General features: G+C 43.6%; 2 protein-coding genes across 4 annotated transcripts in view; both read right to left on the reverse strand.

Moving 5' to 3' along the window:
- Positions 1-4,941: 4,941 nt before the first annotated feature.
- Positions 4,942-31,466, reverse strand: LOC121845634 (zinc finger protein 431-like; the record flags this gene model as incomplete). The annotated part of the gene is given in 5 exon segments (XM_042317258.1): positions 4,942-5,632; positions 5,837-6,116; positions 12,094-13,019; positions 15,923-16,136; positions 31,040-31,466. Coding segments are annotated over 5 exon segments (2,120 nt in total), but the record flags the coding sequence as incomplete, so codon positions are not given.
- A 10,345-nt stretch (positions 31,467-41,811) lies between these two features.
- Positions 41,812-72,089, reverse strand: part of LOC112238773 (zinc finger protein 271) — a 33,142-nt gene continuing 2,864 nt past the window's right edge. For all 3 annotated transcript variants that reach the window (XM_042317260.1, XM_042317259.1, XM_042317261.1), the window contains 4 exons: positions 51,507-52,817; positions 44,437-44,859; positions 43,152-44,282; positions 41,812-42,432 (listed from right to left, as the gene is read on the reverse strand). In XM_042317260.1, coding sequence (XP_042173194.1) covers positions 42,380-42,432; positions 43,152-44,282; positions 44,437-44,859; positions 51,507-52,817 — 2,918 coding nt within the window. In that variant the 3' untranslated portion in view covers positions 41,812-42,379. The remainder of the gene's footprint in view (positions 42,433-43,151; positions 44,283-44,436; positions 44,860-51,506; positions 52,818-72,089) is intronic.

Below are 72,089 nucleotides of genomic sequence, written 5' to 3' on the forward strand. Positions count from 1 at the left end.
CTGAGAGACCTATTTATTTTTAATTCAACTAGGCAAGTCAGTTAAGAACAAATTCTTATTTACAATGACAGCCTCTCCCCGGTCAAACCCGGACAGCATTGGGCCAATTGTGTACTACCTGACGGGACAATCACGGCCAGATGTGATGCAGTCTGGATTTGAACCGGGGACTGCAGTGACGCCTCAACTGAGATGCAGTGCCATATACCACTGCGCCACTCGGGCAATACAACGTTACACTTCACTAGCAATAGTGAAGTGGAAAGGGAGGCAGACATGCAGAGTAGAGAAATCAATGTGACTGAAAGAACCTGAATATATCAGGATGTTCTGTTGTCATCTGTGGGCTTTAGTCCTCTATGTATGTTACTCAGGTGATGATGAGAGTTATGGGCCTACTGCTGCATCGGCCTATAGAGGCCATCTAAGAGTTCCATGCGCTCATTTCTTTAGCCACCAGTTGATCACGGTGTAATCAGTGTGTCCATTTGGCAAAGGCTGGTGCTTTTGCGTTAGTTGAATTTCCAACAATCATTTTGAGAAAATGTTTTTATTGACGTGGACACAAAAAAAATGATCGTATGTGACACTGAACAAAAATATAAACGAAACGATTTCAAAGAGGATCAGAAAACCAGTATCTGGTGGGACCACCATTTACCCCAATACACTGTCAGCCTTCGCAGAGAGTTGATCACGCTGTTGATTGGTGGAATGTTGTCCCACTCCTCTTTAATGGCTGTGCGAAGTTGCTGGATATCGGCAGGATCTGGAACACTCTGTCGTATACATGTCGATCCAGAGCATTCCAAACATGCTCAATGGGTGACATGTCTGGTGAGTGTGCAGGCCATGGATGAACGGACATTTTCAGCTTCCAGGAATTGCATACAGATCCTCGCGACATGGGGCCGTGTATTATCATGCTGAAACATGAGGTGATGGCGGCGGATCCACATGACGCCATACACATTACACGCCATCTGCCCGGGACAGTTAAAACCAGGATTCATCCGTGAAGAACACACTTCTCCAGTGTGCCAGTGACCATCGAAGGCCATTTGCCCGCTGAAGTCGGTTACGACGCCAAACTGCAGTCAGGTCAAGACCCTGGTGAGGACGACGAGCACGCAGATGAGCTTTACATGAGATGGGTTCTGACAGTTTGTGCAGAAATTATTCAGTTGTGCAAACCCACAGTTTCATCAGCTGTCTGGGTGGCTGGTCTCAGACGATCCAGAAGGTGAAGAAACCGGATGTGGAGGTCCTGGGCTGCCGTGGTTACAAGTGGTCTGTGGTTCTGAATGTACTGCCAAATTCTCTAAAACAACATTATGATAGAGAAATGTTAAATTCTCTGGCGACAGCTCTGGTGGACATTCCTGCAGGCAGCATGCCAATCACACGCTGCCTCAAAACATCTGTAGGATTGTCTTGTGTGACAAAACTGCACATTTTAAAGTGGCTTTTTATTGTCCCCAGCACAAGGTGCACCTGTGTAATGATCATGCTGTTTAATCAGCTTCTTGATATGCCACACCTGTCAGGTGGATGGATTATCTTGGCAAATGAGAAATGCTCACTAACAGGGATGTAAACAGATTTGTGCAAAATAAGCACATGGAACATTTCAGATATGTTATTTCAGCTCATGAAAGATGGGACAAACATTTTATCTTTATGTTCAGTATTGATTTATTTTACCTTTATTTAACTAGGCAAGTCAGTTAAAAACAAATTCTTATTTTCAATGACGGCCTAGGAACAGTGGGTTAACTGCCTGTTCAGGGGCAGAACGATAGATTTGTACCTTGTCAGCTCGGGGGTTTGAACTTGCAACCTCCAGGTTACTAGTCCAATGCTCTAACCACTAGGCTACCCTGCCACCCCAGCATTGTGGTGCTATCCAGGGCTCATCTGGGAAAGAGACCTCGGTCTCAGCTTTGACTCCCTGTCAAAAAAAATAAACGCAGCCTATTGCCCTCTTCCCCTCTACCATAGTAGGGTGGTTCCCCTCTCGTTCTCTCTCTCCTTCTGACAGAGGAGAAACGCTTTAGCCATCGTCTCCCCTTTCTTACTGCCATATCCTCCCACTGGTCAACACGGGATCCTATCCCTTCTGAACCCCACTCATTCTCTTGATCGTCCCCCGCCCTTCCAATGCTAGCCTTGTGTATACGGTACGAAATTGATCCGTCGTTTTCCAGGAAGTAGCCTCGTAGTCTATTCCCTTTTGTAGGAGTTATGAATGGTTTTGAATGGTCTTCAATGTAAAAACATCATAAAGTGCATCTGGGAGAAGTACATTCATCCACAAACAAGAATATAATCTGAATGCTGATTGGCTGACAGCCTTGGTATAATAAAGCAATAAGGCCCGAGGGGGTGTGGTATATATGCCAATATACCAACAAGTTTATAATTTTTCACAAATTTGAGGATAGAATTGTCAAAGCCCGTTCAAAAAAAGATGGGGACAGGACCCCGGGAGCATGAAGCAGGACGACGCCACCTGCATCTGGCATTACAAACTGATTACCGCTGTAGCGAATCGGAACGCAAGCTCACGAGACCTCTGGATGGTTGTTCCAGGCTAGATCCTCTCCACTAAAACCAGAAACCACATATGTTGAAGAGGTGTCGTAATAGTGGCATGCCGTAGTGTAAATGTCATCAACAACAACATGTCCCGACTCCAGACAATGAAAGGACTAGCACATTCACCATCTATACTTTTATTTCCATTGTTCACGTAACACGATTATGACATCACGTAACATGATTATGACATCACGTAACATGATTATGACATCACATCCATATCAATATTCCACAAACACCTCATTCTGAAATGATTGTCCACACACACACACACACACACACACACACACACGCGCTTCTTTCAGCAATATCCTACTTTCTAAAACAACTAACATCGTTTGCTAAGACTATGAACATTGATATTAAAAGACAAGTTATTGTAAAGTGTTAAGAACAGGGAAGAAGATCTACTCTATGGACTACAAACCTAATATTTGGATTGTTGCATAATTAGCATATTAATCACATGAATTAAACCATAATAAAATAGAAAGAACAATGATCGCTTTATTAAAATGTTGATAGATACCACCGACTTGTTTGCCCATGTCATTTCTCACGTTGGATTGACTGATGTGTGATAGTAATGTTGTTTATCTGCTTTATACTGTTCCGTCTGCTGTCTTTATGCACCTTTTCATGCTTTCTCTTTTTTTATAGTTTAAATGTATTTGATACAAATTGGCTTAATCTTGAAACCATTAACCTTTCACAAAAACATTGCTCACTTAAAATAAAAATACAATCCTTGGAAACATGCATCAGTGTGCAGATATATATATTTTTACATTATGAGGTCATCATTGTTCATCATTCTCAGTCTAAACCGGCACCTCGTTAGGAGACCAACGGTCATCAAGTGGCACTCATTCAATCATCACGATTATCCACCCTACTAGCATCCACTAACTGTAGAGGCTCCTCCTCTTCCTCTTCACCCTACTAGCATCCACTAACTGTAGAGGCTCCTCCTCTTCCTCTTCACCCTACTAGCATCCACTGACTGTAGAGGCTCCTCCTCTTCCTCTTCACCCTACTAGCATCCACTAACTGTAGAGGCTCCTCCTCTTCCTCTTCACCCTACTAGCATCCACTAACTGTAGAGGCTCCTCCTCTTCCTCTTCACCCTACTAGCATCCACTGACTGTAGAGGCTCCTCCTCTTCACCCTACTAGCATCCACTAACTGTAGAGGCTCCTCCTCTTCACCCTACTAGCATCCACTAACTGTAGAGGCTCCTCCTCTTCACCCTACTAGCATCCACTAACTGTAGAGGCTCCTCCTCTTCTTCATCATCATCATCAATACTCATGGAATACTCTTCACATCTTTCGTCAGAACCTCTACAGTTTTTGTGTTCTGATGGATCTTCTTGTGTCGTCCCAGCTTCATAGAACTGGTGAATGTCTTACCACATTCAGCACAGCTGTACGGTCTCTCTCCTGTATGCGATCTGTTGTGTATCGTGAGTTCAGAAGCTTTTCTGAAGGTTTTCTCGCAGACAGAGCAGGAGAAAGGTCTCTCTCCCGAGTGCGTCTGTAGGTGTTCTTTCAGGCGCCCTGCTTGAGAGAAACTATTCCCACACACAAAGCAGCAGTGGGGTTTTTCTCCTGTGTGTAACTGCTGGTGTCTTTTCAAGGCGGAGGAGAAGCTGAACCGCTTGTCACAGTGGGGGCAAGGGTACGGTTTCTCTCCAGTGTGTACTTTCTGGTGGTCTTGCAGATGTCTTTTCTGAGTGAACTGCTTCTCGCACACAGAGCAACTGAAGGGCTTCTCTCCTGTGTGGATCCTCATGTGTAACTTGAATGCGGACAACTTCTGGCAATCTCTCCTACATATGTTACAGGTATAAGGACTCTCCCCAGGTGGACTTTGCTGTGCGTTTTGAGGTACGACGCAGTAGTGAAGCGCTTCCCACACACAGAGCAGCAGTGCGGTTTCTCTCCCGAGTGCGTCGGGTAGTGTTCCTTCAAACGTGACAGTTGAACAAAACCTTTCCCACACACTGTGCAAATGTGAGGTTTCTCTTCTCTGTGTAACTTCTTGTGTCTATTCAGAGCTATGGTGGAACCGAACATCTTGTCGCAGTCTGAGCAACCATAAGGTTTTTCAACTGAATGTACACTCTCGTGTCTTCGCAGATGTCCTTTGTGGTTGAACTGCTTCCCACACACAGAGCAGCTGTACCTCAGAGCTGTATTGTGGTTCACCTGGTGTTGTTCAGTTTCTCCTGATGTTGACGGACTCTCCTCTTCCTCAGAACTCAGAGGAGGATTGAGACGAGGAGGATCCATGTCCAATCCAACTTCTTCTCCATCAGAATTGATCAGAACACCAAATTCCTCCTCCTCCTCATCTTCCTCCTTCAGTCCTTCGTTTTCAGCATTCATCTCTGGTGTTTGGTTGTGGTTGTCAAACTCAACAGGTTGTGGTAGTCCAGGTGGTAGATGGCTCTTCTGATGTTTCCATAGGTTGTGGGAACTGGTAAAGCTCTGGCCACATTCAGTGCAGCTGTAAGGTTTCTCCCCTGTGTGATCTCTGTGGTGGACTTTAAGGTCTGCTGGTCTTGCAAAACTCTTCCTGCATACAGAGCAGGAGTAAGGTTTCTCTCCTGTGTGCGTCCGGAAATGTTGCTTCAAACGCGATGACTGGGTAAAACTCTTCCCACACACAGAACAGGGGTAAGGTTTCTCTCCAGTGTGTGTCAGCAGGTGTATTTTCATGGCTCCCAAATGGGCGAACTTCATCCCACAGGTGGGGCAGTGGTAAGGTTTCTCTCCAGTGTGAGTTTTCAGATGTGCTTTCAGGTGTCCCTTCTCACGGAATTGGTTTCCACACAAAGTACAGGGGTAAGGCTTCTCTCCTGTGTGAATTCTCATGTGTTTTTGTAGCGCCGATAATTTTTGGCAGTCTTTTCCACACACTGAACAGCAGTGAGAGCTCTTAGCGTTGTGATTCTCCTGGTGATGTTCAGGTTCTCCTGATGTAGAGGGACTCTCTTCAATGTCAGAACTCTGACTGGGATTATATCCTGTGTGAAAAAAAATTGGAACAGGTTAAACAAAGCAGCAGGCAAGTCAAGAGAAAATCCCCAGGTTTTACTGAAATCCTGGCAGGAATATTGCGGATTTCCTGTTTATTCCCTCCTGATTCCGGGAATCTTCCAAACAGGATTTCTGAAAAACCTGGGCATTTTGGGAAAGTTTACCTGACTCACAAACTCATCTCAACATACCAAGAAGAGAAGGATCCCAGTCCATTTCTTCTCCATCAGAATTAATCAGCCCAACAACTTCCTCCTCTTCCTCCTCCTCTTCTTCTTCTTCTTCTTCTTCTTCTTCTTCTTCTTCTTCTTCTTCCTCCTCCTCCTCCTCCTCCTCCAGTTCTTCAGTTTTAATCTTCAGTTCAAGTGTTTGCTCCTCCTCTTTCACGTCAACAGTCACCCCAGCAGTTTGAGTGGAGGCTTCACTCTGGCTCTGGTCAGAAGGCAGAGACTCTGTGGGTTTGTGCCCAGCCTGGTGAGAAAATAAACGTTTATTTAGGATGGAGAATAACAAGCAAAATGGTTCAAACGGCCGTAACATGTTATTTTTGGTCCACCAGCCACTAAAATGTCTTACCAGCTAAACTATTAATATCCTGCTTAAACCTGTTAAGCCTACCCCCTACTTTTTCAAACATTCTGTTAAAAATCGCGCAACATTTCAGCGTCCTGCTACTCATGCCAGGAATATAGTATATGCATATGATTAGTATGTGTGGATAAAACTGGTTAAATCACGGCTGTGACTATAACAGAGCGTGTGTTTCATCGAAAAGCGCAAGAAAAACTGATCACTGAAAACTGGAAAAAATATCAATGCGCCACTTGCATGTATTGTCTATGGGACAGCAAATTAAATGGGGCTGAGATTGCAAGTCCTACAGCTTCCACACGATGTCGCCAGTCTTGTCAATTGCCTGGACGTTGTTTCTTGGTCAAACGAGTAAGAGAGACCCCATTCCTTCCGGTCTCCGACAGGAAGTTTTGGAAGAGAGATTTCCGAACATGATTTGAAGACGTGGAGCTATTGAATACACATCGCCCCGTGATCAATTTGATTATTAACGTTTACTAATACCTAAAGTTGGATTACAAAAGTATTTCGAAGTGTTTTGTGAAAGTTTATCGTCGACTTTTTTAATTTAAAAAAATGACGTTGCGTTTTGAAACTGTTTTTTTCTGGATCACAGTTTCCATAGATGGATATTTTGGGTATATATGGACCGATTTAATCGAAAAAAAGACCCAATAGTGATGTTTATGGGACATATAGGAGTGCCAACAAAGAAGCTCGTCAAAGGTAATGAATGTTTTATATTTTATTTCTGCTATTTGTGTAGCGCCGGCTACGCTAATTCTTTTGTTTACGTCGCCTTCAGGTATTTCGGGGTGTTGCATGCTATCAGATAATAGCTTCTCATGCTTTCGCCGAAAAGCATTTTAATAATCTGACTTGTTGGCTAGATTCACAACGAGTGTAGCTTTAATTCAGTACCCTGCATGTGTGTTTTAATGAACGTTTGAGTTTTAACGAGTGCTATTAGCATTTGGCGTAGCGCATTTGCTGATGGCTAGATGGGACGTCTGCGTGTCGGGTGGGCTTAAGAGGTTAAATGACACCAACAAAACACAAAAACAGATGCTTTGTAATGTTTCAAAAAACACTACGTGTTACTAGTAAAAAGAAATCTCATAATTCAAATTCAGCAAACATACAAGTATCTTATACAATTTTAAAGGTAATCTTGTTGTTAATCCCACCACAGTGTCCGATTTCAAAAAGGCTTTACAGCGAAAGCACACTAAACGATTATGTTAGGTCACCGCCAAGTCACAGAAAAAAACAGCCTTAAAGCAGAGATAGAGATAAAATTAATCACTAACCTTTGATAATCTTCATCAGATGACACTCATAGGACTTCATGTTACACAATACATGTATGTTTTGTTTGATAAAGTGCATATTTATATCCAAAAATCTAATTTTACATTGGCGTGTTATGTTCTGAGTACTGAGAATCTGAGAATCTGAGTACAGCACTCAAGAGACCAAAACAGCCAAACAGATATCCGCCACGTTGTGGAGTCAACATTAGTCAGAAATAGCGTTATAAATATTAACTTACCTTTGATGATCTTCATCAGAATGCACTCCCAGGAATCCCAGTTCCACAATAAAATGTTTGATTTGTTCGATAAAGTTCATAATTTATGTCCAAATACCTCCTTGTTGTTAGCGCGTTCAGCCCTGTAGTCCATATTAATGACGCCCGAACAGACACGCATTTACTAGGAGCAGACGAAAAGTAAAACGTTCCATTACAGTCCATAGAAACATGTCAAACAAAGGATAGAATCAATCTTTAGGATGTTTTTAACATAAATCTTCAATAATGTTCCAACCAGAGAATTCCCTTGTCTGTAGAAATGCAATGGAACGCAAGCTAACTTTCACGTGACCGCGCATGGTCAGTTGCTCCTGGCAGACCTCTGACTCGTTCCCCTCTCATTTGGCCCCCCTTCACAGTAGAAGCATCAAACAAGGTTCTAAAGACTGTTGACATCGAGTGGAAGCCTTAGGAATTGCAAGATGACCAATATCCCACTGTATCTTCAATAGGGGATGAGTTGAAATGCCCAGCCATAAGAAGTTAAGGGCGGTGGGTTACCGTGGGAACGGGACTCTGGAGTCATGTTTGTGCTTGTGAGATTGAATCTGACGAGTAGAAGTGCTATGTTCTCTTCCCTAGGGTGTTGAAACGCAAACATTGAAAAACCAACCTAGCTTGTGAACAAAACCACGTAGATCGAAAAGAAACACAAAGTGACACTTCAGTCCACTTTTCTTTTCAAGTAAATTAGAGAAACTTTTATACCTGTGCCCTGCGCTTCTAAAAATGAATATTTTAACTCTTTAGCTCTTCATGTGCGCACAGCCCCCAGCCAGGCAGCGTTGCAACACGAGGTGGGATAGGCTATAGGAGTCGCAGTTCTTGGACTTTGTGCGATTCATTCTCCAGTTAAGAAACAAAACCGGCAGATGGCGGATGTTAATTTTAGGCCCTGGCCACCTGAATGAAGAGACGTTGGAGTCACTTTCCCAGGATACAGATTAAACTTCTGTGTTCTCGTGACAGCGCAGGTGGTTTCACACTGTCTAGGGGGCAGAGTCAACGAGACTCAAAGGTGACAGGAGACAGGAGACAGCGTGACAGGAGACAGGTGACAGCGTGATGCAAACAGACAGTCTTCTATTAAGATAAAAGGCTCATCTTGGATCTTCCAGAGCTCTACAGGGGTCGCTGCAGGACAGGACTAGCCAAACGGTGCAGGACAGGACTAGCCAAACAGTGTAGGACAGGACTAGCCAAACGCTGCAGGACAGGACTAGCCAAACGCTGCAGGACAGGACTAGCCAAACGCTGCAGGACAGGACTAGCCAAACGCTGCAGGACAGGACTAGCCAAACGGTGCAGGACAGGACTAGCCAAACCTCAAGTGACATGTGCTCTTCAGAACACTCTTTCCCCATAGTGAGAGCTGCAGACCTTGAAGTCTATAGGGAGTCCATTAGAGGGCTGCCTCACCCTTGTTAAGGGAACCACGCTCAGCTGGTATCAAGGCTTGGCCCTGCTGCACCACAGTCCTGACTAAAATGCATGCTCAATGGAGAGTCTCCCAATGGATAATTTTTGTACATTTTTTATTTTATCTTTATTTAACTAGGCAAGTCAGTTAAAAACCAGTTATGCATTAGGGGCGCTATTCAAAATTTTGGATGAAAAACGTTCCCGTTTTAAACAAGATATTTTGTCACGAAAAGATGCTTGACTATTCATATAATTGAAGCTTTGGAAAGAAAACACTGACGTTTCCAAAACTGCAAAGATATTGTTCTTCTTATGAGAAACCAATTGCCTTGACGGATATATTATCGAATAGATATGTTAAAAACACCTTGAGGATGGATCCTAAACAACATTTGCCGTGTATCTGTCGATATTATGGAGTTAATTTTGAAAAAGGTTTGGCATTGTAGTGGTAGCATTTTCCGGTCGATTTCTCAGCCAAGCATGATGAACAAACGGGAGCTATTTCGCCTACAAAAATAATATTTTTGGAAAAAAGGAACATTTGCTATCTAACTGGGAGTCTCCTGAGTGAAAGCATCCGAAGTTCTTCAAAGGTAAATGATTTAATTTGGTTGCTTTTCTTATTTTCGTGAAAATGTTGCCTGCTGCCAGCAGAGCTAGCATAGCATTATGCCATGATAAACTTACACAAATGCTTGTCTAGCGTTGGCTGTAACGCATATTTTGAAAATCTGAGATGACAGTGTTGTTAACAAAAGGCTAAGCTTGTGTTTGAATATATTTATTTCATTTAATTTACGATTTTCATGAATAGGAAAAGTTTCTAGGGGTATTTATGTCCGCTGCGTTATGCTAATTCGTTTGAGGCTATGATTACGATCCCGGATCCGGGATTGCTCATCGCAAGAGGTTAAGAACATATTCTTACTTAAGATGACATCCTATCGGGGAACAGTGGGTTAACTGCCTTGTTCAGGGGCAGAACAACAGATTTTTACCTTGTAAACTCTGGGATTCGATCCAGCAACCTTTGGTTACTGGCCCATTGCTCTAACGACTAGGCTAATGCTTAGTCCAGGGTTAGTCTTAATCTGTGTCTGGGATATGGGCCTTTAGAATTAAAGGTGAAAGATTGGCCCTATATGAAGGACAAAAGTTGAGCTTTATTGAGAGGACCACAGCAACTTGGACAAAAGTTGGGTTGATAGGATAATAATTTCCACCGACCTTGACCAGTATATTCGGGAAGACAGCAGCATCTTGTAGAAGTAGAATCCCACTCCCAGTAGCCTGGTTAAGGCTCACAGCACCACAGATCCCTGAAGAGTTACGCTGGTGTCTCAGTAGGTTCTCAGAGAGCGAGAACCTCATTCCACACCCAGAGCACTGGTACGGTTTCTCTCCAGTGTGAACTCTCTGGTGTTTCAGCAGTTTTGACTCGATAGTGAAACTCTTCCCACATTCGGTGCATTGGTAGAGGTTCTCCCCAGTGTGGATTCTCTGATGTTCCTTCAGCTTGGTTGAAGTGGAGAAGCTCTGGTCACAATGGAAACATTTGTAGAAGTTGACTCCAGTGTGTGATTGGGCATGTATTTTCAAGGACACCAGTTGAGCAAATCCCTTACCGCATTCTCCACATTGGTACGGCGTTTCTCCGGTGTGGAGTCGTTCATGCTTCACCAGTGTCCCAGATAGAGCAAAGCGCTTGGGGCAGTAGGAGCAGCAGTAAGGTCTCTCGCCAGTGTGCACTCTCTCGTGGTTCTTCAGCTTGGCAGCAGTGGAGAAAGTCTTTTCACAATGAGCACAGAGGAAAGGTTTCTCCCTGTGTGTGTCTGTTGGTGAGATTTCAGGTGCGCCAACTGAGAAAAACTCTTCCCGCACTCGGGGCAGCTATAAGGTTTCTCACCCGAGTGCAACAACTGGTGTCTCTTCAAGTCTCCCATGTGCGTAAACCTGCTCCCGCAGTCAGAGCAGGGGTATGGCTTCTCTCCACTGTGCACTTTCTGGTGCGTCTTGAGGTTTGCGGCTTGGGAGAAGCCCTTCCCACACACCATACACTCGTAAGGCTTCTCTCCTGTGTGTGTTCTCTGGTGTAGCATTAGTTTGTAGGAGCTGGATAGTTCTTTTCCACACGTTGAGCAGATGTGAGGGCCCAGAGCTTTGTTGTTCTCCTGGTGTTGGTCAGGTCCTCCTAATGTAGAGGGACTCTCCTCACTCTCAGAGCAATGGTCAGGTCTCTCTGCTGTGGTAAAGAGGTCGTATGGATAAGTAAGCACCTTAAATATGTTAAGATTTGAGACAGTCAATAATATAGATGTTTCTTAATTTGGGTAATTGGAAATACACAATTTATTTAAATTTCCTAAAATAAAGTAAACGTGAATGTGTAGGCTAACCCATACCTTAATAAATTAATCTTTGAACTCACCAAAAGCAGGATCTTCCTCCTCTTCTTTTACTTTGACATCTAGTACTAGAGTGAGACCAGACTCCTCTACAACTGTGGGTTCAACCTGGTTGTTTTGGTCAACATAAGCCTAGGGTTAATAATCAGACAACTCATCCAGTATATATGTCAACAGCAGCATTAATCTTAGTTATATTGTGTTAAGGGCCTTAATGACTGGTTTAAGGGTACAAAATTCCAGTAACTTTTTAAAAAAATTCCCAGGTTTTCCAGAAATACAGGTTGGAACATTCCTGGAATCAGAAAGAAATAAACAGGAAATCTGGAATCCACCAACACAGATTTAAAAAAAATTAACTTAAGAAAGAAAATAGATAAGAAAATAAATAATAAAGAAAATGAATACAAAATAAATACAAAATTGCACTGGATACACCATATAAACCTACCTTACTGGTACCATCCACAGAGGTGGCCTCCTGCCGCTGTGACCCACCCGGTATACCTTCATGGATCCGACGACGGTGACTGGTTCTATTCGCTGACGAGGAGAAACTCTTCCCGCAGTCGGAGCACTGGAATGGTTTCTCTCCGGTGTGAACCCTCTGGTGTCTTTTAAGGAGTGACGACGACGAGAACCTCTTCTCGCATTGAGAGCAGTGGTACGGTTTCTCTCCGGTGTGCTGGCGCATGTGTATCTTTAAGGTCCATGGCTGAGTGAATTCCTTCCCACATTCTGAGCAGCTGTACGGCTTGGCGGTACTATTCGCTTCGCTTATATGGGATTGTTCATGTCTTGTTAGAGAGCTTGGGAAAACAAAGGTCTTTTTGCAGGTGGAACACTGGTAAGGTCTCTCCCCAGTGTGCATCCTCTGGTGCATCTTGAGCTCTGCTGCAGAGTTGCAGCCCCTCTCACACTCAGAGCATGGGAAAGGTTTTTTCATGCTGAGTCTCTGCTTCTCTCCGGCGTGCGTCATCATGTGGACCTTCAAGTGCCACATACGTGAGAAACTCTTCCCACACACAGAGCAGTGGCAAGGTTTCTCTCCGGTGTGTGTCCGATGGTGCAGTTTTAACTCTCCTTGGCTGACAAACCTCTTCCAACAGTTCTTTTCCGGGCAGATGTACGGTTTCTCTCCTGTGTGCAACCTCTCGTGTGTTTTGAGGGTCCCTGTATCACTGAATCTCTTTCCGCACACAGAGCAAGGATATGGTTTCTCTCCTGTGTGCGTTCTAAGATGTCTCTGTAGTTTAGATGGGTGAGGAAACTCTTTCCCACACTCCGGGCAGCGGTAAAACGTCTTCTTAGCTGTGCGATTCTCCTGGCGTCGTTCTGCTGATGCCTCATCACTAGAGCTGTGGTTTGGACTCTCTCCTGTTACAACAGTAAGGATAAAACAAGTTATGGTGCGTCCCAGATGCTACCCTATTTCCTATATAGCACACTACTTTTGAACTGGCACTATACAGGAACTAGGGTATCATAATCTACTGTAGCGCTCTAGGTTCATGTATTAAACTAATAAATAAACTCCTCGAGGGGCATTAAAGTATCGTCTGTGGGATCTAAAGTATTGTCCATCTGTGGGTAGGGGACTGTGGGTAGGGGACTGTGGGTAGGGGACTGTGGGTAGGGGACTGTGGGTAGGGGACAGTGGGTAGGGGACTGTGGGTAGGGGACTGTGGGTAGGAGACTGTGGGGACTGTGGGTAGGGGACTGTGGGTAGGGGACTGTGGGTAGGGGACTGTGGGTAGGGGACTGTGGGTAGGGGACTGTGGGTAGGGGACTGTGGGTAGGGACTGTGGGTAGGGGACTGTGGGTAGGGGACTGTGGGTAGGGGACTGTGGGTAGGGGACTGTGGGTAGGGGACTGTGGGTAGGGGACAGGGTAGGGGACTGTGGGTAGGGGACAGTGGGTACTGTGGGGGACTGTGGGTAGGGGACTGTGGGTGGGTAGGAGAGGGGACTGTGGGTAGGGGACTGTGGGTAGGGGACTGTGGGTAGGGGACTGTGGGTAGGGGACTGTGGGTAGGGGACTGTGGGTAGGGACTGTGGGTAGGGGACTGTGGGTAGGGGACTGTGGGTACTGTGGGGGACTGTGGGTAGGGGACTGTGGGTAGGGGACTGTGGGTAGGGGACTGTGGGTAGGGGACTGTGGGTGGGTAGGGGACTGTGGGTAGGGGACTGTGGGTAGGGGACTGTGGGTAGGGGACTGTGGGTAGGGGACTGTGGGTTGGGGACTGTGGGTAGGGGACTGTGGGTAGGGGGGACTGTGGGTAGGGGACTGTGGGTAGGGGACTGTGGGTAGGGGACTGTGGGTAGGGGACTAGGGTGGTTGGGGACTGTGGGTTGGGGACTGTGGGCAGGACTGTGGGTAGGGGACTGTGGGTAGGGGACAGTGGGTAGGGGACTGTGGGTAGGGGACTGTGGGTAGGGGACAGTGGGTAGGGGACTGTGGGTAGGGGGACTGTGGGTAGGGGACTGTGGGTAGGGGACTGTGGGTAGGGGACTGTGGGTAGGGGACTGTGGGTAGGGGGACTGTGGGTAGGGGACTGGGTAGGGGACTGTGGGTAGGGGACTGTGGGTAGGGGACTGTGGGTAGGGGACTGTGGGTAGGGGACTGTGGTAGGGACTGTGGGTAGCTGGGGACTGTAGGGGGGTAGGGGACTGTGGAAATTGGGGACTGTGGGTCTGGGGACTGTGGGTAGGGGACTGTGGGTAGGGGACTGTGGGTAGGGGACTGTGGGGGGACTGTGGGGGGACTGTGGGTAAAGGGGACAGTCATGGGGACTGTGGGTTGGGGACAGTGTGGGTGGGGACAGTTTAGGGGACAGTGGGTAGGGGACTGTGGGTCAGGGGAAAGTGGGTAGGGGACTGTGGGTGGGGACTGTGGGGGGACTGTGGGCAGGGGACTGTGGGTAGGGAACTGTGGGTCCAGTGGGGGACTGTGGCTAATGGGTTGTAGGGGACAGTGGGTAGGGGACTGTGGGTAATGGGGACTGTGGGTAGGGGACTGTGGGTAGTGGGGGGACTGTGGGTAGGGGACAGTGGGTAGGGGACAGTGGGTAGGGGACAGTGGGTAGGGGACACTGTTCTTTCCCTGTGGGACAGAAATCATAACAATAACACTGTCTTCTGTCTCCAAGACATCATAGGGACACCAACACTGTTCTTTAAAATAGGCAGACATTTATTTTAGGGACTTAAAAAAAAGAAAGTTGGACTGACTTTTTCCCCCCCCTCAGACAGGTAGGGGGGACTGTGGCCAACACTGTTAATTTCCCCTCAGACATCATTACAGCCAATCTTTAATGGTGAAACTAAAGACGTTACTGTAAACAACCAACACTGTTCTTTCCCCCCAGACAGACATCATTACAACCAACACTGTTCTTCCCCCAGACAGACATCCCCTCAGACAGACATCATTACAGCCAACACTGTTCTTTCCCCCTCAGACAGACATCATTACAACCAACACTGTTCTTTCCCCCTCAGACAGACATCATTACAGCCAACACTGTTCTTTCCCCCCCTCAGACATCATTACAACCAACACTGTTCTTTCCCCCTCAGACAGACATCATTACAACCAACACTGTTCTTTCCTCAGACCTCAGTTCTTTCCCCAGACAGACATCATTACAACCAACACTGTTCTTTACAACCAACACTGTTCCCCTCAGACAGACATCATTACAACCAACACTGTTCTTTCCCCCCTCAACCAACAGACATCATTACAACCAACACTGTTCTTTCCCCCTCAGACATCATTACAGCCAACACTGTTCTTTCCCCCCCCATTCAACACTGTTCTTTCCCCCTCAGACATCATTACAACCAACACTGTTCTTTCCCCTCAGACATCATTACAGCCAACACTGTTCTTTCCCCCTCAGACAGACATCATTACAACCAACACTGTTCTTTCCCCCTCAGACATCATTACAACCAACACTGTTCTTCCCCCTCAGACATCATTAACCCCAACACTGTTCTTTCCCCCTCAGACAGACATCATTACAACCAACACTGTTCTTTCCCCCCTCAGACATTGCATGGGTGACAGAACAGCAGATTCTGCAACAACAAAAAATACCCCGCTGCTGACATCCGTTTCATCTACAAAACATAAAACATAACAAAGAGTCTGTCTGGGGCAAAGAGTGGCTCTGTTTCCCCTATTGAGGATTCCATCTTTAAAGACTCATCAAATTGAACTGTCCACTTGAGAGAACCATTTTATTTCTAGTTAACATTCAGTCGGCTACTTACCTGTATAATTAAAACTCCACTCCTCTAAATCTTCCTCCTCCTCTTTGACTACGATGTTAAATCTAGGTATTTCACTGAAGCTGTCAAGGCCTCCAGGGTAACCAATCTCCTGCCCCTGTGGTGTGTAGTCCCGGTCACCGTGGCTACCGTCAGGACCTAGTGACAGCGTTGGTTGGGGTTCAGTTGAGCAGGATGGTGACGGCCCACCAAAGTCCTAGAATACAGAATCAAATCCAATTGTATTTAAAGCACTTTTTTTTTTAAATGAACAAGAAGTCCATCTTTAAACCGATGTATAACACCTGTATGTTTCATGAATTTTTATAACGAGTATTTCTGTTTTTGAATTTGGCGCTCTGCAATTTCACTGGATGTTGGCCAGGTGGGATGGTTGCGTCCCACACCCCCTAGAGAGGTTTAACTGGTATACTTCATTTTCCACAATTGTCTTTAACCAATGGTTGTGTTCATTTACATCTGCAAGAGGGAAACTAACTTTTCATGGCCACATGGTGCCATCTTTAGTGTTAATGGTATTGTTTTAAATGTTTATGCACACAAATAGTGCATAGTGCTGCTAATTGTATATGTTGTTTGTTGGTTTTCAGTATAAAACTTGGTGAAATGATTTACTGACACTGACAACACTGACAATCCTGACAACACTGACAATCCTGACAACACTGACAACACTGACAACACTGACAATCCTGACAACACTGATAATCCTGACAACACTGTAAACAACACTACAGCCAACACTGTTCTTTCCCCCAGACAACACTGCCAACACTGACACAACACTGACAACACTGACACACACTGACAACACTGACAATCAGACCTGACAACACTGATAATCCTGACAACAACACTGATAATCCAGGTAATCCGACAACACTGCCAACACTGATAATCCTGACAACTTAACCAGATTCCATCTTTAAAGACTCACACTTCGATAACACATCGCCAACACTGAGAACATCTCATAACTGCACTGTGACAGACATCATTATAACACATAACTCAGCATGATAACAGTCCCCATGACATACATCATTTACAAAGATTATACCTTTTCAACAAAATATATCCCCCTCAACATATATATATTATTTAACGACAACATTAGTATATACTGACAACACTTTTGACACATTTCCAGACAATACAAATCTTAACAATAAACTGGTAACTGACTTTCCGTCCCATACATCCTGAAATAACCGTTTCATCTCTAACTGCATGTGTGACATAACTCCACCAGTCCCATGTATATCATTTACAAAGATTATACATTTTCAAAAATATATATATTTTATTTAATGAATTAGTATATTTCAGTTGAACCATATTATTTGTTGTGTTATTTCTGGTGGATTAAATTGAAATTGCTACTAACTTTCTATGGCTTGTTTAAAAAATAAAAAAAAGGGAGATATTTCGGAGAAGATTTCATTTTAATATAACCGGAAGTACACCAAACATCTTAGTTTTGCACGACTAAGATCTCAGCAAAAAACGTCAATTTATGACGTTTATTCTTGAGTCATCGCTGAAGTTGATTTGGACTATTTTGCGTCCAACTGTATATTGGCTACGGCGTCTCAAAATGGACAAACAGTACTATTGCCGCTTTTTTCTCGTTTTCCAAGGTTAGGTCTTTTAAAGGGAGTATGCGAGTTGTTTGGTTAGCCGAGCCGAGCTAGGCGCCAGCCGAATCGAAGCATCCTGGCGCATTTATAAGCCGCCTCGTTTTTTTGCAGACAAGGCCTATAGATGATCATACCTCTCTAGGAACTGATCTGTCGTCAGTATTGTGGAGTAATTCTAATTATAAATTAAGATTTTAATGTGGAAAAAGCTGATCCGAGAGCAGCGCTGCCTTTCTTTCCATCCTATCATTATCAACACACGCCTCACTTAGCGAGGATCCTCTCTGCATGGTGTTGAGGGGAAATGCATGTTCGTTCCATGCATCATTAAAAACACTCGTAAGACAGGGGTGTGGCCAAGTAGCCACGCAAAACGAAAATCGTACCGATATGGGCAATGACTTGATTCTTATTTGTTGTTGTCATTAGCTTTCATGTCAATTAGTCAGGTACGAGGTACTACGGGGTCTAAATCAGTGGTTCGAAACGGTTGATTTATTTAAGTTGAAACAGTAAAAACGCACAAGGTGAAATGTAGAATTTGGGTAGTTCATCATCAGTTTCTAGGCCGTCATTGTAAATAAGAATTTGTTCTTACAACCACAACTGACTTGCCTAGTTAAATAAAAAAAGGTTAAAGTAATTTTTAATTGATTTTTTAATTCATCGGTTCCTGTTGTCATGTTAGTCATTGCAGATCTTAGAGAGATATTTATAACTGATCTGAAATGTCCAGATCAACTAACGTTTTTTTAGCTTGTTCTTCTTTTAGCACATAGATTTTGTTTAATGTTTGAGTCACTCAGATATCACATCAATAAACATACATTGGCAAAATGTATAGAATTGCAAGAAAAGCTTCAAAAAACATGACAAAATGTGTAGAATTGCAGGGAATAAGTTTCAAACCTGCCAAAACAGTTTTGTCATGAAAAGAAATAGACCTGGGAGAACAGAAGGGTGGGCTGTTGGTTGCTGCAGACCTGGGAGAAATGAAGGGCGGGCTGTTGGTCCTGCTGCTCTGATTGGATAAAGAAATAGACCTGGGAGAAATGAAGGGCGGCTGTTGGTCCTGCTGCTCTGATTGGATAAAGAAATAGACCTGGGAGAACAGAAGGGCGGGCTGTTGGTCCTGCTGCTCTGAATAAAGAAAGACCTGGGAGAACAGAAGGGCGGCTCTGATTGGATAAAGAAATAGACCTGGGAGAACAGGGTGGGCTGTTGGTCCTGCTGCTCTGATTGGATAAAGAAATAGACCTGGGAGAACAGAAGGGGTGGGCTGTTGGTCCTGCTGCTCTGATTGATAAAGAAATGACCTGGGAGAACAGAAGGGCGGGGCTGTTGGTTCTGCTGCTCTGAATGGATAAAGAAATAGACCTGGGAGAACAGAAGGGCGGGCTGTTGGTCCTGCTGCTCTGATTGGATAAAGAAATAGACCTGGGAGAACAGAAGGGCGGCTCTGATTGGATAAAGAAATAGACCTGGAAGAACAGAAGGGTGGGCTGTTGGTCCTGCTGCTCTGATTGGATAAAGAAATAGACCTGGGAGAACAGAAGGGCGGACTGTTGGTCCTGCTGCTCTGAATGGATAAAGAAATAGACCTGGGAGAACAGAAGGGCGGGCTGTTGGTCCTGCTGCTCTGATTGGATAAAGAAATAGACCTGGGAGAACAGAAGGGCTGCTGTTGGTTGCTGCTCTGATTGGATAAAGAAATAGACCTGGGAGAACAGAAGGGCCGGGCTGTTGGTCCTGCTGCTCTGATTGGATAAAGATATAGACCTGGGAGAACAGAAGGGCGGGGCTGTTGGTCCTGCTGCTCTGATTGGATAAAGAAATAGACCTGGGAGAACAGAAGGGCGGGGCTGTTGGTCCTGCTGCTCTGATTGGATAAAGATATAGACCTGGGAGAACAGAAGGGCGGCTCTGATTGGATAAAGAAATAGACCTGGGAGAACAGAAGGGCAGGCTGTTGGTCCTGCTGCTCTGATTGGATAAAGAAATAGACCTGGGAGAACAGAAGGGCGGCTCTGATTGGATAAAGAAATAGACCTGGGAGAACAGAAGGGCGGGCTGTTGGTCCTGCTGCTCTGATTGGATAAAGAAATAGACCTGGGAGAACAGAAGGGCGGGCTGTTGGGCTGCTCTGATTGGATAAAGACCTGGGAGAACAGAAGGTCCTGCTGCTCTGAATAAAGATATAGACCTGGGAGAACAGAAGGGCGGGCTGTTGGTCCTGCTGCTCTGATTGGATAAAGAAATAGACCTGGGAGAACAGAAGGGCGGCTCTGATTGGATAAAGAAATAGACCTGGGAGAACAGAAGGGCGGGGCTGTTGGTCCTGCTGCTCTGATTGGATAAAGAAATAGACCTGGGAGAACAGAAGGGCGGGGCTGTTGGTCCTGCTGCTCTGATTGGATAAAGTGAAGCTGTATTTCTCATTCATAATTTCCCCCGGTCTTTTCCTGACATGTTTGGGTCTTGTCATTCAGATTGCTGCTGCCTCCTGTTAGTCTGCTACTATGACAAATCAATAGGTAAGAACACTTGCTATGACGCTATCAATGTGCATAATATCTAACAAGCAGAGCGAAGGTAGGGAAAATTGTTACGCTAACTTATTAAGGACACACACACAACCAGTCCACACGCTGCTCCTAATCTGCAACTTTTTTTGGTCGATAAATGTGCAGGGAGATTTTGCCAACATCTACTTAGCAATATTAAAACACTTCCGTTTCCCCCCCACCCGATCACGCCTGTCATCTGATTATCAACTGTCAATCTACGGATACGACTCCAAAGCATTGCCATGTCGGCACACTCCTCTCATAAGATGAAGTTCCCAGAGTGTTACACTACGAAGCAAAGCGAGATCTACTCAGGCTGCTACAAAGCGAGATCTACTCAGGCTGCTACAAAGAAGGGCGGTAGATCTACTCAGGCTGCTACAAAGCTAGATCTACTCAGGCTGCTACAAAAGCGAGATCTACTCAGGCTGCTACAAAGCGAGATCTACTCAGGCTGCTACAAAGCTAGATCTACTCAGGCTGCTACAAAGCGAGATCTACTCAGGCTGCTCAAAGCGAGATCTACTCAGGCTGCTACAAAGCTAGATCTACAAAAGCTAGATCAGGCTGCTACAAAAGCTAGATCTACTCAGGCTGCTACAAAAGCTAGATCTACTCAGGCTGCTACAAAAGCTAGATCTACTCAGGCTGCTACAAAGCTAGATCTACTCATACAAAAGCTAGATCTACTCAGGCTGCTACAAAGCTAGATCTACTCAGGCTGCTACAAAGCTAGATCTACTCAGGCTGCTACAAAAGCTAGATCTACTCAGGCTGCTACAAAAGCTAGATCTACTCAGGCTGCTACAAAGCTAGATCTACTCAGGCTGCTACAAAAGCTAGATCTACTCAGGCTGCTACAAAAGCTAGATTTACTCAGGCTGCTACAAAAGCTAGATCTACTCAGGCTCAAAAGCTAGATCTACTCAGGCTGCTACAAAAGCTAGATCTACTCAGGCTGCTACAAAAGCTAGATCTACTCAGGCTGCTACAAAAGCAAAGGCAAAGCAGATCTACTCAGGCTGCCAAAAGCTAGATCTACTCAGGCTGCTACAAAAGCTAGATCTACTCAGGCTGCTACAAAAGCTAGATCTACTCAGGCTGCTACAAAAGCTAGATCCGCTACAAAAGCTAGATCTACTCAGGCTGCTACAAAAGCTAGAACTCAGGCTGCTACAAAAGCTAGATCTACTCAGGCTGCTACAAAGCTAGATCTACTCAGGCTGCTACAAAGCTAGATCTACTCAGGCTGCTACAAAGCTAGATCTACTCAGGCTCTACTCAGGCTACAAAGCTAGATCTACTTAGGCTGCTACAAAGCTAGATCTACTCAGGCTGCTACACAAAAGCGAGATCTACTCAGGCTGCAACAAAAGCGAGATCTACTCAGGCTGCAAAAGCTAGATCTACTCAGGCTGCTACAAAAGCTAGAACTCAGGCTGCACAAAGCTAGATCTACTCAGGCTGCTACAAAGCGAGCCAGCTTCATCCGTATTACGACGGTGGATATTGCTCGTCCGCCTGCCGCTAACTCCAGCAGGCTTGTAACTGCGTGCATGTTGCGCGTCTTAATATAGATAAAGCTACTACGGCGAAAGTATAACTGCCAGAATAAAGGAAACACCAATATAAAGGTGTCTTAATATAGATACAGCTACTACGGCAAAAGTATAACTGCCAGAATAAAGGAAACACCAATATAAGGTCTTAATATAGATACAGCTACTATAAGGTGTCTAAGTATAGATACAGCTACTACAGAGAATGTATATATGAGAGAACACCAACATGAAGTGTTTTAATAGGGTGCTGGGCCACCATGAGCCATCAGAACAGCTTCAATGTGCTTTGACATAGATGGTACAAGTGTCTGGAACTCTATCGGAGGGATGCGACACCCTTCTTCCACATTTGTTATTTTGTTGATGGTGGTGGAAAATGCTGGCTCAGGCGCTGCTCCAGAATCTCCCATAGTTCAATTGGGTTTACATCGTGGTGACTGAGACGGCCATGTGGTTTACATCATGGTGACTGAGACGGCCATGTGGTTTACATCGTGGTGACTGAGACGGCATGTGGTTTACACCATGGTGACTGAGACGGCACGTGGTTTACATCATGGTGACTGAGACGGCACGTGGTTTACATCATGGTGACTGAGACGGCCATGTGGTTTACATCGTGGTGACTGAGACGGCATGTGGTTTACATCGTGGTGACTGAGACGGCATGTCATGTGGTTTACATCGTGTTGACAGGCGGCATGTGGTTTACATCGTGGTGACTGAGACGGCCATGTGGTTTACATCGTGGTGACTGAGACGGCCATGTGGTTTACATCGTGGTGACTGAGACGGCCATGTGGTTTACATCGTGGTGACTGAGACGGCATGTGGTTTACATTGGTGACTGAGACGGCCATGTGGTTTACATCATGGTGACTGAGACGGCCATGTGGTTTACATGTGGTGACTGAGACGGCCATGTGGTTTACATCGTGGTGACTGAGACGGCCATGTGGTTTACATCATGGTGACTGAGACGGCATGAGGTTTACATCGTGGTGACTGAGACGGCCATGTGGTTTACATCGTGGTGACTGAGACGGCCATGTGGTTTACATCGTGGTGACTGAGACGGCCATGTGGTTTACATCGTGGTGACAGACGGCATGTGGTTTACATCGTGGTGACTGAGACGGCCATGTGGTTTACATCGTGGTGACTGAGACGGCCATGTGGTTTACATTGTGGTGACTGAGACGGCCATGTGGTTTACATCGTGGTGACTGAGACGGCCATGTGGTTTACATCGTGGTGACTGAGACGGCCATGTGGTTTACATCGTGGTGACTGAGACGGCCACGGCATGTGGTTTACTTCGTTACATTTAGTCCTCATCTAATATAATGTATAAAACAATCCCATGTCCACATATAGAACAGAGTCCCAACAGCAGAAATAACACACTGTCATATTGACCAGATAAATACTCTCTGAACAGACAGGCTCCTTCATCTATAACACACTGTCATATTGACCAGATAAATACTCTCTGAACAGACAGGCTCCTTCATCTATAACACACTGTCATATTGACCAGATAAATACTCTCTGAACAGACAGGCTCCTTCATCTATAACACACTGTCATATTGACCAGATAAATACTCTCTGAACAGACAGGCTCCTTCATCTATAACACACTGTCATATTGACCAGATAAATACTCTCTGAACAGACAGGCTCCTTCATCTATAATAGTCCTGTCACAATTCACATCTTATATTTAAGTGGTTCTAAAATATTGGCTGAATGTATATATTAAAAAAGGCTTCTGGTTTGTTCAGATAAATTATTCACATTCCTGAATCTATAATGTTGTCTTTCCCCCATTTCTCCTTTCTTATAGATAAGATGGTGACAATCGATCTAAGGTATTGATTGAATGCCGGGATAAGATAAGATGGTGGACAATCGCTCCCAGGTATTGATTGAATGTCTGTTTGCGGGATAAGATAAATTATGGACAATTTCTAAAGGTATTGATTGAATGTCTGTCTGCCTAAGATAAGATGGTGGACAATCGATTCCAGGTATTGATTGAATGTCTGTCTGCCGGGATAAGATAAGATGGTGGACAATCGCTGCCAGGTATTGATTGAATGTCTGTCTCTTATCAACTCAATACTGTTGTGAATGGAGTTGGGCCATTTTAAATGGTGTAACATTGTGAAATAAAATAAGCAATGTTTTTTTCCCCCCCTCGTCTCTCAATTATCTTGTTGATTGATGACCACCCGAGAGCATTATGAATGACAACCCGAAGAATCACACCTCCGCCTTAAAAACAATCCTCTCTGCTTTGTTCTGTCCAATCTCCAGCCTCCTCGTGTCACTTAATGACACGTTTCATTCAGTAGCCACTCGCGCATCGTGGATGGGGGTGGGGGGGTGATCAGTCAGAATGGCTGTGTATTCAATTCAAAAGGCTTTATTGGCATGGGAAACATGTGTTAACATTGCCAAAGCAAGTGAGGTAGATAATATACAGTGTATTTATTGGTGTTTACCTTGTCCTCTATGGGGTTGATTGGACCTAACCCATGCCAGGACCACAACATAACAGAGGTGCCTGAACCTATTTACGAAGGTTGAGAGTCATGCGTCCTCTGATCAAAACAGAGCAGCCAGAAAATTGACCACAAGTGTTACATTTTGGCACTACCTTAACAAGTAGGTCAAACAGAGCAGCCAGAATACTAATTGACTCAAGTGTTTCCTATATTTTGGTAGTTACCTGTAGGTGAACAGAGCAGCCAGAATACTAATTGACTCAAGTGTTTCCTTTATTTTGGTAGTTACCTGTAGGTCTATGTGGGCTTATTAGTTTAGTGGTTCTTAACCTGGGGATCCCAGGGGTTGCCCGTTTTTGCCTTAGCACTACACACCTGATTTCAATCATCAAAACGTGATGAATTGATCATTTGAATGAGCTGTGTCGCAAACCAGGGTTCTCATTAATTTTAGAAAACTTTTTTTAAAAACAGACCTAAAAAATAGGCAGTGATTACTTTAACCAGGTAGTTATGCATATGACAAGTGTGTGTGTATAGAAAGTGATGAAGTCTTAAAACTGGTTAAATCAGTGATTGCAGTGATTAAAGTACAGTGATTGTGATTATAACAGAACGTGTTTAGGAGTCAAAATCCTTCAGTGAAAAACTGTGATTAAAAAAATACAAAGTACAGTGATTAAAGTACAGTGATTAAAGTACATTGATTAAGGCTGATTAAAGTACAGTGATTAAAGTGATTAAAGTACAGCTTGATTAAAGTACAGTGATTAAAGTTGATTTTACAGTGATTAAAGTACAGTGATTAAAGCACTTGATTAAAGTACAGTGATTACAGTGATTAAATACAGTGATTAAAGTGATTAGTGATTAAAGTGATTAAATTACAGTGATTAAAGTACAGATTAAAGTGATCAATTTACAGTGATTAAAGTTTATTAACAGTATTAAAGTGATTAGATAAGTAGTGATTAAAGTGATTTGTACAGTGATTAAAGTACAACTTTTGTAATTTTAAAAAGTGACGTTACAGTGATTAAAGGGCAGTGATTTCTGATCAACAGTGATTAAAGTACAGTGATTAATTTTGATTAAATGACAGTGATTAAAGTCAGTGATTAAAGTGATTAAAGTGAGTGATTAATGTGACAGTGATTAAAGTGATTAAAGAAGTGATTAAAGTACAGTGATTGTTTATACAGTATTAAAGTGATTAAAGTACAGTGATTAAAGTGATTAAAGTACTGTGATTAAAGTACAGTGATTAAAGTGTGCAGTGCTATCAGATTAAAGTGATTAAAGCTACAGTGATTAAAGTGATTACAAATCTGATTTACAGTGATTGATTAAAGTACAGTGATTAATTGAGTACCTTGTACAGTGATTAAAGTGATTAATGAACAGTGATTAAAGTACAGTGATTAAAGTACAGTGATTAAAGTGATTAAAGTGATTAAAGTACAGTGATTAAAGTCCATTAACAAGATTACAGTGATTAAAAAGTGATTAAAGTACAGTGATTAAAGTACAGTGATTAAAGTGATTAAAGTACAGTGATTAAAGTAAGTGATTAAAGTGCAGTGATTAAAGGACAGTAAAGTCGCAGTGATTAAAGTGATTACAGTGATTAAAGGCAGTGATTAAAGATTGATTAAAGTACAGTGATTAACCAGTGATTAAAGTACAGTGATTAAAGTACAGTGATTAAAGTGATTAAAGTACAGTGATTAAAGTGATTAACCTGGGGTACAGTGATTAACAGTGATTAACTACACAGTGATTAAAGTGATTAAATTAAAGTGATTAAAGTACAGTGATTAAAGTACAGTGATTAAAGTGATTAAAGTACAGTGATTAAAGTGATTAAAGTACAGTGATTAAAGTGATTAAAGTACAGTGATTAAAGTACAGTGATTAAAGTACAGTGATTAAAGTACAGTGATTAAAGTGATTAAAGTACAGTGATTAAAGTGATTAAAGTACAGTGATTAAAGTACAGTGATTAAAGTACAGTGATTAAAGTACAGTGATTAAAGTACAGTGATTAAAGTTGATTAAAGTACAGTGATTAAAGTACAGTGATTAAAGTGATTAAATTAAAGTGATTAAAGTACAGTGATTAAAGTACAGTGATTAAAGTACAGTGATTAAAGTACAGTGATTAAAGTGATTAAAGTACAGTGATTAAAGTACAGTGATTAAATTGATTAGTGATTAAAGTACAGTGATTAAAGTACAGTGATTAAAGTGATTAAAGTACAGTGATTAAAGTACAGTGATTAAAGTGATTAAAGTACAGTGATTAAAGTACAGTGATTAAAGTACAGTTATTAAAGTACAGTGATTAAGTCTAGCAGCCACATTCAGTAAAATAGCTTACAATGAAAGAGCAAGGTATTTCTTGCCAAGATGATGCATGGCTACCGGAGAGACACATGACGTCACAGGCGAGAAGTACACATTAGTCAGAGTGAAGTCAACTGATCGAATGCACAATGCCCATGTTAGCCTTGACGGCCAGCTTAATGGAGTCTGCCACTAGCACAGTCAGTGTAGTCAGATCCCCATTGAGACCGTGTCTGTGCCTCGATCTAGGTTGGGCAAAACTAAACATGGCGGTGTTCTCCTTAACAATCTCACTGGAATAAAGACCTCAATTCCTGTCATTATTGAAAGATATTCTGATATCTCACATCTCAAAATAGGGCTACTTAATGTTAGATCCCTCACTTCCAAGGCAGTTATAGTCAATTAACTAATCACTGATCATAATCTTAATGTGATTGGCCTGACTGAAACATGGCTTAAGCCTGATGAATTTACTGTGTTAAATGAGGCCTCTCCTCCTGGCTACACTAGTGACCATATCCCCCGCGCATCCTGCAAAGGCGGAGGTGTTGCTAACATTTACGATACCAAATTTCAAATTTACACAAAAAAAACCTACTGCATTTTCATCTTTTGAGCTTCTAGTCATGACATTGATGCAGCCTCCTCTCACTTTTTATAGCTATTGTTTACAGGCCTCCTGGGCCATACACAGCGTTCCTCACTGAGTTCCCTGAATTCCTATCGGACCTTGTAGTAATGGCAGATAATATTCTAATTTTTGGTGACTAACATTCACATGGAAAAGTCCACAGACCCACTCCAAACGGCTTTCGGAGCCATCATCAACTCAGTGGGTTTTGTCCAACATGTCTCCGGACCTACTCACAGCCACAGTCATACGCTGGACCTAGTTTTGTCCCGTGGAATAAATGTTGTGGATCTTAATGTTTTTCCTCACAATCCTGGACTATCAGACCACCACTTTATTACGTTTGCAATCGCAACAAATAATCTGCTCAGACCCCAACCAAGGAACATCAAAAGCTGTGCTACAAATTCTCAGACAACACAAAGACGTCAGAGTACAGAAATCAGTTAGCCAACTGAGGAACTAAATGTAACCTTGCGTAATACCCTAGATGCAGTCGTACCCCTAAAAACAAAAAAACATGTGTCATAAGAAACTAGTTGCCTAGTTTGTTTTCACTATATATTTGACCTCTTGGTGATGTCATTCGGAAACATAATATTAACTTTCACTGCTCTGCGGAAGATACACAGCTGTACATTTTGATGAAACCCCAAAATTACCCTCCCTGGAAGCCTGTGTTTCAGACATAAGTGGAAGTGGATGGCGGCAAATGGTTTACTTTTAAACTTGGACAAAACAGAGACGCTTGTTCTATATCCCAAGAAACAAAGAGATCTTCTGTTGGATCTGTCAAATAAAACTGAAGGACCTCGGTGTTCCTCTGGACCCTGATCTCTCCTTTGACGAACATATCAAGACTGTTTCAAGGAGAGCTTTTTTCCATCTACGTAACATTGAAAAAATCAAACTCTCTGTCCAAAAATGATGCAGAAAAGTAATCCATAATTTTGTTATTTCTAGGTTAGACTACTGCAATGCTCTACTTTCCGGCTACCCGGATAAAGCACGAAATGAACTTCAGTTGGTGCTAAACACGGATGCTAGAATCTTGACTAGAACCCAAAAGTTTGATCATACTACTCTAGTTCTAGCCTCTCTACACTGGCTTCCTGTCAAGGCAAGGGCTGATTTCAAGGTTTTACTGCTAACCTACAAAGCATTACATGGGCTTGCTCCTACCTATCTCTCTGATTTGGTCCTGCCGTACATATCTACGCGTACGCTATGGTCACAAGACGCAGGCCTCATTATTGTCCCTAGAATTTATATTTCTTATTGTCCCTAAAACAGCTGGAGGAAGGGTTTTCTCCAATAGAGCTCCATTTTTATGGAATGGTCTGCCTACCCATGTGAGAGACGCAGACTCAGTCTCGACCTTTAAGTCTTTACTGAAGACTCAGCTCTTCAGTGGGTCATATGATTGAGTGTAGTCTGGCCCAGGAGTGTGAAGGTGAACGGAAAGGCTCTGGAGCAACGAACCGCGGTCACTGCCTGGCCGGTTCCCCTCTCTCCTCTGGGATTGTCTGCCTCTAACCCTATTAAGGGGGCTGAGTCACTGGCGCTCTTCCATGCCATCCCTAGGGGGGGTGCGTCACTGACGTGATCTTCCTGTCCGGGTTGGCCCACCCTCGAGTTTGTTTCCCATGGGGGAGATCTTCGTGGGCTATACTCTGCCTTGTCTCAGGGTAGTAAGTTGGTGGTTTGAAGATATCCCTCTAGTGGTGTGGGGGCAAAGTGGGTGGGGTTATATCCTGCCTGGTTGGCCCTGTCCGGGGGTATCGTCGGACCACAATGTCTCCTGACCCCTCCTGTCTCAGCCTCCAGTATTTATGCTGTAATAGTCTACGTGTTGGGGGGCTAGGGTCAGTCTGGTGTATTTCTCCTGTCTTATCCGGTGTCCTGTGTGAATTTAAGCACGCTCCCTCTAATTCTCTCGAAGGACCTGAGCCCTTGGACCATGCCTCAGGACTACCTGGCCTGATGACTCCTCTCCACGCTTCTTCCGTGGTTCCTGCTGTTCTAGGGAGTTTTTTTCCTAGCCACTGTGCTTCTACATTTGCATTGCTTGCTGTTTGGGGTTTTAGGCTGGGTTTCTGTACAGCACTTTGTGACATTATCGGTTAATGTAAAAGGGACTTTATAAATACATTTGATTGATTTTACCATTTGAAAGTAGTCAACTGGGTGGGACTTCAAAGGATAACATAATTTCATCCAGGTAGGCAGGAGGGACCTGCTAATGAATTATACTCATGAGCAGAAGGATCACATAATTCCATCCTGGTAGGGAGGAGGGACCTGCCAATGAATTATACTCATGAGCAAACATACCATAACTGCAGGCCAACCTTGGCTTTATAACTGTTTAAATAACATCCTCCGGGTGGCGGTATGCACCCTTTCAGGTTGTTTACCAACTCATAGAAGTAGTAGTAAATTGACTAATTCAAAATGGAGATGGCCTCAATGGCGCTGCCCGTGCGCTCAGAGACGCCTTAATGAGAGATACAACGCTGCGATCTTAATAAGACATCTCTATTCTCCCAACCGACACAATCAGAGACCGGTTAGATCTGGTTCAGGGCTTCGGAACGGAATTCCACGACGTCCGGTCTCTGCTCTGTTCTTCAGAAACTTCCTTCACCATGGAGTTGAGTTGAGTAACCTAGCTAGGTCTGGGAGAGATCTGGAGACCCAACCAACAGAAATAACAAGGCATTCCACTAGTGCTGAGCAATTCACCAAAATATATGCTATTCTTCATTTTTTTTAAACAACTAATTGACCAACGTTTAATTTCTTTCTGTGAGCTCAATGCGCACACTGCAGTTTCTCTAGAGATACACCAGATCCAGCCTGAACTGTGAGATGTAGTAGGGAGTTGTAGTTTCCAACAAGCTAATATTCCACATAATTACCACGTTTGATGCGCTAAACTAACTACAATGACCATAATCTAATGTGCATCTATTTGTCTGGTCTGTGTTTCTTTTATGCCTGCAACAGCACGATTTGAGAGGTATCTCTACCTGAAAATACATGATCTAAGTGATTGATGGTTGCATGGAGAGGCAGGTAGCCTAGTGGTTAGAGCTTTGGGCCAGTAACCGAAAGGCTGCTGAATCGAATCCCTGAGTTGACAAGGTAAAAATCTGTCGTTCTGCCCCTGACATGGTGGATGTTGAGTAAGGCAGCCCTCCGCACCTCTCTGGTTCAGAGGGGTTGGGTTAAATGTAGAAGACACATTTCAGTTAAGGTATTCAGTTATACAACTGACGAGGTCTCCCAATTTCCCCAATCAGCAGTCATAAACATATGCCTTCTTTACTTTAAAGAACTACAAAATAGTGATTGTCAGGCAGCAGCTCTGAGATGACTTGACATGAAAGTCATAAAATAAATTAATGGTTAATATGTGAAACGCAGTAACTGTCATCACTACCATCATGGGAGTTTTATTAATAGTTGTATCCTGTGCATTCAACCCCAATAATCGAAACAGAAGAGAGTTTATTTTTATGAATCGAACCGATCTCAAAAATAACTAATCGCTCAGCGCAGCGGGGAATGGTCGTGTTCGTGTGTAAACCGAGTATATGTCGGGAGAAGAGTGGAGAATGTTAAAGGCTAGCTACTATTCTGCCGACGTGTACTTGGTTTACACAAGATCAATCCCCGCTACTGATAGCTAACGCTAGTTATCTCCATCCAGCCACTACCCATTGTGCTAACACCAATCCGATACTTGTTTTAAATCTGGGAGTGCACACTTTGGGAAAAGGGTGGAGAAACGGGTCGCAACTAGCTGGCTAGCAACCAAAGTCGTGGTTCTCACCTCCTCCATCTTGAATCCTTCAGGAATTGTTGAAGCAGCTAGCTAAATGCTGTAGCGGGAAATTAATTTCTGAAATCGTCCACGTCCTTTCTCTGAAATGAAATGTTCACCACGAGGTCACGTTAGCTAGCGAATGAAATAGCCTCGCTACTAGTAGCACTTGCCATTACAATTTGACAAAGGTTAGCGAGCTAGGCTAACGGCAGCCAGGAAGCTAGCTAACTGCTTTGCTAAACCCGATTACAAAACTATTAAAATAGTACTTGGAAATATTGCCTGCTCCGTGTTTACAGTTCAAGTTTGGCAACGTCACAGCATATTTTTCAACCGTATCATTGTGATATTTGACGAATTTCCAACAAAATTACGTGGACAGCTAATCCAGACGGCTGCCTAGCTACATCAGCGTCTTTCTGCTTCCGGTCTAACTTCCGGTCCGGATTAGCTTCCACTGTGGACTCCGCTATACCGCCACCACCAGTTCAGGAGCACATTGCAGTGGTGTTTTACAATATGTATATTTTAATTTCTTAATCCAAATAATGTTATTTTAATAATACTGAGTTGACTGTTATTGATATTTTATATGCAGAGCTCCTGAGGCATCATCTAAATGTGTAACACACACAGTGGAAGAGGAGAAGTCCAGGGGCTACATGACTCAGGCTGCTTCCCTGACTTGACCTCTACAAGATTGTCAGCAGATTCCATCACCGTCATCTACCATCCTCTGACCACTCCCTCCGCTCAAACCATGAACTGACCCGCTCCTCTTCTGAGGGTGCAGCGTTCAAAGACTCGGCCTCTATTCGTCGACCTGTCATGATATGTTGCTTGTCATTTTTGTTGTTGCAGGGTAGCCTAGTGGTTGGTTAGGGAGCGCCTAGTGGTTAGAGCGTTGGACTAGGAACTGGAAGGTTGCAAGTTCAAACCCCTGAGCTGACAAGGTACAAATCTGTTATTCTGCCCCTGAACAAGGCAGTTAACCCACTGTTCCTAGACCAGTTAACCCACTGTTCCTAGCCCAGTTAACCCACTGTTCCTAGCCCAGTTAACCCACTGTTCCTAGGCCAGTTAACCCACTGTTCCTAGACCAGTTAACCCACTGTTCCTAGGCCAGTTAACCCACTGTTCCTAGGCCAGTTAACCCACTGTTCCTAGGCCAGTTAACCCACTGTTCCTAGGCCAGTTAACCCACTGTTCATAGGCCAGTTAACCCACTGTTCCTAGGCCAGTTAACCCACTGTTCCTAGACCAGTTAACCCACTGTTCCTAGACCAGTTAACCCACTGTTCCCAGGCCAGTTAACCCACTGTTCCTAGACCAGTTAACCCACTGTTCCTAGACCAGTTAACCCACTGTTCCTAGGCCGTCATTGAAAATAAGAATTTGTTATTAACTGACTTGCCTGGTTAAATAAAGGTAAAACACATTTTAAAATGTGATGTTTTTGAAGCGTTTTGGGATTCCATGAAAAACCCTATAGAAGTGTAATAAATTATTATTAGTAGTGTATTGTAAATCCCAGTAATATACTTCTGACGAGGGGTAGCCAACCCTTCTCACGCATCGCTAGTGGACAAAAGCAACGAGTAGTAACAACTTTTACAAGTTGTAGATCACAAATTCTTACTCTTAATACAATTAATTATCAATTAATGGTCTTCATTTTTCGGTTCCGCTTCCTGAACCATGAAACACATTATTTGAAGCCTGTTTTGTTGGGTGGGCCTTAGAATTTACTTCCATGAAAATTAGACAATTGGAATTTACTTCCTGGATTGAAATAGCTGTGAAAGCGACGGCAAAGATGACGGATATACTGACCGGATACAGTATGTCTCTCCGTTGGGAGTCGTTGTCCACAAAAGCGGCACCGCGGGCTGTCAAGCTTCGGTCTATCCTTTCTTTGGATTGGTGAATACATCTCATATCATTATTGTAATCCAGTTTTGAATATTCAATGAAGGTTGTTGACGTCAACCGCCGTTATTCAATGGGGAGAGATGCTATGCCCCATTTCATGAATATGCATAACCATCTTGAGACGCCGCGGATTTAAAGTGGGTTTTTTTCTTAAACTTGCGGGGATGTCACGTGTCCTACTTATATAAGTACACTCGTTACAATTTAAGCTTTACGCCTATTAGAGCAAATAACTCAGGTAGCAAATAATTATTTGTTGTTGAACAAATCCGACTCTTTGGCCTCCATACAAAACTCCTTGCTTGGTGGGCGAAACAACGCCACCTGCTGGAGAGAGAAAGATTTCCCGCCGAGTTGGACACTGTTTCTTTCCTCTGGTGAGGGCCACTTCCACGTTAATTCTGGGTTGTGTCCCATAATCTCTTGAATGGGCTTCAAGATTACATGATCAAAGTCATGAAAACACGGACATTTATGATATATACATTTGCTCATAACCGTTGCCTTTTACCAAAATATTTGACGCTCAGAAACGAATACCCATCTCCTAAAGTTAGAAATTTGAACTACCACTCTTGCAGCCTTGTTACCATACTGGAGCGAGGTAAAAATATTATGCTGGGTTTTGTGACTGAACCTTTCCAGTCAGTCGTTTATTTGTAGACCTGCAAACCAGACTGTATAAAATAAGGACGAAGCCATCAATGGCGTCACCCCATTGTTTCCTATGTGAAGTCTCAGTGGCGCGTTTGAAGATCAGGAAGTGTCATTTCAGCATGTCGCCATCTTGCTTTATGGAGGAGTTTTTGGAAAGATCACATGCAGTTTGAGCTACTCCAGGAGTTGAAACATCTCATGCAGTTTGAGCTATTCCAGGAAGTGACGTTGAAGGCTAGCTCAGTACTGCTCCCTTTCATTGGGATGTGTGTGATTTTTAAATAATCGGTTCAAGGACATACCTTGTTTGGGGGCGGCAGGTAGCTTAGTGGTTAGAGCGTTGGACTAGCAACCAGTTACTAGATCAAATCCCCGAGCTGACAAGGTAAAAATCTATCGTTCTGCCCCTGAACAGGCAGTTAACCCACTGCTCCTAGGCTGTCATTGAAAACAAGAATTTGTTCTTAACTGACTTGGTCAAAAGTATTGGTCATATTGTATAATGATGTCAACGAATATTGACCATGATGTTTTGCCATATTCCCATTGATTATAATGGGGGCTCCAACTTCCTGAAAACACTGCCTCAGTACCCCGGTCGGCCTTGATATCCTAAATGAGAGAAGGCAGCTTGTTCTCCCCTGCTGCAAACTCTGAAAAGATAGACATATACAGCTGTCGGGAGTTGTAGTTTATGGTGAATGAAATGTAACCTTTCGGCTTCGTACTCCTTTTTGGGCATCAAATAAGTTGAAAACCGATATGGTAATTCATTCAAATGAAAACACATACATTTTACTATGCAGTTCCAGTCAAAAGTTTGGACACACCTACTCATTCAAGGGTTTTTCTACATTGTAGAATAATAGTGAAAACATCACAACTATGAAATAACGCATATGGAGTCATGTAGTAACCAAAAAAAGTGTTTAACAAATCCAAATCTATTTAAAACATTTCAAAGTAGCCCCCTTTGCCTTGATGGTAGCCCCCCCCTTTGCCTTGATGACAGCTTTGCACACTCTTGGCATTCTCTCAACCAGCTTCCTGAGGTAGTCACCTGCAGTGGTGTAAAGTACTGAAGTTAAAGTACTAGTTACATTTGGAATGCTTAGCAGGACAGGAAAATGGTCTAATTCACACACTTATCAAGAGAACATCCCTGGTCATCCCGACTGTCTCTGATCTGGCGGAATAACTAAACAGAGAACATCCCTGGTCATCCCGACTGTCTCTGATCTGGCGGAATAACTAAACACACATGCTTCGTTTGTAAATGATGTCCGAGTGTTGGAGCCCCTGGCTCTCTGTAAATAAAACCCCCCAAAAAACAAGAAAATTGTCCCATCTGGTTTTCTTAATACAAGGAAGTTGTAATTAGTAATACTTCTACTTTTGATAGTTAAGTATATTTCAAATCAAATACTTTTAGACTTTTACTCAAGTAGTATTTTACTGGGTGACTTTCACAGTTACTTAAGTAATTTTTATTAAGGTATCTATACTTTTACTCATATGACATTTTGGTACTTTTTCTACCACTGGTGACCTGGAATGCATTTCAATTAACAGGTGTGCCTTGTTCAAAGTTAATTTGTGGAGTTTCTTTCCTTCTTAATGTGTTTGAGACAATCAGTTGTGTTGTGACAAGGTAGGGTTGGTTTACAGAAGATAGTCCTATTTGGTAAAAGACCAAGTACACATTATATCAAGAACAGCTCAAAATAACAAAGAGAAACAACAGTCCATCATTACTTTAAGACACGAAGATCAGTCAACCCGTAAAATGTAAATAACTTTGAAACTTTCTTCGAATGCAGTCGCAAAAACCATCGAGCGCTATGATGAAACTGGCTCTCATTTGTTTTTCAACAGGACAATGACCCAAAACCCATCCCCAGGCTGTGTAAGGAGAGTGATAGAGGGCTGCATCAGATGACCTGGTCTCCACAATCACCCGACCTCATCCCAATTGAGATGGTTTGGGATAAGTTGGACCGCAGAGTGAAGGAAAAGCAGCCAACATGTGCACAGCATATGTGGGAACTCCTTCAAGACTGTTGGGAAAAAAAGCATTACTCACGAAGCTGGTTGAGAGAATGCCAAGAGCGTGCAAAGCTGTCATCAAGGCAAAGGGTGGCTACTTTGAAGAATCGCAAATATATATATGTTTAAATATTGATATGTTTAACACTTGGTTACTACATGATTCCATGTATTATTTCATAGTGTTGATGTCGTCACTATTGTTCTACAATGGACTGCGCAAAAATGCAAATGCTTTCCGTTTGAGTTATATTAGGTTTTAGGTAAAGTGAAAACACACATGGTAGAATACTAATAGGCTAAAATAAGGTTTTTCATTTCGATGTTCATTTGAAATTGCTATGATTGTATTGTTCTTATTTAATGTCTCATTGAGAAGATAATTATTTACATGCATGTTTGTTTCTTAAACTCCCAAATTGTCCACATCATTGTAGAACAATAGTACAAAATAATGAAAAACCCTTGAATGAGTAGGTCCAAACCTTTGCCTGGTACTATACATCTCAAATTAATTTGAAGATGCCCATTTTTAGCCTACAAAACCAGAACCCAGAAGTTAAAATGACACGTCACTTTCATAGGGTATTGAAATTCACTCCAACCCTGCAGTGCCATATCGATGATCCTCTCCTCCATACCAGGTAACTAAGGTGTATCTTCTAACACACCTGAGGTAACTGTCAATGACATTTGCTTACTGTGTATCACAAATGAAAGAACCAATCAAAGTCATTATTTACTTGGCTCTTTATTTTTCGACAACACTACAGATAACAAAGACGGCTAAATATTATGAAAATATGTTGAGTATAAACAACGAAATAAAAGAGAGCTTCTTGTAAACATACACCAGTGTTCTTCCAAGAAACATAGTGCATTCAGAAACTATTCAGACCCCTTGACTTTTTACACATTCTGTTACGTTACAGCCTTATTCTAAAATCCTCATCCATCTCCACACGACACAATACGACAATACCCCATAAAAACAATACACCGCCATGCCACAACACCCCAATGCCCCATTACCCCACAATACCCCAATGACACAACAATAACCCACAACGACACAACACCCCACAACACCACAATGCCACAATACCCCACAATGCCACAATACCCCACAACGCCACAATACCCCAATGACACAACAATAACCCACAATGCCACAATACCCCATAAAACCCAATACACCACCGTGACTCAATACCCCATAGTGCCACAATGCCCCATAAAACCCAATACCCCACAACGACTCAATACCCCATAAAAACCCAATACGACTCAATACCCCACAGCGATACTATACTATACCACAACAAACCCCACAACGACACTATACACAATACCCCACAATGCCACAGCGCCACTATACCCCACAACACACTGTACCCCACAACGCCACTGTACCCCACAACGACACTGTACCCCACAACGACACTGTACCCCACACAACGACACTGTACCCCCAACGACACTGTACCCCACGACACTGTACCCCACAACGACACTGTACCCCACAACGACACTGTACCCCACAACGACACTATACCCCACAACGACACAATACCCCACAACGACACGACACAAACGACACAATACCCCACAACGACACAATACCCCACAACGACACTGTACAACGACACCCCACTATACCCCCACAACGACACAATACCCCACAACGACACAATACCCCACAACGACACTGTACCCACAATGACACTGTACCCCACAACGACACTATACCCCACAACCGACACCACACAACGACACTGTACCCCACAACGACACACCCACAACCCCCCACAACGACACTGTACCCCAACGATACTGTACCCCACAACGACACAACACCCCTATACCAACACTATACCCACAACGACACCCACAACGACACTGTACCCCACAACGACACTGTACCCCACAACGACACTGTACCCCACAATGACACTATACCCCACTATACCCCACAACGACACTGTACCCCACTATACCCCACAACGACACTGTACCCCACAATGACACTATATACCCCACAACGACACTATACCCCACAACGACACATACCCCACAACGACACTATACCCCACAACGACACTGTACCCCCTGTACCCCACAACACTGTACCCCACGACACTGTACCCCACAACGCCACTGTACCCACAACGCCACTGTACCCCACAACGTACCCCACAACGACACAGTACCCCACAACGACACACAGTACCCCACAACGACACAGTACCCCACAACGACACAGTACCCCACAACGACACAGTACGCCACTGTACCCCACAACGACACTGTGCCCCACCCCACTATACCCCACAATACACTGTACCCCACAACGACACAGTACCCCACAACGACACTATACCCCACAACGACACTATACCCCACAACGACACTATACCCCACAACGACACTATACCCCACAACGACACTATACCCCACAACGACACTATACCCCACTATACCCCACAACGCCACTGTACCCCACAACGACACTGTACCCCACAACGACACAGTACCCCACAACGACACTGTACCCCACAACGACACTGTACCCCACAATGACACTATACCCCACAACCCCACAGTACCCCACAACGACACTGTACCCCACAACGACACTGTACCCCACAATGACACTATACCCCACTATACCCCCCCACTGTACCCCACAACGACACTATACCCCACTATACCCCCCACAACGACACTATACCCCACAACGACACTATACCCCACAACGACACAATACCCCACTGTACCCCCAACGACACTGACCCCACATACGCCACTATACCCCACAACGACACTGTACCATACCCCACTGACACCATACCCCACTATACCCCACAACGACACTGTACCCCACAACGACACAATATACCCCACAACGACACAATACCCCACCCCACAACGTACCCCACACCCCACAACCCCACAACGCCACTGTACCCCCCCCACAACGACACAACCCCACTGTACCCCACAACGCCACTGTACCCCACAACGCCACAGTACCCCACAACGCCACTGTACCCCACAACGCCACTATACCCCACAACGACACTATACCCCCATACCCCACACGACACCACACAACGCCACTGTACCCCACAACGCCACTATACCCCAACGCCACGCCACCACACCCCACAACGCCACCACACAACGCCACTGTACCCCACAACGACACTGTACCCCACAACGACACTGTACCCCACACACTGTACCCCACAACGACACTGTACCCCCACAACTGTACCCCACACGCCACTGTACCCCACAACATACCAGTACCCACAACGACACTATACCCCACAACGACACTATGTACCCCCCCACTATACCCCACAGTACCCCACAACGACACTGTACCCCACAACGACACTGTACCCCACAACGACACTATACCCCACTATACCCAACGCCACAACGCCACTGTACCCCACAACGACACTGTACCCCACAACGACACAGTACCCCACAACGACACTGTACCCCACTGTACCCCACACTATACCCCACTATACCCCACAGTACCCCACAACGACACTGTACCCCACAACGACACTGTACCCCACAACGACACAGTACCCCACAACGACACTGTACCCCACAACGACACAGTACCCCACAACGACACTATACCCCCAACGCCACTGTACCCCACAACGACACAATGACACAGTACCCCACAACGACACAGTACCCCACAACGACGCAGTACCCCACAACGACACAGTACCCCACAACGACACAAAGCTGAAACAGGTTTTTAGAAACGCTGGCAATTTTTTTGTTGGCAAAAAAAATACAAAAAATATCTTAATTAAATAAGTATTCAGACCCTTTGCTGAGACTCTAAATTGAGCTTGGGTGCATCCTGTTTCCATTGATCAACCTTGAGATGGATCTACAACTTGATAGGAGTCCACCCGGTGTAAATTCAATTGATTGAACATGATTTGTAAAGGCACACACCTGTTTTTCAGCAGAAGGGACTGAAAGTCTAGTCAGGATTGAGGGAAAGAAGAACCGAGCAAAGGACAGAGAGATCATTGATGAAAACTTGCTCCAGAGATCTCAGACCGGGGCGAAGGTTCACCTTCCAACAGGACAACGACCCTAAAGCACACAGCCAAGACAACGCAGGAGTGACTTCGGGATAAGTCTCAATGTCCTTGAGCGGCCCAGCCAGAGCCCGGAATTGAACCCTATCAATCATCTCTGGAGAGACCTGAAAATAGCTGTGCAGAAACGCTCCCCTTCCAACCTGACAGAGTTTGAGAGGATTTGCAGAGAAGAATGGGAGAAACTCCCCAAATACAGGTGTGCCTAGCTTGTTGCGTCATACCCAAGAAGACTATGCTGTAATCGCTGCCAAAGGCGCTTCAACAAAGAACTGAGTAAAGGGTCTGAATACTTACAGCTGAAGACAGAAGTTTACATACACTTAGGTTGGAGTCATTAAAACTCGTTTTTCAACCACTCCACAAATTTCTTGTGAACAAACTATAGTTTTGGCAAGTTGGTTAGGACATCTACTTTGTGCATGACAAGTAATTTTTCCAAAAATTGTTTACAGATTATTTCACTTATAATTCACTGTATCACAATTCAAGTGGGTCAGAAGTTTACATACACCAAGTTGACTGTGCCTTTAAACAGCTTGGAAAATTCCAGACAATATGTCATGGCTTTAGAAGCTTCTGATAGGCTATTTGACATTATTTTAGTCAATTGGAGGTGTATCTGTGGATGTATTTCAAGGCCTACCTTCAAACTCAGTGCCTCTTTGCTTGACATCATGGGAAAATCAAAAGAAATCAGCCAAGAATTTCCCAACGCCTGAAGGTACCACGTTCATCTGTACAAACAATAGTACGCAAGTATAAACACCATGGGACCACGCAGCCGTCATACCGCTCAGGAAGGAGACGCATTCTGTCTCCTAGAGATGAACGTACTTTGGTGCGAAAAAGAACAAATCAATCCCAGAACAACAGCAAAGGACCTTGTGAAGATGCTGGAGGAAACAGGTACAAAAGTATCTATAACCACAGTAAAACAAGTCCTATATCGACATAACCTGAAAGGCCACTCAGCAAGGAAGAAGCCACTGCTCCAAAACCGCCATAAAAAAAGACAGACTACAGTTTGCAACTGCACATGGGAACCAAGATCGTACTTTTTGGAGAAATGTCCTCTGGTCTGATGAAACAAAAATAGTACTGTTTGGTCATAATGACTATCGTTATGTTTGGAGGAAAAAGGGGGAGGCTTTCAAGCCAAAGAAAACCATCCCAACCGTGAACCACGGGGGTGGCAGCATCATGTTGTGGGGGTGCTTTGCTGCAGGAGGGACTGGGGCACTTCACAAAATAGATGGCATCATGAGGCAGGAAAATTATGTGGATATACTGAAGCAACATCTCAAGACATCAGTCAGAAAATTAAAGCTTGGTTGCAAATGGGTCTTCCAAATGGACAATGACCCCAAGCATACTTCCAAAGTTGTGGCAAAATGGCTTCAGGTCAACAAAGTCAAGGTATTGGAGTGGCCATCACAAAGCCCTGACCTCCATCCTATAGAAAATGTGTGGGCAGAACTGAAAAAGCGTGTGCGAGCAAGGAGGACAACAATCCTGACTCAGTTACATCAGCTCTGTCAGGAGGAAATGGGCCACAATTCAACCAACTTATCGTGGGAAGATTGTGGAAAGCTACCCAAAACGTTTGACCTAAGTTAAACAATTTAAAGGAAATGCTACCAAATACTAATTGAGTGTATGTACACTTCTGACCAACTAGGAATGTGATGAAGGAATAAAAGCTCAAATAAATAAATTCTCTCTACTATTACTCTAATATTTTACATTCTTAAAATAAAGTGGTGATCCTAACTGACCTAAGTCAAGGAATTCTTACTGGGATTAAATGTCAGGAATTGTGAAACTGAGTTTAAATGTATTTGGCTAAGGAGTATGTAAACTTCTGACTTCAACTGTCTGTAAATGTGAAAATTTCTGAGGACAAAATACCTTTTTGCTTTGTCATTGGTATTGTGTGAATGTTGATGAGGGCTATATAAATAAAAAAAATTTTTTAATCAATTTTAAAATAAGGATAATAATAATAATAAGTAAAGAAAATGTGTAAAAAGTCAAGGGGTCAGAATACTTTGAATGCACTGTATATATTTTACGTCAAGATGTTCAGGGCTAGTTCTTGTTTTCCCCCTTTCCACCATGCTACTGTTGACATAAGAGGTTGCTTCCTCCTCTTCATCTCTGATACTATTGGAGTGCTCTTCAGTCTTGACCCCGCCAGCCTGGTCCTCCTCAGGAAGTGAGATGTGGCGTCTCTTCTTGTGTCTCCCAAGACTCTGAGGAGTGTTGAGTCTCTGGCCACATTCGTCACAGCTGTAAGGTTTCTCTCCTGTATGAACTCTACTGTGTATGTTAAGGTCTGATGATCTTGTTAAAGCCTTCCCACAGACAGAACAAAGGTTTCTCCCCATGCGTCTCCTTTGTGTGTCCAAAAGTGATACTTCATCAAGCTTGCTCGTCTAAAACTCTTCCCACAAACAAAACATCTGTACGGTTTCACGTGTCATTTTGTCTTTTTCAGATCAAATAACCGTTGCCAGTCTGTCCCACACACAGAGCAACTGTATCTCTGAGCTTTGAGATTCCCCTAAGTTTCTTCAGGTTCTCCTGATGTAGAGGTTCTCCCCTCCGAACTCTTGTCTGTGTGATTGAGAAAACATAGGTTGGAAGGTCCAGTAACGTCAAACATGTGATTTCCTGTCTTTTATACACACTAGGAGGTTGGAAAAAAACAACTGAAAATTATGATAGAGCAAATTCTCAAGCAAAAATTGTATTATGTTTATTTTTATTTTAAAATGTAATTTTTGGGGAATTTTACCCCTTTTTCTCCCCAATTTCGTGGTGTCCAATTGTTTTTAGTAGCTACTATCTTGTCTCATCGCTACAACTCCCGTACGGGCTCGGGAGAGACGAAGGTTGAAAGTCATGCGTCCTCCTCCGATACACAACCCAACCAAGCCAAGCCGCACTGCTTCTTAACACAGCGTGCATCCAACCCGGAAGCCAGCCGCACCAATGTGTCGGAGGAAACACCGTGCACCTGGCAACCTTGGCTAGCGCGCACTGTGCCCGGCCCGCCACAGGAGTCGCTGGTGCGCTGATGAGACAAGGATTTCCCTACCAACCAAGCCCTCCCTAACCCGGGCGACGCTAGGCCAGTTGTGTGTTGCCACACGGACCTCCCGGTCGCGGCCGGTTATTTTAGTTGAAAACAATCACAGCAGGGTAATAAATTAATAAAATAAAGATTCATATGGAGTTAAAACAGTGGCATTGGATTTTTAAATAAAAGAGCGATGTTCATTCAAAGTCAATTTTGTATTCATGTAATTCATGGCTGTTCTGCTTCCACTTACCGAGACGATGAAGATCCCAACCAACCTCTTCTCCAGCTGAATGAATCAGACCACCAACTTTCTCATCTTCTCTCTCCCGCTCTCCTTCAATTGTAACAGGGTTTTGAAACTCAACAGGTGGTAAACCAACATGAGTTTTCTGATGTCTCTGAAGTTTTTGAGAACTAATGAAGCTCTGGCCACATTTAGGACAGCTGTAAGGTTTCTCTCCTGTATGATACCTGTGGTGGACTTTAAGGCCTGCTGATCTTGCAAAACTCTTATCGCAGACAGAGCAGGAGAAAGGTTTCTCTCCAGTGTGTGTCCGGACATGCTCTGTCAAGTAACGTGCTTCAGAAAAATTCTTCCCACACACAGAGCAGGAGTGGGATTTCCCTTCTATGTGCAACAGTCTGTGTTTACGCAGGGACGAAGCACATCCAAACCTCTTGTCACAATCAGGGCAAGGGTGTCGTTTCTCTCCAGTGTGCACTGACCGGTGGTCTTCAAGATACGCCTTCTCGCTGAAACTCTTCCCACACACAGAGCAACTATAAGGTCTCTTTCCTGTGTGAGTCTTCTCGTGCTTCAGGAGTTGTTTAGACAAGGCAAAGCTTTGCTCACACACAGAACAGTGGTGGGGTTTCCCTGTGTGTTGCAGAGAGTGGTCCTTTAACTGATCTGGACGGCTGAAACTCTTTCCACAGACAGAGCAGGAGTGGGGTTTCTCTCCCGAGTGCATCAGGAAGTGTTCCTTCATGCGTGATTGTAAGCTAAAACCCTTCCCACACACAGAGCAGGAGTAAGGTTTCTCTTCTGTGTGTAACCACTGGTGCCTTTTCAAGGCTGAGGCAAAACCAAACCTCTTGTCACATTTGGAGCAGATGTAAGGTTTCTCTCCAGTGTGCACTATCTGGTGGTCTTGAAGATGTCTTTTTACACGGAACTGTTTTCCACACACAGAGCAAGGGAATGGCTTTTCTCCTGTGTGTATTCTCATATGTATTAGCAGTTTTGATAACTTTTTGCAGTCTTGTCCGCACACTGAACAGCAGTGAATTTTCTTAGCTGTGTGATTCCCCTGGTGTTGTTCAGGTAGTCCTGATGTAGAGGGACTCCCTTCACTGTCAGAGCAGTGGTCATGTCTCTCTGCTGTGGGATAAGATGGGATGGATGAACTATGCGAAAATTTGGAACTGTAACAAAAAATATATTTTTGTCCTTTGAATAACTGAAAGTTATACAAAGATGTATAAAAAAATGTTTTGCAATTCAAGCCCTTACAGAATAAGTACCTTAAACTTACCAAAAGCAGGATCCTCGTCCTCCTCTTTCACTATGATAACCAATGGTGGTGTAAAACCACACTCTTCTACAGACACTTGACTCTCTCCTGTGTGTGTTATCTGGTGTTTGGTAAGATTTGACAATGAAGAGAAACTCTCACCGCACACGGAGCAACTGTACAGCTTCTCTCCTGTGTGCAACGTCTGGTGTTTTTTCAGGTTTCCTTTGTCACTGAATTGCTTCCCGCAGACAGAGCAGGAGTAAGGTTTTTCTCCTGTGTGAGTTCTCATGTGTATTTGTAGTTTTGATAACTTGTGACAGTTTTTTCCACACACTGAACAGCAGTGAATCTTCTTAGCTGTGTGATTCCCCTGGTGTTGTTCAGGTAGTCCTGTTGTAGAGGGACTCGCTTCACTCTCAGAGCAGTGGTCAGGTCTCTCTGCTGTGGTAACGACATAAATATGGATTAACTCAAATTAGTTAACACCCTGACAAAGTCAAAATGTTTGTTCCTGACGAAACAGAAAATAAATATTGTAAAAGTATAGGGTCCATACTTTTCTCGAAAATGCTACATGTTAGCTTTTCCCATGAGATAACCTGGCACAGTTAGCCCTAAGCTAACCACCAGAAGCATATTTTAAACCTCCAAATCAAGGCTGTTCCACTTAAAATCAAATAAAATGTTATTGGTCGTGTACACACAGTATTCTGCCATTATTATAGCAGGTGCAGCGAAATGCTCATGTTTCTAGCTCCAACAGTGCAGTGTTACCTAGCAAAATAAAACAAATACACACAAATCCCAACAAAATGTATCAGAACAGTCCGGAATATATATACAATGTATAGACAGTATATGAATAGGAACGGTGTGTACAACAGTAGTTATATAGGACAAACATAGACTAGAATACAGTATATACATATGAGGTGGGTAAACCAGGATGTAAACATAATTAAAGTGACCAGTGTTCAATGTCTATGTCCATAGGGCAGCAGTCTAAGATGGTAGCCGGCTAGTAACAGTGACTATGTCCATAGGGCAGCAGTCTAAGGTGGTAGCCAGCTAGTAACAGTGACTATGTCCATAGGGCAGCAGTCTAAGGTGGTAGCCGGCTAGTAACAGTGACTATGTCCATAGGGCAGCAGTCTAAGGCGGTGGCCAGCTAGTAACAGTGACTATGTCCATAGGGCAGCAGTCTAAGGTGGTAGCCAGCTAGTAACAGTGACTATGTACATAGGGCAGCAGTCTAAGGTGGTAGCCGGCTAGTAACAGTGACTATGTCCATAGGGCTGCAGTCTAAGGTGGTAGCCGGCTAGTAACAGTAACTATGTACACCGATAGGGCAGCAGTCTAAGGTGGTAGCCAGCTAGTAACAGTGACTATGTCCATAGGGCAGCAGTCTAAGGTGGTAGCCAGCTAGTAACAGTGACTATGTCCATAGGGCAGCAGTCTAAGGAGGTGGTAGCCAGCTAGTAACAGTGACTTTGTCCATAGATAGGGCAGCAGTCTAAGGTGGTAGCCAGCTTGTAACAGTGACTATGTCCATAGGGCAGCAGTCTAAGGTTGCCGGCTAGTAACAGTGACTATGTCCATAGGGCAGCAGTCTAAGGTGGTAGCCAGCTTGTAACAGTGACTATGTCCATAGGGCAGCAGTCTAAGGTGGTAGCCGGCTAGTAACAGTGACTATGTCCATAGGGCAGCAGTCTAAGGTGGTAGCCAGCTAGTAACAGTGACTATGTCCATAGGGCAGCAGTCTAAGGTGGTAGCCGGCTAGTAACAGTGACTATGTCCATAGGGCAGCAGTCTAAGGAGGTAGCCAGCTAGTAACAGTGACCATGTCCATAGGGCAGCAGTCTAAGGAGGTAGCCAGCTAGTAACAGTGACTATGTCCATAGGGCAGCAGTCTAAATCCAGCCCAGTCACGGACCAGGATGTCTTGCTCCCAGGCAGACTAAATCACTTTTATGCCCGCTTTGAGGACAATACAGTGCCACTGACTCGGCCTGCAACGAAAACATGCGGACTCTCCTTCACTGCAGCCGAGGTGAGTAAGACATTTAAACGTGTTAAACCTCGCAAGGCTGCAGGCCCAGACGGCATCCCCAGCCGCGCCCTCAGAGCATGCGCAGACCAGCTGGCCGGTGTGTTTACGGACATATTCAATCAATCCCTATACCAGTCTGCTGTTCCCACATGCTTCAAGAGGGCCACCATTGTTCCTGTTCCCAAGAAAGCTAAGGTAACTGAGCTAAACGACTACCGCCCCGTAGCACTCACATCCGTCATCATGAAGTGCTTTGAGAGACTAGTCAAGGACCATATCACCTCCACCCTACCTGACACCCTTGACCCACTCCAATTTGCTTACCGCCCAAATAGGTCCACAGACGATGCAATCTCAACCACACTGCACACTGCCCTTAACCCATCTGGACAAGAGGAATACCTATGTGAGAATGCTGTTCATCGACTACAGCTCGGCATTCAACACCATAGTACCCTCCAAGCTCGTCATCAAGCTCGAGACCCTGGGTCTCGACCCCGCCCTGTGCAACTGGGTACTGGACTTCCTGACGGGCCGCCCCCAGGTGGTGAGGGTAGGCAACAACATCTCCACCCCGCTGATCCTCAACACTGGGGCCCCACAAGGGTGCGTTCTGAGCCCTCTCCTGTACTCCCTGTTCACCCCCACGACTGCGTGGCCACGCACCTCCGACTCAATCATCAAGTTTGCGGACGACACAACAGTGGTAGGCTTGATTACCAACAACGACGAGACGGCCTACAGGGAGGAGGTGAGGGCCCTCGGAGTGTGGTGTCAGGAAAATAACCTCACACTCAACGTCAACAAAACTAAGGAGATGATTGTGGACTTCAGGAAACAGCAGAGGGAACACCCCCCTATCCACATCGATGGAACAGTAGTGGAGAGGGTAGCAAGTTAAGTTCCTCGGCATACACATCACAGACAAACTGAATTGGTCCACTCACACAGACAGCATCGTGAAGAAGGCGCAGCAGCGCCTCTTCAACCTCAGGAGGCTGAAGAAATTCGGCTTGTCACCAAAAGCACTCACAAACTTCTACAGATGCACAATCGAGAGCATCCTGGCGGGCTGTATCACCGCCTGGTACGGCAACTGCTCCGCCCACAACAGTAAGGCTCTCCAGAGGGTAGTGAGGTCTGCACAACGCATCACCGGGGGCAAACTACCTGCCCTCCAGGACACCTACACCACCCGATGTTACAGGAAGGCCAAAAAGATCATCAAGGACATCAACCACCCGAGCCACTGCCTGTTCACCCCGCTATCATCCAGAAGGTGAGGTCAGTACAGGTGCATCAAAGCTGGGACCGAGAGACTGAAAAACAGCTTCTATCTCAAGGCCATCAGACTGTTAAACAGCCACCACTAACATTGAGTGGCTGCTGCCAACACACTGACACTGACACTGACTCAACTCCAGCCACTTTAATAATGGGAATTGATGGGAAATTATGTAAATATATCACTTGCCACTTTAAACAATGCTACCTTATATAATGTTACATACCCTACATTGTTCATCTCATATGCATACAAATGATACTGTACTCTATATCATCGACTGCGTCCTTATGAAATACATGTATCACTAGCCACTTTAACTATGCCACTTTGTTTACATACTCATCTCATATGTATATACTGTACTCGATACCATCTACTGTATCTTGCCTATGCTGCTCTGTACCATCACTCATTCATATATCCTTATGTACATATTCTTTATCCCCTTACACTGTGTATAAGACAGTAGTTTTGGAATTGTTAGTTAGATTACTTGTTGGTTATTACTGCATTGTCGGAACTAGAAGCACAAGCATTTCGCTACACTCGCATTAACATCTGCTAACCATGTGTATGTGACAAATAAAATTTGATTTGATTTGATTTCAGGTGGTAGCCGGCTAGTAACAGTGACTATGTCCATAGGGCAGCAGTCTAAGGAGGAGGTAAGGCAGTGACTATGTCCATAGATAGGGCAGCAGGCTAAGATGGTAGCCAGCTAGTAACAGTGACTATGTACATAGGGCAGCAGTCTAAGGTGGTAGCCAGCTAGTAACAGTGACTATGTACATAGATATGGCAGCAGTCTAAGATGGTAGCCAGCTAGTAACAGTGACTATGTACACCCATAGGGCAGCAGTCTAAGATGGTAGCCGGCTAGTAACAGTGACTATGTCCATGATAGGGCAGCAGGCTAAGGTGGTAGCCAGCTAATAACAGTGACTATGTCCACAGGGCAGCAGTCTAAGATGGTAGCCGGCTAGTAACAGTGACTATGTCCATAGATAGGGCAGCAGGCTAAGGTGGTAGCCGGCTAGTAACAGTGACTATGTACACTGCTATAACAACGGCAGATTATGATGATCTTCTAGATGGTAGCGGGTGAACAGGATGTGGCTCGGGTCCATTCTGATCTTCTATATGGTAGCAGGGTGAACAGGCTGTGGCTCGGGTGGCTGAAGTCCATTATGATCTTCTAGATGGTAGCAGGGTGAACAGGCTGTGGCTCGGGTGGCTAAAGTCCATTATGATCTTTCTTGGCCTTCCTGTGACACCGGGGGCTGTAGATGTCCTGGAGGGCAGGCAGCGTGCTTCCAGTGATGCATTGGGCTGAAGGCACCACCCTCTGTGGTTGCGGACGGTGCATCTACCGTACCAGGCGGTGATACAGCCCGACGGGATGCTCTCAATGGTGCATCTGTAGAAGTTTGAGGGTCTCCGGGGGCCAAGTCAAATTTCCTGAGCCTCCTGGGGAGGTTGAAGAGGCGCTGTTATGCCTTCACCACACGGCCTGTGTGAATGGATCATTTCAGGTTGTCAGTGATGGGCCTTAAGCTTTTCACCACCTTCGTCTCTCTCTCTGCCATCTCCAGGATCAGCTCCTTCATTTTGCTGACGTTGACGGAGAGGTTATTATCCTGGCTCCACTCCACCCGGGCCCTCACCTCCGACCTGTAGGCCGTCTCGTTGTTTTTGGTAATCAAACAATCCCAACACAACAGGCGGCAGTTTCAAACAGCTCTTACACAAAAAGGGTATTATCATCATTTTTACATTTTCACAGTATGATTCCATCCTCAGCGTGGACATACAGGACCAGTCAAAAGTTTGGAAAACTACTCATTCAAGGGTTTTTCTTTATTTTTTACTCATTTCTATATTGTAGAAAAACAGTGAAATAACACACATGGAATCATGTAGTAACCAAAAAAAGTGTTAAACAAATCCAAATATATTTTCTATTTGAGATTCTTCAAAGTAGCCACCCTTTGCCTTGATGACAGCTTTGCACACTCTTGGCATTCTCTCAACCAGCTTCATGCATTTCAATTAACAGGTGCGCCTTGTTAAAAGTGACTTTGTGGAATTTCTTTCCTTCTTAATGCGTTTGAGCCAATCAGTTGTGTTGTGACAAGGTTGGTTATTCAGAAGATAGCCCTATTTGGTAAAAACAAGTCCATATTATGGAAAGAAAAGCTCAAATAAGCAAAGAGAAATGACAATCCATCATTATTTTAAGACATGAAGGTTAGGCAATTCAGAAAATTTCAAGAAGTTTGAAAGTTTCTTCAAGTGCAGTAGCACAAACCATCAAGCGCTATGATGAAACTGGTTTTCATGAGGACCGTCAAAGGAAAGGAAGACCCAGAGTCACCTCTGTGGAAGAGGATACGTTGATTAGAGTCACCTCTGTGGAAGAGGATACGTTGATTAGAGTCACCTCTGTGGAAGAGGATACGTTGATTAGAGTCACCTCTGTGGAAGAGGATACGTTGATTAGAGTCACCTCTGTGGAAGAGGATACGTTGATTAGAGTCACCTCTGTGGAAGAGGATACGTTGATTAGAGTCACCTCTGTGGAAGAGGATACGTTGATTAGAGTCACCTCTGTGGAAGAGGATACGTTGATTAGAGTCACCTCTGTGGAAGAGGATACGTTGATTAGAGTCACCTCTGTGGAAGAGGATACGTTGATTAGAGTCACCTCTGTGGAAGAGGATACGTTCATTAGAGTCACCAGCCTCGGAATGCAGTCCAGATAAATGCCTCAGAGTTCAAGTAACAGACACAACTCAACATCAACTGTTCAGAGGAGACTGCATGAATCAGACCTTCATGGTCGAATTGCTGCAAAGAAACCACTACTATAGGACACCTATAAGAAGAAAAGGCTTGCTTTGGCCAAGAAACACGAGCAATGGACATTAGACAGGTGGAAATCAGTCCTTGATGAGTCTAAATTTGAGATTTTTGGTTCCAACCGCCGTGTCTTTGTGAGACGCAGAGTAGGTGAACGGATGATCTCCGCATGTGTGGTTCCCACTGTGAAGCATGGAGGAGGAGGTGTGGTGGTGCTTTGCTGGTGACACTGTCAGGGATTTATTTATAATATTCAAGGCACACCTAACCAGCATGGCTACCACAGCATTCTGCAGTGATATGCCATCCCATCTGGTTTGTGCTTAGAGGGACTATCATTTGTTTTTCAACAGGACAATGACCTAACACACCTCCAGGCTGTGTAAGGGCTATTTTACCAATTTTATAGAGGATTAGGGCTCAACATATGTGGGAACTCCTTCAAGACTGTTGGAAAAGCATTCCAGGTGAAGTTGGTTGAGAGCATGCCAAGAGTGTTCAAAGCTGTCATCAAGGCAAAGGGTGGCTACTTTGAAGAATCTCAAATATAAAATAATTGTTTTGTATCCTACATGATTCCATGTGTTATTTCATAGTTTTGATGTCTTCACTATTATTCTATAATGTAGAAAATAGTAAAAATAAAGAAAACCCCTTGAATGAGTAGGTGTGTCCAAACTTTAAATTGGTACTGTATATATAAAACACAATATGTAAAAAAATATATATATATATTGGCTGATGTGGAATTTGTTACAGGAAATAATCATGTTGTCAACTGGTCGTGTTAGCACAGGGCTACGTTTTCTCATGGTTAAAGCTAAAGCAAGAGGTCGCAAGTATGGACCCATTAAATATCAAAGCTGTAGTACAACAAACACTTTTACTCACCGAAAGCAGGATCCTCCTCCTCCTCTTTCACTTTGACATCCAGTACAACAGACTCCTCTACCGCTGCAGACACCTGCTGCTGTGATCCCTGTCCAGGAGCTTGGCTCAGGCTAGCCACAGATCCTTCTCCAGCATGGAGACAGGACTGATTTGCCGACGAGGATAATTTATTTCTGCAGAGAGAGCAGGGGTAAGGTTTCACTTTAGTGTGAACTCGCTGGTGTCTTTTGTGGAGTGGTGAAGCTGAGACACTCTTATCACACCGACAGCAGTGGTGTGGTTTCTCTCCGGTGTGCTGTTGCATGTGTATCTTGAAAGTCCACGATTGGCTGAATTCCTTCCCACATTCTGAGCAGCTGTATTGTGCGACACTAGTGTGGGATTGTTTGTGTCTTGCTAGAGAGCTACGGTGAACAAAGGTATTTTTACAGGAGGTACACCGGTAAGGTTTCTCTCTATCAGCATTGACAAAAACAACAATTTCCTCCTCCTCCTCTTTGACATTAATTGCCAGCTCCTGTTCCTCGTCTTCGATCTTGATATTCATAGTTTGACTGCCTGATGATGCCGTATCTGCAATTCCCAGTGTACACTGGTTGCTATGGTTACTGGCATGGCTGCATTGACGTTTGCGAAGATCTTCGGTCGAAGCGAAACCCCTCCCGCAATCAGAGCACTCGTAAGGTTTCTCTCCAGTGTGCACAGTCTGATGCTGCCTGAGCCTCGATGGTGACTCGTATCTCTTCCCACACTGTGAGCATTGGTAAGGTTTCGGTGTGGGTGCTCCTGTATGGCGTCGTACGTGTCTCGATAGAGTTCCCTTACAGCCAAAGCTCATCTCGCAGTAGGAGCACTGGTGAGGTCTCTCCCCTGTGTGCTTTCTCATGTGCATCTTCAGTTCATATGCAGAGAAACATTCCTTTCCACAATCGGAGCACGGGTGCTTCTTTGTCGCGTCTGGCTGTTTCTCTCCAGGGTGGGTCATCTGATGTCTTTCCAGGTGGGGCTTTAGTGTGAATTGCTTCCCGCACACAGAGCACTGGTAAGGCTTCTCTCCTGTATGTGTTCGGAAATGTCTCTTCAGTTTGGAGGGGTGAACAAAATCTTTCCCACATATTGGACAGACGGAAGACTCCTTAGCAAGGTTTGTGTGTGTTCTCAGGTGTCTGTTGAAATTAGATGGGTGAGCGATCTCTATTCCACATTCTGGGCAGCGCCAAAACTTCTTAGCTCTAGGATTCTCCTGGTGCTGTTCAGGTTCTGCTGGTGCCCCATCACTAGAGCTGGAGTTAGAACTCGCTCCTCGTTCGACTGGAAAATAAAGGGGGGGAGGGGGGGGTCATTCAACCTCAGAAAACACAAGAGGCTTTTAACACCCGCGTTCTGAAATCGTTTCTATAGTTAGATAACAAGCGTTCCAGAAACATTTGTGTTCAAATGATGTGATTTGATCTCTGAGGAATACAGCTAATTGATTGCACCCAAATTGGCCATTCTAATTTAAGGGATTCATATGATCTTCATATATGTAATCAGTAATACATAAGTAATACATAATAAGTACCAGACGGATTTGGGGCAGAACGACAGATTTGTACCTTGTCAGCTCGGGGATTTGAACTTACAACCTTCCGGTTACTAGTCCAACGCTCTAACCACTAGGCTACCCTGCCGAACCCTTTACGAAATAGTGACGATAAAAAAGCCATTGCTTAAAGAAAAAAATAAGCAAACACGTTTGGTGTTTGCCAAAAGACATGTGGAAGACGGTGCTCTGGTCAGATAAGACTAAAATTTAGATTTTTGGCCATCAAGGAAAACGCTGTTTGGCAAAAACCCAACACTTCTCATTACACCGAGAACACCATCCACAGTGAAGCATGGTGGTGACAGCATCATGCTGTGGGGATGTTTTTCTCATCGGCAGGGAAACTGGTCAGAATGGAAGGAATGATGGATGACGTTAAATACAAGGAAATTATCGAGGGAAACCTGTTTCAGTCTTCCAGAGAGTCGAGACTGGGACGGAGGTTCACCTTCCAGCAGGACAATGACCCTAAGCATTCTGCTAAAGCAACACTCAAGTGGTTTAAGGGGAAACATGTAAATGTCTTGTAAGGGCCTAGTCAAAGCCCAGAACTCAATCCAATTGAGAATCTGTGGTATGACTTAAAAGATTGCTGTACACCAGCTGAACCCATCCAACTTGAAGGCGCTGGGGCAGTTTTGCCTTGAAGATTGGGCAAAACCCCAATGGCTAGATGTGCCAAGCTTATAGAGACATACCCCAAGAGACATGCAGCTGTAATTTCTGCAAAAGGTGGCTCGACAAAGTAATGACTTTGGGGGGGGGTTAATAGTAATGAACGCTCAAGTTCAGTTTTTTTGGTCTTATTTCTTGTTTGTTTCACAATATAACATATTTTGCATCTTCAAAGTTGTAGGCATGTTGTGTCAATCAAATGATACAACCCCCACAAAAAAATCTATTTTAATTCCAGGTTGTAAAAGCAACAAAATAGTAAAAATGCCAAGGGGGTGAACACTTTCACAAGTCACTGAATGTCTGATGAGAACTGCGGCTTGGAGTATTGCTTCTTTGTAATGCACTCCTTGTGAATCTGGTGATTTTATTTTATTCCCTGTTCAGACAAAATTCGCCATTGAAGATGCTTGCTTTATTTGCCATTAATTATTGTGGAGGAACCAGGTTTTGCCCACTAGAGTCTGGTTAAAGCATCAGGCTGCTAAGAGATGAACAAACAATTGCTTTCATGGGAGGACTGGCTTGACTTGTGAGGATGACCACACAATTTATTTTCATTATGATAAAAAGTTATTGGTTTTCTACCCAAAGTTGCATGGAAAATGTTTTGATCCATTTAATAAACACAGGAGACCAGTAAAATTGATAAAATGATGTGGCACTAGCAGGAATAGTGGAATCTAGCGGGGAAAAAACTGGTACTTGCACACAAATTTATGGTAAATAATGCAAGTTATTTAAAAGGCTAATTTCTCTGAACAGATTTTAAAAAACATCACCAGATTCACAGGGAATGCATTACATAGTATGGAGAAGCAATACTCCAAGCCGCAGCTTCGTACTACTTCTCAAACATAGAGAACTGATACTATACACTGGTTGTTAGGGTGAGATTGGCATTGGGGTGTGGGGTCGGTTGGTGCCTTTTGAGAATTGTATTGGATTTCTCATACACTACATGGCCAAAAGTATGTGGTCACTGCTCGGCAAACATCTCATTACATAATCATAGGCATTAATATGGCCTCACTTTGATATGGACTCACTTACACCAAACTTTATAGCTGGCACTATGCATTCGGACAGGTAGCGTTCTTCTGGCCTTTGCCAAACCCAGATTAGTCCGTCGGACTGCCAGATGGTGAAGCCTGATTCATCATTCCAGAAAACATGTTTCCGATGCTCCAGATTCCAATGGCGGGGAGCTTTCCACCACTCCAGCCGAAGCTTGACATTGCGCATGGTGATCTTAGGCTTGTGTGTGACTGCTCAGCCATGGAAACCCATTTCATGAAGCTCTCGGCGAAGAGTTCTTGTGCTGACGTTGCTTCCAGAAGCAGTTTGGAACTCGGTAGTGAGTGTTGCAACTGAGGACATATGATTTGTACACGCTACAGCACTCTGCGGTCCTGTTCTGTGAGCTTGTGTGGCCTACCACCATGCGGCTGAGCCGTTGTTGCTCCTGGACGTCTCCACTTCACAATAACAGCACTTACAATTGACCGGGGCAGTTGAGCTCTTCAGTCCAATGATGATGCCACGTTGAAAGTCAGCAAGCTCTTCAGTAAGGCCATTCTACTACCAATGTTTGTTTATGGAGATTGCATGGCTGTGATTGATTTTATTTTATAAATGTTTTCAATTGAATTTGACATGTTTTATTTATTTTTTACCCCTTTTCGTGATATCTAATTGGTTGTTCCATTCTTGTCCCAACGCTGCAACTCTCGTACGGACTCGGAGAGGCGAAGTTCGAGAGCTTTTGTCCACGTAGTGTATCTTACTCAATGGAAGGACTAAGTTTGATCCAGATCAGATGTGGGTATTTATTGACTATTATGTCAATCCTACAAATAAAAAGGGCCCATTTGGATTCAGTCAATGAGCTTCATTTCTCAGAGATTAAATGTAATTTCAACAAAATAATAATGTTGCAGGAAAGCGAATCTTATCTGTTACCAACTACAGACACAATTTCATAAGAATCATTGTGATAGTGGTTGTCATGGCTACCTGAAATGACATGGAATGATTCAAGGGGTAAACAAAACGTATGACTATTTTATAGCTATTATCGGTCATTGTCCTGTGTTTTTATTACATTAACAATTAACCTTTTATTGAATTAAACGGATAGTTAATCTACAGATAGTGTGACTATCTGTTGATAAACTGCTTGCCAATGTTACGTTGGGGTCATGTCTAGAATAAGGGCAAGGGCAAGGTTATGTTTAGAATAAGGGCAAGGTTATGTTTAGAATAAAGGGCAAGGTTATGTTTAGAATAAAGGGCAAGGTTATGTTTAGAATAAGGGCAAGGTTATGTTTAGAATAAGGGCAAGGTTATGTTTAGAATAAGGGCAAGGTTATGTTTAGAATAAAGGGCAAGGTTATGTTTAGAATAAGGGCAAGGTTATGTTTAGAATAAAGGGCAAGGTTATGTTTAGAATAAGGGCAAGGTTATGTTTAGAATTATGTTTAGAATGTTTAAGGGCAAGGTTATGTTTAGAATAAGGGCAAGGTTATGTTTAGAATAGAATAAGGGCAAGGTTATGTTTAGAATAAGGGCAAGGTTATGTTTAGAATAAGGGCAAGGTTATGTTTAGAATAAGGGCAAGGTTATGTTTAGAATAAGGGCAAGGTTATGTTTAGAATAAGGGCAAGGTTATGTTTAGAATAAGGGCAAGGTTATGTTTAGAATAAGGGCAAGGTTATGTTTAGAATAAGGGTAAGGTTATGTTTAGAATAAAGGTAAGGTTAGGGTTATGTTTAGAGTAAGGGTAGGGTTATGTTTAGAGTAAGGGTAAGGTTATGTTTAGAATAAGGGTAAGGTTAGGGTTATGTTTAGAGTAAGGGTAGGGTTATGTTTAGAATAAGGGTAAGGTTATGTTTAGAATAAAGGTAAGGTTAGGGTTATGTTTAGAATAAGGGTAAGGTTAGGGCTAGTAGATAGCTAGTTGACATGCTACTCATGTCTTTACAGGATCTACAGGTGGACTATCCAAATAAAGTGTTACCAATTAAACTGCTATACATAGAATGGAACTGTATAATCTCTGAGATGTAATTAATGAAGCATGTTTATTTACCAGTATCATCCACATCCCAGTCTTCCTCCTCCCTTGACTACAATGTTAAATCTGGGTATTTCACTGCAGGTGTCAATGTCTCTATGGTTAGAGTCAGGAACCAGTGACTCTGGAGGGTTGGGTTCAGTGGAGCAGGAGAGAGGGGGGTTGGATGGATCGGCAGAATCCTAAAATAAAGAATAAGATTGAATTAGTTATATATACCCATCAGAACCCAAAATATAAACCTGTTTTACTCCGATGGCTGTAAACAAAGTAAATGTAAACAAACACTATTTAACCTCAAAACATGGTTAAAACTATTATTGTCACATCATGAATGGTCAGTCCTTGCATCAATAGCCCTGTTTATGAATTTGAGAGTGGTTACATTTCTTCAGGCCACCTCTCAGCTTTTTATTAGCTTCTAAGAGGGGAGGCAAGACCCTTTGTGATCGTTTCAACTACTAATTGAAGCTTTAATACAGAGCTAAATGAATGATCTAACTAGCTAATACTTTAGGCATATAGCCATCCCGACTGGTTTAGCATTAGTTATAGTCATTCTCACCTCATCCATCGTGATTTCTTCAGAAATAGTTTCCTATGAAAGAGTTGGGTCACTGAATTAAACTAAAGCAGATTCTTCTCAAATCCCCGACAGTTCACCACGAGGTCACATTATCTAGCGGATTACTTTCCATACAACTCAGATAGCTAACTAGCTAGGCCAACAGTAGCTAGATAATTTACTTTCCTAGACCAGATAGCAAAACTATATGAAATGGTCGTTGAAAATATCGCTAGCTCCACGTATATAGTCCGAGTTGGGCAAAATCCAAGTCTAATTTAAACGACATCAAATGATATCAGACACATTTCAGACACTACTAAACTAAGCTAACTAGCTATCAACATAAGCATCTTCTTTCTTCCAGGCCAGCTTCCGGGTTAGATTCTTCTGTCAATCCGCATTACCGCAAAACAGCAGAAGGCTCTACGGGACACAAGATTGTTACTAACGTTACAGTTTGAAAATATTGAAATGTTTTACCGGTACAATTAATAATATATGCATGTTTAGCTACCAGCTAGCTACATTAGTGTCTTCCTGCTTCCGGCCTAACTTCCGGTCCGTCCTCGACTCTGCTGCCGACCCATTCTGCGGTACCGCCACCACCAGTTTACCGTCTTCTTTTCAGTTCATCTTTTTCTATGGTATCATGGCGGTCCGCAAACAAACGTTTATTTGCATGCCGCCATCTACTGTGCTGGAATTTACGATCAATCATGATCTTCCAAATTCTGTGCTACCATGAAAATAATATAACAACCAAATACCAACTTCTACCACCCAGTGGCGGTTCTAGACCATTTCAACTGGGGGGGCCAAGCTGGGGCCAGTTGTACTGTTAGAGGGGCCAGTTACATTAGACGTTATTGTTGTCATTTCGTTTTCTTCACTGCATTGCAGGCATTAGCAGGCAAAATACCATGTTCGACGTTGCCACTGTCTAATAATGGATGTATATAAAAAAAAAACGATAGCCAAAATGTGTTATGTCAAAATGATTTCATACTCCACACTTAGGGGGGCCACAAGGGGTCCAAAATTGTTGTCACAGGTGCACTGTCCCCCTGTCCCCCCCCCCAGCACCGCTAATGCTAACCCCAAAAAAAAAACACTCCCCAACCCACCTACCCTATTAAACTGTATCTACAGTGCACTGGGAAAGTATTCAGACCCCTTGACTTTTTCACATTTTGTTACGTTACAGCCTTATTCTAAAATGCATTCAATCATTTTTTTTACTCATCAATCTACACACACACAATACCCCATAATGTTGAAGCACAAAAAAACAGATTTTTGGGAAATGTATATAAAAAAAACTGAAATATTACATTTACTAAAGTATTCAGAGCCTCAGTACTTTGTTGAAGCACTTTTGGCAGCGATTACAGCCTCAAGTCTTCTTGGGTATGACGCAACAAGCTTGGCACACCTGTATTTGGGGAGTTTCTCCCATTCCTCTCTGGAAATCCTCTCAAGTTCTGTCAGGTTGGATGGAGAGCATCGCTGCACAGCTATATTCAGGTCTCTCCAGAGCCACTCAAGGATATTGACTTGTCCCGAAGCCATTCCTATGTTGTCTTGGCTGTGTGCTTAGGGTCGTTGTCCTGTTGGAAGGTGAACCTTCACCCCAGTCTGAGGTCCTGAGCGTTCTGGAGCAGGTTTTCATCAAGGATCTCTCTGTATTATGCTCCGTTCAATCTTGGTTTCATCAGACCAGAGAATCTTGTTTTTAGTTTTTAGTAGCCTTATGGAAAACTCCAAGCGGGCTGTCATGTGTATTTTACTGAGGAGTGGCTTCCGTCTGGCCACTCTACTATAAAGGCCTGTTAGGTTCTCCCATCTCCACAGAGGAACTCTAGTACTCTATCAGAGTGACCATCGGGTTCTTGGTCAACTCCCTGATTGCTCAGTTTTGCCAGGCAACCAGCACTAGAAAGAGTCTTGGTGGTTCCAAACTTCTATTTAAGAATGATGGAAGTAACTGGTCTTGGGGACCTTCAATGCTGTAGAATTTATTTGGTACCCTTCCCCAGATCTGTGCCTCGACACAATCCTGTCTCTGAGCTCTACAGACAATTTCTTCAACCTCATGGCTTGGTTTTTGCTCCGACATGCACTGTCAACTGTGGGACCTTATATAGACAGGAGTGTGCCTTTCCAAATCCTGTCCAATCAATTGACTTTACAACAGGTGGACTCCAATCAAGTTGTATAACCATCTCAAGGATGAGCAATGGAAACAGGATGCATCTGAGCTCAATTGCGAGTCTCTTAGCAAGGATTCTGAATACTTGTATAAACAAGATATTTCTGTTTTATTTTTATTTGCAAAAATGTCTAAAAACATGTTTTTGCTTCGTCATTGTGGGGTATTGTGTGTAGATTGATGAGGAAGATTTTTTATTTAATCCATGTAAACGCTCCGGGTGTCGTGGGTGTGGAGTCAGACGCAGGAATCAGAGAGTTCAATACTGTGCTATTTAATGCACTCACGAAACACTGGGTGGTCAAAAACAAATGCCCTAAACACTGTGGACGAAAACAGTACAGCAGAATACACGACCAGGAACAAACACGTTTGTCTACTTCATACACGAAGGTTACAATAATTAATCCCGCACAAAGAAACAGGCGGGCCGGCTGTCTAATAAAGCCCAAATAATTATTAACTAACAGGTGCTAACAATAAACATACTACAAGGAGGGGGCAGAAAGAAAATCAGTGGCCGGCGACGACGACCGCCGAGCGTCACTCGAACGGGAAGGGGAGCCACCCTCCGTCGGACTCGTGACAATCCATTTTAGATAAGACTGTAATTTAACAAAATGTGGAAAAGGTCAAGGGGTCTGAATGCTTTCCGAAGGCACTGTATATCATACTGAAACACTCCTTAGTATTGTTCAGCAGATCAACAACCATTTCAAATGTAACATCTGTTACCCCCAATATCTCTTTTGCCGTCTCCACAGTAACCTTCAATCTGGCATTTCTTCTTTCCACAACCTCGAATATAATATGTAAATATAAATACCATGTGAACTTTCATGTGCCTTAATAACAAACTCGTATATAATATGTAAATATAAATAAAATGTGAAATCACAAAACTGTTTAGACGCAGAGAAAATACAGCACCTTGCCAAGCCGTGATTGGTGGTGATATTCGTCGTAGCACTTCATCCCAACAATCTGTCAAAAAGGGAAACGCTAGCAGGTGGATTAAATTGGGGGAAGTGGATGCTGAGTTCGAAGTTCGAAATTGGTGAAGATTAATGTCCTGAATGGACAACAGTAGTGTCGGAAAAAAAACTGGAACAACAATGAAATTGTTTAAAATTGAAGTGGAGGTAAATGTCTATGAATGATGACGTTTCGCTTCTTGGGTGCATTTGTTGAGTGAGGATGCATATGTAGGAAACCTGTTTGAGGAGTTGAAAATAGTGAAGTACGCACTGGGAAAAGTGGAGTCTGTCAGAGTGACCAGGAGTGGTCTTTTTTTGATCGTTGTATTTGTGAAGAACAGAGGAAGTTTGCAGTGGGCTTCAAGAGAATCCGGACAACAGAAGTATCGTGCTTTGAACTTGGGAGTAGAACCCCCGTCAGAGGAGTCATCTGGGGGTGAAGACGGATGTTCAGGTTGAATACACAAAGACAAATCCTGGTGTGATTGGTTCCCGGCGTCTGACCCGCTGGGTGAATGGAGAAACAGAAGTCTGTCGGTCCTGTTGTTTTACGATGAAGAGCATCTACCTACACATGTGAAGCTTGGTTATGTCAGATTCACTGGAAGAGCCTTCATTCCCAAACCACTGCAGAGGAAGAGCTTTCATTCCCAAACCACTGCAGAGGAAGTGCTTTCATTCCCAAACCACTGCAGAGGAAGAGCTCATTCCCAAACCACTTCATTCCCAAACCACTGCAGAGGAAGTGCTTTCATTCCCAAACCACTGCAGAGGAAGTGCTTTCATTCCCAAACCACTGCAGAGGAAGTGCTGCATTCCCAAACCACTGCAGATGAAGTGCTTTCATTCCCAAACCACTGCAGAGGAAGTGCTTTCATTCCCAAACCACTGCAGAGGAAGTGCTTTCATTCCCAAACCACTGCAGAGGAAGTGCTTTCATTCCCAAACCACTGCAGAGGAAGTGCTTTCATTCCCAAACCACTGCAGAGGAAGTGCTTTCATTCCCAAACCACTGCAGAGGAAGTGCTTTCATTCCCAAACCACTGCAGAGGAAGTGCTTTCATTCCCAAACCACTGCAGAGGAAGTGCTTTCATTCCCAAACCACTGCAGAGGAAGTGCTTTCATTCCCAAACCACTGCAGAGGAAGTGCTTTCATTCCCAAACCACTGCAGAGGAAGTGCTGTAAAGGATCACGGTTCAAGTGTGTGCAGACTGACGGAGTATAATGAAGAACGGTGTGTAGAAGGACGACAGTGTGGTAATTGTGGTGGGGAATCACGATGCTGAGTTCCTGGAGTGTCCTGTAAGGGTGAAAGAGATTAAGGTGTCAAAATATAGAGTGGCCAATCGAATCTCCTATGCTGAGGCAAATTAAAATAATTGATTAAACAAGTGATGCTTGTGAAGGTGTGGTGGTGGACTCACCACAGCCTGTAGTAAATGTTTACTACCAGTCAAAAGATACCCGGTGTGTTAAAAAGGTGGATTTTGTGGCGTTCATTTCCACAGTTATAAACTGTACGGCTCAAATCTCAAAGAAACTGGACATTAATTGTGGTGTTCATTGCCACAGTTATAAACTGTACGGCTCAAATCTCTAAGAAACTGGACATTATTGTGGTGTTCATTTCCACAGTTATAAACTGTACGGCTCAAATCTCAAAGAAAGTGGATTTTTGTGGTGTTCATTTCCACAGTTATAAACTGTACGGCTCAAATCTCATAAGAAACTGGACATTAATTGTGGTGTTCATTGCCACAGTTATAAACTGTACGGCTCAAATCTCTAAGAAACTGGACATTATTGTGGTGTTCATTTCCACAGTTATAAACTGTACGGCTCAAATCTATAAGAAACTGGACATTATTGTGGTGTTCATTTCCACAGTTATAAACTGTACGGCTCAAATCTCAAAGAAGTTGATTTTGTGGCGTTCATTTCCACAGTTATAAACTGCACGGCTCAAATCTATAAGAAACTGGACATTATTGTGGTGTTCATTTCCACAGTTATAAACTGTACGGCTCAAATCTCAAAGAAACTGGACATTATTGTGGTGTTCATTTCCACAGTTATAAACTGTACGGCTCAAATCTCTAAGAAACTGGACATTATTGTGGTGTTCATTTCCACAGTTATAAACTGTACGGCTCAAATCTCTAAGAAACTGGACATTATTGTGGCGTTCATTGCCACAGTTATAAACTGTACGGCTCAAATCTCTAAGAAACTGGACATTAATGCGGCAGAAAAGTTTCAGGGACTTTTAAGGATTTTACAACGAAAGACTTGCCGAAACACGGCCCGCCCTCCCAGGATCCCTTGGGCCTGATCTTACCTGCTGTTTGACACGGCCCGCCCTCCCAGGATCCCTTGGGCCTGATCTTACCTGCTGTTTGACACGGCCCGCCCTCCCAGGATCCCTTGGGCCTGATCTTATCTGCTGTTTGACACGGCCCGCCCTCCCAGGATCCCTTGGGCCTGATCTTATCTGCTGTTTGACACGGCCCGCCCTCCCAGGATCCCTTGGGCCTGATCTTACCTGCTGTTTGACACGGCCCAGCCTCCCAGGATCCCTTGGGCCTGATCTTACCTGCTGTTTGACACGGCCCGCCCTCCCAGGATCCCTTGGGCCTGATCTTACCTGCTGTTTGACACGGCCCGCCCTCCCAGGATCCCTTGGGCCCGATCTTATCTGCTGTTTGACACGGCCCGCCCTCCCAGGATCCCTTGGGCCCGATCTTACCTGCTGCTGTTTGACACGGCCCGCCCTCCCAGGATCCCTTGGGCCTGATCTTATCTGCTGTTTGACACGGCCCGCCCTCCCTCCCAGGATCCCTTGGGCCTGATCTTATCTGCTGTTTGACACGGCCCGCCCTCCCAGGATCCCTTGGGCCTGATCTTACCTGCTGTTTGACACGGCCCGCCCTCCCAGGATCCCTTGGGCCTGATCTTATCTGCTGTTTGACACGGCCCAGCCTCCCAGGATCCCTTGGGCCTGATCTTATCTGCTGTTTGACACGGCCCGCCCTCCCAGGATCCCTTGGGCCTGAACTTACCTGCTGTTTGATTCAGTTGTTCTGGGGGGAATCCTGTTTCCATCCCGCACAGTAGGCGGAGGGATGCACATTATAATGTGAAATTAAGCAATTAGGCCCGAGGTGTGATATATGGCCAATATACCACGGTTAAGGGCTGTTCTTAAGCACGACGCAACGCGGAGTGCCTGGACACAGCCCTTAGCTGTGGCATATTGGCCATATATCACAAACCCCCGAGGTGCCTTATTTCGATTATAAACTGGTTACCAACGTAATTAGAGCAGTAAAACTAAATGGTTTGTCATACCAGTGGTATACAGTCTGATATACCATGGCTTTGAGCCAATCAGAATTCGGTGCTCAGTAGTGGGATGTTTCCTTTTTTATTTTACTGAGTGTTAGATGGGATAGGGTATTTGTATATTTTTTTTCTAAGCAAAGTATAAGGGAGTTATACTCCAGTCCAGTAGGTGGCGGTAATGCAGCATTTACTGGATGCCAACCGCCGTCAAACCTCATCGAAGAAGAAGCAGCCATGATTGGTTGAGATATTAATGGGGTTTGGACATTCACGAGAAAGACTCCATTCTTTCGCTCAAGTGGCACCTCCTGCTCTCTGTTACCGTGGAGATTTGAAAGATCCATTGGATATATAAACATGTTCATCATGGACAACATGCCACGTGTAGCTACAGGTCTCAATGATAATGATTGGATATATAAACATGCCACGTGTAGCTACAGGTCTCAATGATAATGATTGGATATATAAACATGCCACGTGTAGCTACAGGTCTCAATGATAATGATTGGATATATAAACATGCCACGTGTAGCTACAGGTCTCAATGATAATGATTGGATATATAAACATGCCAGGTCTCAATGACAATGATTGTACGTGTAGCTACAGGTCTCAATGATAATGATTGGATATATACACGTGGTCAGGTCTCAATGATAATGATTGGATATATAAACATGCCACGTGTAGCTACAGGTCTCAATGATAATGATTGGATATATAAACATGCCACGTGTAGCTACAGGTCTCAATGATAATGATTGGATATATAAACATGCCACGTGTAGCTACAGGTCTCAATGATAATGATGGTGATTTCAGCATGTCAACCTCGTTAAGGGGAAACACCATCGTTTAGATGAATGCCAGCAAAGCCACGACACTATAACTGTAAACAAAACATTAAATATGAACTATAAACGGTGACAAACGGTTGCCAGACAAACTTTTAGGGTCTACACATGAATCTGTCACAGAGAGTGGAGCTGATGGCCGACGAGCTTCAGTAAGGTTTCTACTGACTCCTTGTGGATTTGTGTAACTGGATAAGAACCGCATTCTCCTTCAATAAAAATAATGAATGTCGACATGAGTTTTAACTTTTGAAGCCAAAAACACACACACACATTATTACATTCACAAATGATTGTTCTTTTATAATTAACACTTAGCTCTTAAGTATAGGTAACTACAAGAAAACGAGCTGCGATGAGGCAGGCCTATTCGTTCAGCAATTCCGAAATGGACAGCGACGGAAATTCAGATGATGTTTAGGCCTCACAGAGAAAGACAGAAACCCAGACTCAACGGTTAGCCTACTATTTTAAGTATTTTATTAGGCTATGAAAAAGGAATGAATCATCTTCACTGTGGGCTATGGAATCCTCTTATGCTAAAAGAGAACAGAATGAATGAAAAGAGAACCTCTTCACTCTGGGCTTATGAAAAGAGAACAGAATGAATCATCTTCACTCTGGGCTATGAAAAGAGAACAGAATGAATCATCTTCACTCTGGGCTATGAAAAGAGAACAGAATGAATCATCTTCACTGTGGGTTACGAAAAGAGAACAGAATGAATCATCTTCACTGTGGGTTACAGAATGAATCATCTTCAAAAGAGAACAGAATGAATCATCTTCACTGTGGGTTACAGAATGAAAAGAGAACAGAATGAATCATCTTCACTACGAAAAGAGAACAGAATGGGTTATCCTCTTCACTCTGGGCTATGAAAAGAAAAGAGAACAGAATGAATCATCTTCACTCTGGGTTATAGAACAGAATGAATCATCTTACGAAAAGAGTACAGGACGATACAATCACGAAGATTCACTTTTATAGACAGACAGACGCACTGAAAAAGCATTGGGAAAACAACCCCTCGCAATAGGAGCTGGAATTACAAGGGTCTATTAACAGAACTTTTAGATGAACAAAAATATTTGAATGGGAAGAGACTGTCACTGGCAAACATGGTTATGAGGAAGGGATACTATAATATAATGTGTTGTTGGGTCTCTATCTCACCACCCTCATGGAGAAAATCACCAGAGATAATTATAACACACAAAGTAAAGAAATAAACAATTAAATGCATCATTCTTACTTTACCTAAAATGATTAATAAGCTACTAATGAGATAGACCTATATAAGCAATATAACAACGCAGATGTACAAACTATGGTAAAAAGCTCTGGCCACATTCAGCACAGCTGTAAGGTTTCTCTCCTGTATGAACTCTCATTGTGCATTTTAAAGGTCTGATGATCTTGCTTAAAGTCTTCCCACAGACAGAACATGGGTAAGGTTTCTCCCCATGTGTCTCCTTTGTGTGTCCACAGGTGTTGTTTCACGAGGTCTGCTCGTCTAAAACTCTTTCCACATACAGGACAGCTGTACGATTTCTCTCCTGTGTGCACTGTCATTTTGTCTTTTTCAGATCAAATAACCGTTGCCAGTCTGTCCCACACACAGAGCAACTGTATCTCTGAGCTTTGAGATTCCCCTAGGTTTCTTTAGGTTCTCCTGATGTAGAGGTTCTCCCCTCCGAACTCTCGTCTGTGTGAATGAGACAACATAGATTAGAAGGTTCAGTGCAATGATGTGATTTCCTGTCTTTCATACACATTTACACACAAAATACAGTTTATTTTAAATTATGATAATACCCTTTTAGCGTAAGTGCTGTTTGAATTTTGAAATTTCAATCTGTTTTGGTGGGATGGAGTTTTGGCCTGCCTGGTGACATCACCAGGCGGTAAAGTAATTAACAGACCAATAAGAAAGAGAGTTCCAAACCTCTCTGCTAATAACAGCTCATTTTCATTTTTCCCCTCCCTACTCAGACAACTCCCAGACAGTCCTAGCAAAATTCTTGCTTGAGATGTTGCTTGTTTATCGTTGACCATTTTAATTGAAAACAATCACAGCAAGGTACTTCATTTTTACCCAGAAATTATTTCACAAAAAATGGCTGCATTGGATTTTTAAATAAAAGAGCGATGTTCATTCAAAGTCAATATTGTATTCATGTAATTCATGGCTGTTCTGCTTCCACTTACCGAGACGATGAAGATCCCAACCAACCTCTTCTCCATCTGAATTAATCAGACCACCAACTTCCTCATCTTCTCCCTCCCGCTCTCCTTCAATTGTAACAGGGTTTTGAAACTCAACAGGTGGTAAACCAGCATGAGTTTTCTGATGTCTCTGAAGTTTTTGAGAACTAATGAAGCTCTGGCCACATTTAGGACAGCTGTAAGGTTTCTCTCCTGTATGATATCTGTGGTGGACTTTAAGGCCTGCTAATCTTACAAAACTCTTATTGCAGACAGGGCAAGGGTGTCGTTTCTCTCCAGTGTGCACTGACTGGTGGTCTTCAAGATACCCCTTCTCACTGAAACACTTCCCACACACAGAACAGTAGTGAGGTTTCCCTGCGTGTTGCAGAGAGTGGTCCTTTAGCTGATCTGGACGGCTGAAACCCTTCCCACACACAGAACAGCAGTGGGGTTTCCCTGCGTGTTGCAGAGAGTGGTCCTTTAACTGATCTGGACGGCCAAAACCCTTCCCACACACAGAGCAGGAGTAAGGTTTCTCTTCCGCGTGTAACCACTGGTGCCTTTTCAAGGCTGAGGCGAAACCAAACCTCTTGTCACATTTGGAGCAGACGTAAGGTTTCTCTCCAGTGTGCACTTTCTGGTGGTCTTGAAGATGTCTTTTTACACGGAACTGCTTTCCACACACAGAGCAAGGGTATGGCTTTTCTCCTGTGTGTATTCTCATATGTATTAGCAGTGATGATAGCTTTTGGCAATCTCTTCCGCACACTGAACAGCAGTGAGAGCTCTTTGCTGTGTGATTCTCCTGTTTTTTTTTAGGTTCTCCTGATGTAGAGTGACTCACTTCACTGTCAGTGCAGTGGTTATGTCTCTCTGCTGTGGGATAAGATGGGATGCATAAACTACGTGAAAATGTGGAATTGTCACCATAGTTTTTTTCCCGTTGAATAACTGAAAGTAATATAAATAATTATTAATAAAACATTTTTGCAATTCAAGCCCTTACAGAATGAGTACCTTTAACTTACCAAAAGCAGGATCCTCATCCTCCTCTTTCACTTTGATAACCAGTGCTGGTGTAAAACCACACTCTTCTACAGACACTTGACTCTCTCCTGTGTGTGTTCTCTGGTGTTTGGTAAGATTTGACGATGAAGAGAAACTCTCCCCACACACGGAGCAACTGTACAGCTTCTCTCCTGTGTGCACAGTCTGGTGTTTTTTCAGGTTTCCTTTGTCACTGAATTGCTTCCCGCAGACAGAGCAGGAGTAAGGTTTTTCTCCTGTGTGAGTTCTCATGTGTATTTGTAGTTTTGATAACTTCTGACAGTTTTTTCCACACACTGAACAGCAGTGAATCTTCTTAACTGTGTGATTCCCCTGGTGTTGTTCAGGTAATCCTGATGTAGAGGGACTTCCTTCAGTCTCAGAGCAGTGGTCAGGTCTCTCTGCTGTGGGATAAGATGGGATGGATAAACCATGTGTAATGTGGAACTATATATTTTTGCCCCCTTTGAATAACTGAAAGTAACGCAATGATTGGTTTAAAAATAATAAGTCCCTTTAACTTACCAAAAGCAGGATCCTCTTCCTCCTCTTTCACTATGATAACGAGTGGTGGTGTAAAACCATGACTCTCTCCTGTATGCGTTCTCTGGTGATTGGTAAGAATTGACGATGAAGAGAAACTCTCCCCACACACGCCGCAACTGTACAGCTTCTCTCCTGTGTGCACCGTCTGGTGTTTTTTCAGGTTTCCTTTGTCACTGAATTGCTTCCCGCAGACAGAGCAGGAGTAAGGTTTTTCTCCTGTGTGAGTTCTCATGTGTATTTGTAGTTTTGATAACTTGTGACAGTTTTTTCCACACACTGAACAAAAGTGACTCTTCTTAGCCGTGTGATTCCCCTGGTGTTGTTCAGGTAGTCCTGATGTAGAGGGACTCCCTTCGCTGTCAGAGCAGTGGTCATGTCTCTCTGCTGTGGGATAAGATGGGATGGATAAACTATGCGAAAATGTGGAACTAACTATATATTTTTCCCTTCGAATAACAAAGTATTACAAAGTTTGATAAAAACAAATGTTTTGAAATTCAAGCCCTTACAGAATAAGTACCTTAAACTTACCAAAAGCAGGATCCTCGTCCTCCTCTTTCACTATGATAACCAATGGTGGTGTAAAACCACACTCTTCTACAGACACTTGACTCTCTCCTGTGTGTGTTCTCTGGTGATTGGTAAGAATTGACGATGAAGAGAAACTCTCACCGCACACGGAGCAACTGTACAGCTTCTCTCCTGTGTGCAACGTCTGGTGTTTTTTCAGGTTTCCTTTCTCACTGAATTGCTTCCCGCAGACAGAGCAGGAGTAAGGTTTTTCTCCTGTGTGAGTTCTCATATGTATTTGTAGTTTTGATAACTTGTGACAGTTTTTTCCACACACTGAACAGCAGTGAATCTTCTTAACTGTGTGATTCCCCTGGTGTTGTTCAGGTAGTCCTGATGTAGAGGGACTCCCTTCACTCTCAGAACAGTGGTCAGGTCTCTCTTCTGTGGTAACAACATAAATATGGATTAACTCAAATTAGTCAACTCCCTGACTAAGTCAAAATGTTTGTTCCTGACGAAACAGAAAATAAATATTGTAAAATTATAGGGTCCATACTTTTCTCGAAAATGCTACATGTTAGCTTTTTCCTTGAGATAACCTGGCACAGTTAGCACTAAGCTAACCACCAGAGGGATATTTTGAACCTCCAAATCAAGGTTGCTCCACTTAAAATCAAATGTTACTGGTCGTGTACACACAGTATTCTGCCGTTGTTATAGCAGGCGAAGCTAAATGCTTATGTTTCTAGCTCCAACAGTGCAGTGTTACCGAACAATACATTTTGGTGGGATTTGTATGTATGTATCAGAACAGTCCGGAATATATTTATATTTATTTTACTTTTATTTAACCAGGCAAGTCAGTTAAGAACAAATTCTTATTTTCAATGACGGCCTAGGAACAGTGGGTTAACTGCCTGTTCAGGGTCAGAACGACAGATTTGTACCTTGTCAGCTCGGGGGTTTGAACTTGCAACCTTCCGGTTACTAGTCCAACGCTCTAACCACTAGGCCACCCTGCCGCCCCATGTATATATATAATGGTGTGTATAGACAGTATGGTCAGTATATGAATAGAAAAGGTGTGTACAGCAGCAGTTAAATAGGTATATACATATGAACTCGGTAAAACAGTATATAAACATAATTGCACATCATCTGCACATCACTCCAGTATTAATGCTAAGTTGTAATTATTTCGCCTCTATGGCCTACCTCACTTTTTAAATTATTATTATTTGTTATTATTTTATTTCACCTTTATTTCACCTTTATTTAACCAGGTAGGTCAGTTGAGAACAAGTTTACAACTGCGACCTGGCCAAGATAAAGCAAAGCAGTTCAACACATACAACGTCACAGAGTTACACATGGAGTAAAACAAACATACAGGCAATAATACAGTATAAAGTCTATATACGATGTGAGCAAATGAGCTAAGATTAGGGAGGTAAATAAATAGACAGTAGTTTCAAAGGAATTGCAATTTAGCAATTAAAACACTGGAATGAATAGATGTGCAGAAGATGAATGTGCAAGTAGAGATACTGGGGTGCAAAGGAGCAAAATAAATAAATAAATACCAGTATGGGGATGAGGTAGGTAGATAGATGGGCTGTTTACAGATGGGCTATGTACAGGTGCAGCTCTGACAGCTGATGCTTAAAGTTAGTGAGGGAGATATGAGTCTCCAGCTTCAGTGATTTTTGCAATTCGTTCCAGTCATTGGCAGCAGAGAACTGGAAGGATAGGAGGCCAAAGGAGGAATTGGCATTGGGGGTGAGGAACAGTGAACGGAGGAAATGTCATGTTGAAACAGGAAAGGGCCTTCACCAAACTGTTGCCACAAAGTTAGATGCACAGAATCGTCTAGAATGTTATTGTATGCTGTAGCTCTAAGATTTCCCTTCACTGGAACTAAAGGAGCCCGAACCATGAAAAACAGCCCCAGACCGTTATTCCTCCTCCACCAAACTTTACAGTTGGCACTATGCATTCGGGCCTGATTCATCAATCCAGAAAACGCGTTGGCACTGCCCCAGAGTCCAATGGCAGCGAGCCTTACACCACTCCAACCGACCCTTGACATTGTGATCTTAGGCTCATGGAAACCCGTTTCATGAAGCTCCCGACAAACCGTTCTTGTGCTGAAGTTACTTCCAGAGGCAGTTTTGGAACTCGGTCGTGAGTGTTGCAACTGAGGACATGAAGATTTTTACGTGCTACAGCACTCGGCTGTCCCGTTCCCGTGAGCTTGTGTGGCCTACCACTACGCGGCTGAGCCGTTGTTGCTCCTAGATGTTTGCACTTCACAATAACAGCACTTAGAGTTGATCGGGGCAGTTGAGCTCTTCAGTACGGGCCATTATATTACCAATGTTTGTTTATGGAGATTGCATGGCTGTGTGCTTGATTTTACACACCTGTCAGCAACGGGTGTGGCTGAAATAGCCAAATCCACTAATATGACGCATGTCCACATACTTTTGTCCACGTAGTGTATCTTACTCAATGGAAGGACTAAGTTTGATCCAGATCAGATGTGGGTATTTATTGACTATTATGTCAATCCTACAAATCAAAAGGGCCCATTTGGATTCAGTCAATTAGCTTCATTTCTCAGAGATTAAATGAAATTTCAACAAAATAATAATGTTGCAGGAAAGCGAATCTTATCTGTTACCAACTACAGACACAATTTCATAAGAATCATTGTGATGGTGGTTGTCATGGCTACCTGAAATGACATGGAATGATTCAAGGGGTAAACAAAACGTATTACTATTTTATAGCTATTATCGGTCACTGTCCTGTGTTTTTATTCCATAAACAATTAACCTTTTATTGAATTAAACAGATGGTCACACTAACTGTAGATGGACTATCTAAACGAATAGTGTGTCCATCTGTACAGCAGCTACAGATGGACTATATGTTGCTTAGCAACTGCCTCCCACAGTTACAGTTATGTT

Source organism: Oncorhynchus tshawytscha, unplaced genomic scaffold (assembly GCF_018296145.1).
Source record: "Oncorhynchus tshawytscha isolate Ot180627B unplaced genomic scaffold, Otsh_v2.0 Un_contig_7238_pilon_pilon, whole genome shotgun sequence".
In the NCBI taxonomy this organism is placed as follows: domain Eukaryota; kingdom Metazoa; phylum Chordata; class Actinopteri; order Salmoniformes; family Salmonidae; genus Oncorhynchus; species Oncorhynchus tshawytscha.